The following is a 71,620-nucleotide window of genomic DNA, read 5'->3' on the forward strand; positions in this document are numbered from 1 at the left end:
AAACCTAGGACACATGGAGTTAAATGCTGGAATAAGCTAGAGCTTAACTGCATTTCTGTCTAGGTCCTAGACTCTACATCTAGCATATAATTAAAATCCCAAACTTACCAACAAAAGTAAAGTTTGCTAAAAGTTAACGGTGTAACGTGAGTGCAATACTATTGAAAAACCAGTTTGCATATACTTTTGGCAAAAAGATTTTAAGGAGGCATGAGAATGTGGATTTTTACCTAGATTAAAAGGTTAAAAAATTGTTTTGAAGGTTTAAGAAAATTTTGGAAGGTTAATTGTACAGGAAATTCTGTGTGTAAACATATTGGCTAAAGTTGAAGAGGTATCATTCAGTTTTTCTGTAAATTGAGCATTAAAATAAAAGCACAATGGGTTTCTCTTAAAGCACTAACCTGCTCTTTAACAAAAATTATAAAGGGTTAAAAAGGGTCTATAAAAATCTTACCTTATGGTCAAACATAAACTTGGGTAAATGCGTCTACAAGATTTTATTAACAATTGAGTTTAACATTAATAGCACACTAATATAAAGGTAAAATTTAGCCTATTTGGTATAAAATCATACAGGAAGCATTGTAAAATATAAAATGGTGTTTGGCTTTCTTTGGGCTATATTTGTACAAATGCGTTATTGGTATGTGTTCCAAAGTTATGGGAGACTCCTCTAATTCTGATATATCTCAGTGTACGTTATCAGTAATAATTATAGTTGTATTGTGTGCCACAGAGGAAACAGATATCCTTGTCAATTATGCTTTTATGGCTACCCTAAAACTTTGTGTCATCCGTAAACAATTGTTGTCTTGTTTAGGTCCTCTTTAGAAGGTGGTTTTATAATCAGTTATAAAGCACTAACAAATTTGGAGTGTACTTGTTTCTCTCTACCTGATTTTCTCCAGAATTTGGAAAGTGAGTATTCTTAAGTTACGGCAATATAGTTATTTGCATAAGTACAATAAGAATCGGTTTTCTTTTGCAACAGGACACAATTGGGTAAACTGGTTATTTCACCAAGGCTTTGACTGGAATGGTATGCTTTCCTTCAAGGCTTCAAGGAATCAAACTTGACTTATGGAGCCAATAAAGCCCTTGGAAACTGGCCTCGTATTTTGTGTACACAGTACCCGTACAGGGTTTCTGATCTGTGGTAAGTAACAAATGTCACTTTCTGACAGGCCGGGAGGCCCAACTTATTTGGAACCTCAAGAGGAGAGGAATTCCCCGAACTCATAGTTATTTGATGATACAAATCCATGGCTGCACTTGGCTTTAAAAAGGTCTTATCTCATATTCCTTCTATAGAACAAAGTTCCATCAAAGCCAATGTAAAAGGACTATGTAACAAATAATTATTCTTGCTACACTGTATGCAAATAATTAAGCCAAGTAAAATAAACCAAACCAGTCCTATCATGATTTGTCTTTTAATAAAAATGTGAAACTGAAGAGAGAACATTATGTTTCAAAAACTGTAGCATACCTGTTGTTAAATTTTAGTGTTGCCTAATGTTTTTCAATTCTTATTATTTTCTACTGTTTAAATTAAATTCTAATTTTTCTGGCTGTAAGTTTCCAAATTAACTGTGCTTTCTTAAAGCCCTATAAACTGAAAACCTGTCTCATCAGGCACTGCCTCTAGGACCCCGACCCTCACATGAGGAAATAAAGAAATAGGAAATCTTAAGTCAAAAATCACAAAAAAATAAGTAACCAAGTGAGACTTACTCATCTTACTCAGTCTCACCCCTACCTCACCAAATACTTTTTGTCCTTCCTGCCTCTCCTTTTAAGCCAAATATTAAAACTTTTAAATGGAAATTATTACTATGCCACCCTTGTGGGAATTGCTTTACTCAGTCTACTATTTGCAGTAGGACTATATACTATAGCATCCTTTAGGTAAAATATCAGAGAAGCTCAATTATCATAGCATTTTGCTTAATTATTATCCTCATAGCAGGAATAATGGTTACTAACAGAAAATAACACATAGGCCTTTCCAAACATGTGCCTTTGCCTGTCATTAGGTGAGGAATGTTTCCATCTCAACGAATTAGGTCTAGTAAGAGATGCTGCTAAAAAACTAAAAAAAAAGAAAAAAAGAAAAAAAAAGAAAGGCTGGAATACCAAAACAACTAAATAGATCCTTGGTTTGGGAACAAAATCATAGCATGGACCATCCCATTCCTGGGCCCTCTCTTAATAATATTCCTAGGACTAATGTTTTTACCCTGCCTAATTAACCCTTTTCGAAAATTTTTAACTGACAGGATCATGGACAGTGCATAAACAACTACCCAAAAACATCCACACACAGCATTGCTCCTACAGTCAATCTGAGACCAGAAAACTCTCTGTCCCCTTGTTGGCAGGTGGTAGCCAGAAAGTACAAGTCACCCCTGGTCCTTTTTATAACTGTAGGGTCGGGATTGACAGAGCACGAGCATTGCCATCTTGGACAAGCACTGTCATTTTAAAATTCACCTTGATCAGAAACTGCCTAAATCCAAAGGGCATCAGCCTAATGGCTAAGGTCAGCAACATCCCGTCAACATCTCTTACCATAAACATTCCAAAGCCCTCCCCAAACAGAGACATGCCATCCCCGAGATAACCTCCCCTCCAGCCAGAAAGACATCAGCCCCAAGATAACCTCCCTTCCACTCAAAGACATTCCGACCCTGCCATAAACTTCTCCCCCACATGGAAACATTCCAACCTTGTGATAAGCTCCTTCACCCTAAAACCAATATATATACTTAGTCTGTAAGAGAGAATGCTCCTGAGTGAAATCGACCAGAAGCCCCTCTCTAGTTTATTTCTCGAAAATACATCTGTCTTCGACTGTTGAGCCACATTTCATGTTACTTTCCTCTTTCTTTAACTCTTACAGGGATCCCATTTCTTTTTGGGGGATCACAGTAAGTATAACACGGAAGGATCAAATACTTTCCTCTGCCACAGGGTATGGAGGCAAAGGGCAGTGTAAGATGCAACAGGCTTTGTCTGCTTCTGGTAGGCCCACCTTTCACACAACTACCCCAGATAGTGAAGACAATACAATAAGTAAGAGCCAAGAAAAGTGCCTGTCTTGGCTGTCCATCAGATGACAATGGAATAGGTGCGGAAGGCTGCTGCTGGCCTTCACTTACTTCGCCACTCATAGTCTGCCTTCTTCCCCTTCTCTCAGATCTTTATTCCCCCAACTCAGCTCACTTAACTAAGCAAACCCCAGGCATGAATCCTTTTCTCAGCTGCCCTTGACAATCACATAATTTCTATCCTCTCTGTCCCTGGTGGGAGGGGAGGAGCACATTTGGCCAGTCTCCAGCATGAATTGCCTAGTGCTTGCTCCTCTGTCTCCCTATCACAGCTGCAAGTGCCCTGCAGATTGCAGTTTTCTGGTTTTCAAGGTCATCTCCACTAACCCACAGCACATTCCAATGGGTTTCAATTTCCAGCTGCTCCCTTGAGATCCAGGCCACTGTTCACAATGCTCTCTGCATCCAGCTGGTGTCCTGCCTCATTCCAGCAGTCAGGAATGCTCAGCTTTAGAAGCCAGTGAGGTGGGCGGTAAGGTGTTTTATATACCACATTGCCCTCTGTTTAAGAAGATTGAAAAAGTGTCAGTGTACGTGTGGTGTTCACGTTGGCATTCCCACACATGTATTTGAAGAATGTTAGATCTAAGCAAAAAGAATGACAGACTCCAGTTCCTGGAAACCAGGGATTCTTTGGAAGCAGTTTCATGCATTCTTTGTATTCACTGAAGACACTCCACTGAGATGCATTTCTGGACCTACTAGGGCTGAAGTAGGGAGTGGTTCTGCCTGGGGGTTCTGATATCATCTATGTGTGACTGGCCTACTCCAGGCCCTAAGGCTGTGTCTCATTAAGAGCAGAGCCTCTAAGAAGCTCATCTGTCAGTTGAGTGGGCATGTGCTGGGCCTAGTGCTCAATGCTAGGGAGACAGGCATGAGAGAGGTAGAGATGCTTACATATTTCAACATCATTTAAGGGTGAAAGTGAAGGCTGATATTGTTCCCTTCCTGCTTGTGGTGAATTGTTTTGCCAATTTTAAGTATTACTTTCGGGATTGGCACTAGGAGATTCAGGGGGTGGGAGGTGGACAGGGGAACTTCATGTCAAAGCTTCACATGTTATGCTAGGGCAGGATGGTACATTCAATAAAGGCAGAACATTAAGCAGATTCTCTGCCAAGGACTTTACAACTATAAGTCAGGGTCCCCACCACTGCTACAATTCAGGCAATGTTCACTTTTGCTGGCTTTGTTGGGCAAGGGAAGGGACAGTGTGTGACCTCGTAAAAGCTAGTTCACTTTGGCAAGAGGCTGAAAAAGGGTCTGGCAAGACATTTCTCTTGTCAAAGGTAGCATTAGCAAATGTCTGAAATGAGTATCATCTCAAGATTTCAGCTGAAGTAACGCTAGTGCTCTCTGGATTGAAGTTAATAGATTTGGTAGAAATCACAGACATGATTTCACAGCCTGAGATTCACTGGACTCACACAGTCACCGTTCAATTTTGCTGCAGCCTAGACCAAGCCCTATAGGTATTCTTGATCTTGGCCTCATCTGTGCAGTGGAAAGATGCAGGTATGAGGTGTGGGAAAATCAAACAAAATGACAAACACGAAGGCTCTTGTAAGATTCAGGGGCTTGTGTGAATGTTAGGAGGCAAGGTGGTTATTGGGTGGTTGTTCCCAGTGCTGCAGGGAAGGGGCTGCTGAGGGGCATCTTAAAGTCCTGTATCATAGCTTGTGGGATCATAGAAGGAGGAGAGAGTCAGTTGCTGTGCATGTGGCCTGTGTCCTCTGGGATTTCCAGCTCCTGGGGCAGGGTGATGAGGGAGTGAGAAGGTATGGCCTCCCTTTCCTGAGAACAGGAAGAAAGAAGGAACTAGTTCTGCTTCTTTTTTGAGGGTGTGCTGTGGGTGGAGTGTGCAGGGCAGAGCTTTGGCATGAACTGGCAGTGGTCTTGAGCAACACATGACTTTTCTGGGTTTCTGATTCCTCTTCAGTAGGCACTGTCTCTGTTGGCTCTGCCCACTTTTATGTCTAGTGATTGTTTAAGAATTTTATTTTTATTTATTTATTTTATTTATTTATTTTTTTTGAGACGGAGTCTGGCTCTGTCACCCACGCTAGAGTGCAGTGGCTGGATCTCAGCTCACTGCAAGCTCCGCCTCCCAGGTTTACGCCATTCTCCTGCCTCAGCCTCCCGAGTAGCTGGGACTACAGGTGCCCGCCACCTCCCCCGGCTAGTTTTTTGTATTTTTAGTAGAGATGGGGTTTCACCGTCTCGATCTCCTGACCTCGTGATCCGCCTGTCTCAGCCTCCCAAAGTGCTGGGATTACAGGCTTGAGCCACCGCGCCTGGCCTGTTTAAGAATTTTAAAACCTACTTGGGAAACATCCGTAGCTAAATGCCAAAACAGGAGACCATATTTAAGTCAGCATTAAGTTCTGCAATTTAGTGGTCATCAGATATCAGGGAGGGAGGGAATCGGTTCCTACTTGGCCACACTTCTTGATCCTTTACAACCCTAGGAGAGGTATGATGCCGCTTTCCCAGTGAGGTGCCAGGTGCCACTAGAGCCACGGAATGACTGGGAAACCACTTTCTCAAATAGCTTTGGCATCACACAAGCAAATAAGCACATGGAGGCCTGTGTTATTATGAAGTTTAGCTGCGGAAGTGTGCAGGTGCCAGAGGATGCAAATCATCTTACACTTTTACAGTCCAGTGTCACTGGCAACAGACCTTAGAAACGAGCCATAACCTTCATTTTGCAGGAAAGGAAACAGACCCAGGCAGGTGAAGAGATTTGCTTAACTTTGACGTAAAATTGAAATGAGAACCCAGGATTTGCACCCTTCACTCTCATTTGCAGAAATATTCTGCTTCTAAAATGAAAGAATACTTACTTCTTTTTGCCCTCCTCTTCCCCTTTCCTTAGTCTCAGTCACCCCAGCTTTTATTTCTATACCATGAAGTACCTGCCTGTCTCCATTTATGCAGAACTCTCATCCTTCAGGCTGATGTTGAGGTGGGAGATGCGCTGTTTGAGCCAGGCAGATGACTTAGGCAGCTCGCTGGTGGTTAGGCCTGCCTTCTGCCCTCTTTTCAAATGTCTCATTCCAGTTTTTTTTTTTTTTCTTAATACATATGTTGGTAGGACGACCTCCTGGCTCTGTGGCTTCACCTGCCTTCTCAGCTTAGGGTTAGCAAATACTAGCTCACCACTACAGGTGAGAACAGAGTCCAAGTTTGTCTTCCTCAGGAAACACTCATACTTGAACAGCCACTAGACCATTTCCTAAGAGCTCATTTATTCTGGTCCAGGGTCCCTTTCTTTTGAGAACTAACTTCCTTCCTTCCTTCCTTCCTTCCTTCCTTCCTTCCTTCCTTCCTTCCTTCCTTCCTTCCTTCCTTCCTCCCTCCATCCTTCTCTCCCTCCATCCTTCTCTCCCTCCCTCCATCCTTCTCTCCCTCCCTCCTTCCTTTTTTCTTTCCTTTCTTCCTTCCTTTTTTCTTCCTTCCTTCCTTCCTTCCTTCCTTCCTTCCTTCCTTCCTTCCTTCCTTCCTTCCTTCCTCCTTCTCTCCCTCCCTCCTTCCTTTCTTTCTTCCTTCCTTCCTTCCTCCCTCCCTCCCTCCTTCTCTCCCTCCCTCCTTCCTTTTTTCTTTCCTTTCTTCCTTCCTTTTTTCTTCCTTCCTTCCTTCCTTCCTTCCTTCCTCCTTCTCTCCCTCCCTCCTTCCTTTCTTTCTTCCTTCCTTCCTTCCTCCCTCCCTCCCTCCTTCTCTCCCTCCCTCCTTCCTTTTTTCTTTCCTTTCTTCCTTCCTTTTTTCTTCCTTCCTTCCTTCCTTCCTTCCTTCCTTCCTTCCTTCCTTCCTTCCTTCCTTCCTTCCTTCCTTCCTCCTTCTCTCCCTCCCTCCTTCCTTTCTTTCTTCCTTCCTTCCTTCCTCCCTCCCTCCCTCCTTCTCTCCCTCCCTCCTTCCTTTTTTCTTTCCTTTCTTCCTTCCTTTTTCTTCCTTCCTTCCTTCCTTCCTCCTTTTCTCCCTCCCTCCTTCCTTCCTTCCTTCCTCCCTTCATTCCTTCCTTTCTTCTTTCTTCCCTCTCTCCCTCCCTTCCTTCCTTTCTTCCTTCCCTCTTCCCTCCTTCCCTCCCTTCCTTTCTTCCTTCCTCCCTTCTTTCCTTCTTTCTTCCTTCCTTTCTTTTTTCTATCCCTCTTTCCCTCCCTCCCTCAAGTCAAGTTAATGGGCACCCACACTGTACTGGAAGTGGTCTTTAGCAGACAGATGCTTTACTGGTCCTTGGAAGGCCAGAGACCTCCTGGGAAAGGTGCAGCCTGACCATGAGGAGGAGTCAGCTGAGGAAAGGGTGCCAAGGGGATGGGACATGTTGCAGACAGAAGCAGCCATGGTGGAATCTTGGTGTGGCTGGTTGTGTGCAAGTGGTGTTGGGAGCTGCGGCAGAAGTTATAATTCCCCTGGGCTGTGCTGTGCTTCTGCTCTGAAATCTGTGTCTTCTGAACCCAGGACCCTTGTCACAAACCCTTTTTCTTTCTTTACCATGTGGATTCCAACATGTTTTAAGGTAGTGGAGTGGAGAGACCTGGGTTCTAGTTCAACTCCAGTCCTGATGGTTTCAGTGACTGTTGGAAAGTCAGTTCACTTCACAGGCCTCAGTTTTCTCGCTGGTAAATGGAAGAAGGAAAGGAGTCTACAGTTAAAACCTGGAGTAAATGTTTCTAGAACTTTCTTTAAGTTTTAATTTAAAAAAATTTAGGGATGAGATCATGGCTGGCCTTGAAATCCCGGGCTCAGTTGATCCTCACCCCTCAGCCTCCTGAGTAGCTGGGACTACAGGCGTGCCCCACCATCCCTAATGAAGCCTTTTTAGTTAAAATGCTTGAACTTCACAAAAACATTGACCTGCCCTTAAGGAGCCAGGGAGCCTTTTTCATTTGCCCACGATTGATCTCAGGCCATAGCTGTTTAGTCTGCTGCTGAAAGAAGCTCTCATAATGAGGACTGGCTGCGTATTTTACAGGTATAGAATCAGTGCAAAATAAAATGTGGGGTCCCATGGCAGCCCTTTAGGCCAAGCACAGGCCCTGGGTGACCACACCCCAGCCGTGTGCCCACAGAACTGCCCTGCTTAGAGCCAGGTCCATGAGAAGTCAGTGGGCAGAGTTCATGCTAGGATGACAATAGGCCCACAGCCGATCTCATGCCCACCTCTGTTGCCAGTACTTGTTTTGGAAGAAGGGTTAATTTCACTAGTGCTGGTTCTTCCATTTCTTGAGGAAAGATTGTGCTGTTCAATAGGGAACTTCAGGTTTCCAGAACAGATTACTGACTGTTTTGGAGTCTGCAACTGGCCCTAGTGCCCCCTGCCTTTGGGGACAGAGTGGCCAAGCCACTTTCTTCTGTTTATCTAGCCTTCCCCCTTCACTTCCTCATAACAATCTTCTTTCATGCTTCAAAGCACAGACTCCATTCCCTGCTCATTAGTCTTGGGTGGCATCTTGGGCCATGATAAAGAAAAAGAACTCCCTCCAAATATCCACCAGAGACCCCTGATGTCTTAAGAAGCACATCAACCAGAGATGTTGAGTGATCCTCACCTGTATCACCTAAGAGTGGGAGATTCTCTTCTGAATTCAATTTTCAAAAGCAGATTTCCTTTTTTTGCTGTATACAAATGCTCTGGGCATTGCATGATTTCAGGTTTTGGATCTAATTCCCAGTCCCTTTATAACCTTAGCAGCTGGGTTTCACTTTCATCAGCCTTTCCCTTTCCCTGCTCATGGGCCTCTCACAACCCCACTCACTCTTCGTATCACAAAAATAAGTTCATTCTCATCCCCATACCCCCCGTGTGTCTTCTCTTTTTCTCCAGTTTGGAACATGATAATCCAGCTTCTTCAGCTTCATTGACACATTGAAAAGTCATTTTTGAATTCGTTCTTACTTTGCCATTCAAAGCATTCTCTTCCCTGACTCCCCATCCTCTCTTTGCTCCATTCTAACAGTTGAGTTTGCTTGTGTTTTATCCATCCATCCATCCATCCACCATCCATCCATCCATCCCTCCCTCTTTCCCTCCCTGCCTCCCTCCCTCCCTCTATCCATCCATCCCACCATCAGCCCATGTGTCTATTTTGTGTCTGTCACTCGGGACAGAGAGATGACATGGTGAATTACTGTCCTCATGACATGGCAGCATAGGGTTGGGGAAGAGGATATATAAATGAAAAATCAGTAGCAGTGCAATTGGATTTGCACAAAGCACAGAGGCTGTAAGAGAGATGCTTTGGATGGTGAATAAGGAGCTGGGAAGGATGTGCTGACAGGAGATCTGGGGACCCTCTAAGCAGAAGGAATGCCGTGCACCGGCCTGGGTGGATGTAAAACCATGATGCATGCAGGAAGCACTGAGTTTGGAAAATTGCTGAGGCACAAAGTAGGAGAATCTGGGGATAGGGCAGGGATTGGTGAGAATTAGTCTGGAGTGTCAGGCAGGGCCCAGGGTTTTTCAGAGGCCCTCTATGTTATGCTAAGGCGCTCAGGCTCATCCTGACAGTCCTGGGCTCCACCCAGTGGCTGGTTTTAAGGAAAGGCGTGACATGGTGAGACTAGTTTGGAGAGCACTCTGGCAACACTGCTGAGGATAGGTTTCATGGGTGACTCTCCAAGACAACGAGGCCTGTGGGGGGTAAAAGTCGGAATGATGTTACCAGGGAGGAAGAGGACACATGCAAGAGGAGTTGTTGAGGTAAAATTGGTAGCCCTGAATGATAGGTAGTAGGAGTCTGGGCTGCCATCCAGGTTCCTGGCTTGAGAAAGTGCATGCATAAGACTTTTGTGCCCACACCCAGTCTTGTCTAAATTAGCGGCCATTCTGCCCCGGGCCTGCCTCGGTTGCTCCTGTATTCCGTTTTGTTACCAACACATAAATCAGGCCTTCATTTCTTACCTAGATTCTTGAAGTTTCCTGTTCATCTCTTTCAGTCCATCCTACAAAATACTGCCATCGTAATCTTTCAGGGACGGCTGAACAATTCCCATTGCATAGTGAACGATGTCCCAGCTTTTAGCATCACCATCAATATTCATAGCTAGAGGAGACTTTCTTTTCTATAGAGTCCAGTTTTTGAGAGAACATGAGGCATGTTATATGTGAAGTAATTGAATGTCAAGTCGTCTCTAAGGGGGGTCCCAGAACTCCTACTTGGAGGGTGATGAAGGAAGGAGGCGGGGTTTCTCCAGGGGTGATCATGGTCTGTGCCCATCATTTTTTTCCAGGTGCATATTCCAGTTCTCCCCTGGCCTTGTGCTCTCTAGTCTGGTCTCATTGTTGTCTAAAAGTGACTGTTTTCCACCTGGGTCTTTGCAGACTGCATTGCTTCTGCCTGGAATACTTTCACTCAATTCCTGTTTGTTGAAATCCTACCCATCTTTTGATATCCAGCCGAAATGCAAGGACCCCATGAATCCCCTATGGGAATGGATCCTCTGGAAGCACTATCCTCTGTTACGACACTCTGCACATTTACCGTGCACAGCACCCAACATGTCTCGTATTTTATCTCCCTCACTGGACTGCTAGACTGGGAGCAGAAGTGGAAAATCGGAGGCCTTAAGCCTGGGGCCAACCTTTGTATGTGTTTTGTTAATTTGCATATTTTTCCCCCACAGAATTTAATTTTTTAAAAAAAACATGACCTGTGTTAAACATACAGGAAAGCTGAGAATATTATATAATAATATAGATTTGGGACTTATCACCAAGATTGAATAGATTTGCTGCTGACACCTCGCCACTCACTTTTTAAGATACAAAATATTACACATACAGTTTGAACACCAGCCCACATATCCCTTTCCTGGAACTGGTCTTCACACTGCTTTTTCAAATTTAGAGTTAGTCAATAATATTTAGAAATGAAAAGATTTCACATAAGAGTTGCCCTTCGGCCACTTTTCTGCAAGATCTCTCTGGGCCATTGTGGGCTCCCCACCCCATCCCTGGCCTGGGAGCCTGCCTGTTGGGTCCATGGCTGAGTCTGGCACCTGAGCTCCTCATCTGCCCGCTTTACACATTTTCCAGAAGGCGGGTGGGCATCCTCATGTCCCTCGTCCTCCTCTTCACCACTGCCTGAGCTGTGCCCCCTGCCTGGGACTAGGAATCCAAGGCCTCCTTCAAGCCCCACTGGCTCCTGTGGCTTTTCCCAGTGGCTTCAGCTCAGCTCCATTCTCTGTACTCATACACACCTAGCCCTTAAGCCAGTGGTTGAGCACCTGCCTGTGTTTTCATTCATTCTTTTGCCAGGTACCCTGCAGAGCCACTCAGGTGGAGAAAAGACAACTAAAAGTCCCTGCTGGGTCAGGTTTTCTTCCTTGTTCTTCCCTCCGAGACTTTGCTGCCCTGTGTGGTGAGTCTCACGAGATGCAGCGGAGCTTGGTGCAGGATCTCTGTTGGCCTCACACCCTCAGGTATAAGAGGGGATGGCACATTTTGTTGGTCACAACACAATATGACCTTTTTGCTTGTTCAGTTGAGAATCCTGGCCCATCTGATTCCCTCGTCTCTTTCTTTGAGCAACCCTCGCTGCCCATTGAAAATACGTCCTTTTCTTTACCTTGCCTGTGAAAATTGCCCTGGTGGTTTTATAGGTGTGGGGTTTCGCTAGGCTGAAAAATCAGGGGGAAGGGCTCTTTCCTCAGATTCCACCACTCTCCTTTTTTTCCCACTCTATTTGGCATTAACATATGGATGGTGTGGATGCCTTTCAAGAGCTGGACAGATGCTGGCTCTTGCATTTTGTGCAGCGGCTGGGGAAGGATGGGTGTTCCATTTTCCATGTTACCCCACTGCCTGAGGCCACTCCCCCCAGTGCTAGTGCTGATCATCTGTCTCTTGTGGCTTTGATGGTGGTGGAAACCTGCTCATCTGGGGCAGAATATGGTTTCCCTTTCTCTACAGATGAACACTGAAACTAATTCCTTTGTGGTAATCAAATTCAACTGATTAATGATCTGTAAATTTCCTGTGTAAGAAACAAGTCATCTTGACGTTGGGTATTACTCTAATCATGCTGTGATACACGCAGGTCGAGAGGGAGACAGCTTCCCTCCCCACACTGTGGACCCACAGCAACCTCCTCACCTGCTTCAGTTCAACTCTGTCCCTGATGCCCCTGACAGTGTTTCTTTTGACTGTGTTTTTGTTGGTTGCTTAATAACTATGTTATTGAAATTCTCAAACTTGTCTTGATTGGCCTCCTCTCTTCAGGGAAATTGAGACAAATGAGAGGACCAGTGATTAAAGGGGAGATAGAGAGAAGAAAGTGGCTAAGGAGACAGAAGAATGAAGGAAGAACAGACGTAATTTAAAATGAAAAAGAGAAAAGAGAGAGAGAGAGACCATTAAATTTGGAGATGTGGGGTAGAGACTTCTGCTTCGGGGCTGAATAGAAGGTATATTTTGGGGAAGTTCACACTTGTTTTCTTTACTTGCCCAGGACAACATGGTGTGGCTTCATTGTATGATTTGAAAGGGTGAAATGCAGGGTTATGAATAATCAGAATGATCAACACACACATAGCCAGGTGTGTTCTACAGCCCTTCAAGGAAATTGGCACTGAAGGTGGAGGCTGGATGCACTTTTGCTTCTCTCTCCCGTGCTCAGGGACATTTGCTAAGGCATGCAAACCCTTCCAGATGCTCCTCAAGGATTCTTCTGGGTTCTAGAGAGTCCCCTGCAAGGGACTGGGCAAGAAGGAGGTAACACAAGGTAGCCGGGGCTCTCCCATAAATCGGCAGCCCATGCTTCAGTGATTCGCTGTACCACTGACAAGAATTCAGGCTGTGTAATTGGGTGGAAAGATAAGGACTTTCAAGGCCAACTCCCTCATAGCAGGCCTAGTCGCTAATCAGTGTGACTGTGCACAAGTTTCCTTGCTGATAAAATGGAAATAGTCACTCTACCTCACAGGTTTCTGACGAGTATTAAATGAGATAATATATGTCATATGTAGGTCATGTTGTACATGTGTGAAACATAGTAGAGCTTATTCGTTCAGTCTTCATCCACCCTTCCTGACCCTCACGCTACTCTGCCCACCCCCTAACTGTTGTTTCATCCAACTCTTCTCAATGAGAGATGGTGATACCTGGAAATGTAAGAGAAAGGAGAAAAGTATGTATTAACAGTAACCACACCTTTCTCTACTTTAAGCATTAAATCATTTATTACTCTTTTCATTGAACTCTGTGAAGAAAAGGAAATTTAAAAGAAAAGAAATCCCTTCTCATTTAAGAGGGGAATGGAGCTATGGTAGTCAAAAGAGACCCTCAAGTTAAAAGAGATCCCAAATTGTTCAGAAGCAGCCCATGAGATTTGGTCCTCTGGTATACGATTAGGACAGAAAGCTTTTGGTTGGGCCAGTGACTGCACAGGTTTTGATGACACAAGGAAGACAATAAGTTGGGCATTGTGTGAAAGGGAGGCAGCAGGACCCAGTCTTGTGCACTTGTCACCTTCTGTATGAAGCCAGGAGGGTGGAGCTTGATAACGTCTCCTAGTAATACCCACATGCACATATTTGTCATCCTTAAATCACTGAGTCTTGGACTTCAGGTTCTCCTTGTGCCAGTCTGCAAGGGAACCAACCCATCCCATGGTTTTCTGCTGGGCTTTTTCCCAGCTGTAAAGTGGCTTATATGCCAGATCTCATTGAGCCTTCTTGTAAGAGAAGGTGACCATGCTGTTGGACAATGTAACTGTGTGGCTGTTGAAGGGCGGTTGATAAGTTTAAACTGGCCTGAGAAGGAAGCTCACTATTTCCAACAGGAAGCCAATCCAGCATACCAGGGATAAAGGAAGGCTCCATCTGGAATCAAGGCAGAGGCTGACTTCTTTGCTTAAGGTATAATTAGGGATATCATAGCTTTAGTGAGGCCTGTCATCTAGGATGTAATAGAACTGTCCTCGGACGCTTAGGGCCTACTTGGGGCCCCACAGGACCCTCAAGGCCAGAATGTGGGCCCAGCCCACATAGACTGGGTTGGTTGTGGAGAACTTTCCAATAGTTGATAGGATTGCATTGTTTTTCAGGGCCTTATTTACATTGGCAGTAAGAAATGGGCTTCCTTCCCCATAGATATGCATTGATCTTAAGGCACAAGGGTACAAGGTGCCAGCATTTTTCAGAGTCCTCACATTAGCCGCCAGCACAGCTTTCTCAGCAAGTTTTTTGCTGTATGGATATGGAGTAGGCCATATGTTTTCCAGAGGCTTTTGTTCATGTCAATTCTGGACAATCTTTTTGTAGCAGTTGGGCCAGGCTACCTGTATGTTGCTAGTGTGGATGAAGACTAGCACACTAGCTTGGACACAGGCCTCCAACAGCTGTTGGGTACTTGTCCATGAAGAGCATGCTGTCAATATCAAGAAATATCCCTAAGGGGGGCTAACCACGTTAACAGATCCGTGTGTCTCACTCCCCACTCCCAAGTTCAGTGGTTGTAATAGACTCGAGGTGCATTCTTCAGTGGATCTGACTGAGACTGGGTCATGCTACAGCCACAAGAAAAACACAAAAATGAAAAGAAACTAACATTTGGGTTTTGGAGAGCAAGAGTTTCTAGACTTTGGGGATTCGTGGACATATGTGTGTGTGTGCTTGTGTGTGTCTGTACCATAATTTTGGAAAAGGAACTATATAAAGGGACCTATATAGAGTTATCACTTTATATTTTGCCAAGAAAAGATATTGAAAAATAATAATTTGTCATCAATACCTTTGAAAATAGATCATTTAAAATCTAAAAAATCAGGAGGCTATACTATGAGAATGCAGACAGTCCCAGTCCTTAGGCACAAAGAGGCAGTGGAAGAATTCACATCACACACACACACACATTCACAGTTGTATATAGGCAATATACCTCTTAAATATACATGAAATTCCTGATATTTATTACCTTTTGTTGAGGACTAATAAAACTTTGTCACAAGGACCGTCCCTGGAGTCACTGAGCAAACAGTGAGTTATGGGAACATGCTGGAAACCCACACTCTTTTCCTGATTGTGCGTTCCCTGGGAAAGATGCTTCCAATTCTGGCTGTGATTCTGTTTACCTGGTAATGCATAGTGGGGGTGATAAACTTTCCTTTAAACCCTGCACTGGCATTTCCTGTGGAGTCTGGTGGAGGACTGGGGAGAGAGTGTGCCCTCTGCTTGTAACATCTGCACTGGGAGGACCTGGCAGCCTCCACTGAGCTGTGTGGAAGCGAAACTCATGGAGGTATCTGGAGTGCCTTCCCTTGAAGAAGGAAGAAATTTCCTAGGCAAAAGATTATTATTATTATTATTATTATTTTAATTCTTGGCCCTTTCTCTGTGGAATTTGGGTTTCTGGAGAGACAGCCTTATGTTCTCAAAAATTAACCTGGTGGCAGAGAAAATTTATAGTTAGTTTACCTTCAAGCGGAAATTGACCAACATTGTGAAGTATTTTCTAAGCCTGGGAGTGATAATGATTTGAGGAAACAGATGCCTCTAACACTTACTTGTCATTTCACATCCCCTGTTGTTAGGAGCTGTGGAGAGTAAGAATTAAAATGAAAAACTGGTTACTCTTAGCACCCTCCTTGTACTGTAGGGGTACTTAGAGGTATGGCTAACCAGAAACTGGAAAGGTTTTTTTTTCTTTTTCTTTCTTTCTTTCTTTCTTTTTTTTTTTTTTTTTTTTTTTTAGATGATGTTGGAGACCCAAAAGCAACCAGTTTTGTTAGAAAATGCATCAGAGTAGCTTGAATTTGGAGGGCCAGGCCAGCAGTTGTATGCTATGGTGCTTAAGAGACTGGGCTCTGGGAATCAGCAGGTGAGACTGCATGGAAAGATTCCTTAAGGAAATGTGTCTGAATTTAAAGTAGGTTGGTAAGACACAATTTGGAAAGACCACTAAGCATTTAAGGAATGAGGACTGAATGAGGGTGCATTTTGAGCACCTTACTGAAAACAGCTCGGTAATAGTAGCCCCTGTGGTGACCTGAAGAGATCGTATTCTGGATACTGGGAGACTCTTATTGTTAAGAAAATATTGTGAGAAAGCATGTACAGGATAATTCTGTTCTGATAGACCTCTGTGAACCAGCTTTGCTAGTTCTCTCGAGAGAATTTCTTTGATGTGGTCAGGACAGCTCTGTATGTTCTTGATATGGAAGTGCTTGGAAGGGAAGAGCATGATCCCTTTAAATGATATGGAAGGGGAGAAGGGAAGTGCTGGGTAGAAGAGGGTGTGGTTCCTGGCTAGGGCTCCACCCCCACAGACCTAGGTGAGGTCTTGCATTTGCATTTCCCAAATGTTGCATTTCCCAAGACAGCCGTGGCCTGCTATGCCTCCATTCTGTGCCTATAAAACCCCCTAAGACCCTAGCAATCACACATACAAGCTACTGGATGTCAAGAACAGCAGATCAGTGGAAGAAGACAGAAGGGGCTAGATGTGGAATGGAGCACATCAGTGGAGGAACACACAGGCAGCTGGATGTCGAGAGGAATGCACCAACTGGCAGAACAATGCAAAGTTTGGCCTGTGTGGTCGGAGACGAGTTGAGACATTGAGTGGCCAACTTCTGGGGAAAACTAGCCCCTTCCAGATTTCCCCATCTGTTGAGAGCTATCTCCACTCAATAAAACCTTGCACTCATTTTCCAAGCCCAGGTGTGATCTGAGTCTTCTGGTACACCAAGGCAAGGACCTGGTATACAGAGAGTCCTCTGTCTTTGTGACAAGATAGAGGGTCTAACTGAGCTTGTTAACATAAGCTGCCTATAGACAGCAAAACTAAATGAGCACCCTGTAACACATGCCCAGTGGGACTTCAGGAGCTGTAAACATTCACCCCTAGTCACTGCCATGGGACTGGAGCCCCACAGCCTTCCCATCTGCATGCTCCCCTAGAGGTTTGAACAGTGGGGCACTGAAGAAGCAAGCACACTCCATCCCATGCCGTGCAAGGGGTACAAGAGAATTTTTTCCATTTCTACTGGGGGCTCATCCAGGCTCTCAGGAAGATGAGTGTGAGCAAATGCAAACCTCTATGGTCTACCTTTCTTCCAAAACACTGCCATCTCTTTCTCTTTCCTGCGGGTAAGATGCTCTGTTACTTTTTTCTCTTTTTCTCTCTCCCACAGTTTGAAATCTCTTATCTCTTTCTTTATAATGTTAAGAGTTTTGCTACAGGCTATGGCAATGTTACTAAATGTAATGAGCTTTAGGCTCAGATGCCTAAGGTGCAAATCAGACCAATTGTTCCTAAAGGTGCCATGTATGCCTCCATGATGACAGCTACAGGCATGCATGGCTTAGGGCACCTTCTGTTACCCTTTCCCCTCCCAGTTCAGGAACCTGGGCATGCCCACAGCAGGCAAAGGCTGAGCCTAACAGCGACAAGTTGGGGCGGGAGAAAACCAGAGGTAGCTGGGGCCCCCACAGGGCCAAGGAATGGGCACACTTCTCACTTGCTGTGCCAATGGGACCTTTCCTCCCCTGGCCAAGGAATTTAACCTGGTCTGAACCAGGGGAAAGTTATAAGGATTAAAGGGGCCCACTTGCACTAAGCAAAGCTTTCTTCCCCTAGCATCCTCCACTTTTTTGCCCCTTTAACTGTTTTTCTCTTTTTTCCTTTTGTAGGTGAGAGCCCCCCCCCCCCGCCCCCGACTCTGTTTCTGATAGAGAAGTTAATGGAGGGGTGACCCCTGCTGGCTGAAAACTGCAAATTCAGCATGGCTCATGGATACAAAGAGCCTCTGAAATGCCTTTTCAGTCCCAAACTCAATTCCAAGCTTCATGCTTAGACCCCAGAAAGAAAAAACAGGTCTGAGGGATCCAAAGCCAGTCAACAGGTACAGTGTAAATGGGCAGGACCAATTCCTGCTGAATGAACCCCACCCCACAGAAGGAGGCCATGCTTCATGGCATAAACAGATCCAGGGAACTCAAAGTTTGCCAACAGCAGGGAGGAATGGATGCATAGGCAAGGGCAGATAATTCCTACTCTCTAGGCTTTCCTTGCCTTATGAGGACATAGCACATTGGTATCTATGGCTGGCACCTGCCAAGGTCACCGAGCCTCAGGGATAAGAGGTGGAAAGTGAAGGGAGGACACTCGCTTTCTCTCTCCATCACACCCTGAGTATTTTCTGAAAGAAGAAAGGAAATGATAGATGCCTCTATTCCCTGTCTTTCAGAATGGGTAACCAGTTCCCTACAGCACCCCTGGCTTATATTCCTCTGGAGTGTATTGTAAACCATTGGGACTGCTTTGACCCTCAGAATCTGGAGAAAAAAAATGTCTCATATCCCTCTGCACAAAGGTTTGGCCAAATTATGATTTATATGAAGGACCGACTTGACCTCAGGAAGGGACCATTTATTTTATACCATCTGGCAGGTGAAACTTTTCTGTAGATGCGAGGACAGATGGTCTGAGGCTCCATATGAGCAGGCCTTCTATACCTTGCAAGGTGATCCAGACCTTTGCTGACAATGTAGGATTGATCCAGCCTTCCTGTTTGCTATTGCAGGAAAGGCTGCAAGGGGCAAGCCCACGGAGTTAAAGATAAGAATCCCAGAACCACTCCCACCAGAGAAGCCAGATCCCTTCAGCCCTGCTCCTCTGTGTTCACCCTGACCTCACTATCCAGCTTCAGCCACTCAGTCCCTCCTAGAAATCCTCACCCTAAATAAGCCCCAGTCTCACTCTTGCCCCTCCAACAGATGCCCAGTGAATTTGGACTCAGTAAGTTCCAGGTCTCCTTCTCCCACAGGACTTAAAGCAAATTAAGGGGATATTGGGAAGCTTTCAGATGACCCTGATAGATACATAGAGGCTTTCTAGGATTTTACCCAAATATTTGAACTCTCCTGGAGAGATCTTATGTTACTTTTGAATCAGACCCTGACAGATACTGAGAAACAGGCCACTGTGCAAGCAGCAGAGAGATTTGGGGATGAGCTTTGTATCACATATAGTGTCAGGGAAAGGGGTGAATATTATCCAACTGAAAGAGAAGTGACCAGTGACTAACCCTACATGGGATCATAATGATGAGATGGAAGACTGGAAAAGGAGACACTTTCAGGTGTGCATAATGGAAGGTTTATGTAGAACTAAGACTAAGCCTGTCAATTATACCAAGTTGTCCATGACTGACCAAGGATTTGATGAAAATCCCACTGGAAAGGCTAAGTGAGGTCTTAGTAATGCACACCTCTCTATCTCCTGCTTCAGTCAAGAGACATCTAATCCTAAACGATAAATTTATTACTCAGGCAGCTCCTGACATCCGGAGGAAGTTGCAGAAACAGGCCCTGGGACCAGATAGTACATCAGAGGAGCTCCTGAAAGTGGCCATCTCGGTCTTTCATAATAGAGACAGAAAGGTCCAGGAAAGAGAGAGGAGATACAGGAAAAAAAAAAAAAAAAAAAAAAAAACCTTTAATGGCCTTGGTGCAAGCCCATAAACCCCAGAATTCGCGGGGTGCACCTGTTAACTGCTGAAGATATACCAAGAACAGTTATGTCTCTTCTAAAGTTTAACCAGTCCAGGGTGAAACAGATCAGGGTACAATGTTGTTAGTACATTTTACATTTTGTCTCTGTAATCTTTGGCACTAAATTCTTTCCTTGTGTAATACACATGTTTAACCCATGCATACTTAACCTTATAAAACTTGTTTTTTCTCCCTAGGAACCATCAAATCCCAAACAGTAAGGCAACTGGAGCCTCAGAGGATGGCTCCCCTTTGCTAGGAACCCTTAGATAGACCCCTGGAAAGAATCTGACTGCTGTTTCCCCAAAACAACACCCGCTGTCAGCAGGAGGCAGCTAACACTGGTAATTGTCCATATTCTAATGGCAGTTAGATGTACCTCTTCAGAGGGGGGATATGATACAGAAGTGCCATAAAGGGAAAAGCATGGTCCCTTTAAATGATACGGACTGGGTAGGAGGGAAAGGGAGAGGGGAGTGGTCTGTGGCTAAGGCTCCACCCCCACAGACCTATGGGAGGACAGGCATTTTCTGCCCAAATATTGCGTTTCCCAAGGCCACCCTGGTCTGCCACACCCCCATCCTGTGCCTGTTAAAAAGCCCCAAGATTCTAGCAGGCACACGCAAGCTGCTGGATGTCAAGAGGAGCAGATCAGGGAAAGAAGACAGAAGCAGCTAGATGTCGAGGGAAGCACATCAGTGAAGGAACACAGGGCAGCTGGACGTCGAGAGGAATGCACTGACCAGAAGAAGGATGCAGAGTTTGGCCAAGCAGTTAGAGAAGAGTCAGGCCATTGAGCAGCAGACTCCAGGGGAAAACCATTCTTTTCTGGCTTCCCCCATCTGCTGAGAGCTATCTCCACTCAATAAAAACTTGCACTCATTCTCCAAGCTCACGTGTGATTACATTTTTCTGGTATACTAAGAGAAGAACCCAGGATATAGAAAGCCCTCTGTCTTTGTGACAAGGTAGAAGGTCTAAGGTCTAACTGAGCTGGTTAACACAAGCTGCCTACAGATGGCAAAACTAAAAGAGCAAAACTAAAGGAGTACCATGTAACACACGCCCACTGGGGCTTCGGGAGCTGTAAACATTCACCCCAGACACTGCTTTGGGGTTGGAGCCCCCCAGCCTGCTCGTCTCTATGCTCCCCTAGAGGTCTGAGTGGGGACACTGAAGGAGCGAGCCACACCCCCATCACACACACTGTGAGGGGGACAAGGGATTTTTCCCATTTCATTATCATCAGCCCACAAGCAAGGTTTAAAATGATGACTATGGTGGCACCTGGCAGGTTTGATTCTGGCCCACAGAGGCAAGGCAAGGGGTGGCTGGATATCAAGAGTCTGAAGTCAGAGTTTAGTTGACTTTTGATTGGAGCCGCAGTGGAAAGAGCGTCCACAGGCCTTGGAGTCACACAGGAGTGAGTTTAAAGTCTAACTCTCCTACCTACTTACTTACCTGGGAGGCCTCGGACTAGTTACTTGCCATCTCTCAGCCCTAGTCTTCTCATGTAAAAAACTGAAGGTAGCAACTTTGAACTCCGCCAGATGGTAGTGATCAGCAGAGATACTTGGCCCAGCGCACAGCAGGTGTTCAGTGGAGGGACTTCTCTTCCTTCATTGTTTATCTTTCTCATCCTTGTTTGCCCCACCTTGCTCCATCTCCTCCTCAGGCTACTGTACCTTTCACGTTGAAGTTCATGATAGACTCTCTGTGAGTGACACCGAAGATGTCAATGATAGAGGCAGTGTGGATGACGACCGAGATGTCCTGGCAGGCTCTCTTCAGGCATGACTCATCCAGAATATCTCCTTCTAGCATTGTCAGCTTGGTCTTGTTCCGGAGCTCTGCAAGAACACAGGTCAGGTCCTTGGAAGGGTTTCCGAATCTGGCTTCAAAGTTTCCTGATAAAGGTGATGTTACATAGGTGTTCGAGGATGGTTAGAGTCGAGTTGTTAGAGTGGAGGGTGTATGTTCCATGGAGGAACAAGTAAACAAAGGCACAGAAGTCAGCATGTTTAGCAATTTTTTGGGAAAGAGCAAACGTCTGTTTCTACCCCATCTAATTTCAGGAAAGTAATCTAAGCAATGAGCTGCCAGCTGTGCCTGGAATATAAGCATTGCTAGGATCACGGGAAACTCACCAAAATTTTTAAGGAGAGTAGGGTGATTGTGGAGAGTTGAGTTTAAGAGGGAAAAGTTTGCATTTAATTCTGTAGGTAATGCAGAATCATGATTTTTGGTCTCCAGCACCATGTCAAAGGAAACCCCTTATTTATATTTGGAATAAGTAGAGAAACAGGCCAGGGGTGGTGGCTCACCCCTGTAATTACAGCAATTTGGGAGACTGAGGCAGGTGGATTGCTTGCATCCAGGAGGTCAAGACCAGCCTGGACAACCTGGTGAAACCCCATCTCTACTAAAAATACAAAAATTAGCCAGACTTAGTGGTGAGTGCCTATATTCCCAGCTAATAAGAAGCCTGGGGTAGGAGGATGGATGGAGCCCAGGAGGTGAAGGTGGCAGTGAGCAGAGATCATGCCTCTGGACTCCAGCCTGGGTGGCACAGTAAAATCCTGTTTCAAAAAGAAAAAGAAAAACAGAAGCAGAATTGTGGTGTAGGAAGTTAACCTCGCCTCAAGGATATAAAACGGACTGGTATAGGGGATATAAGAAAGCCAGGTGATCAAGAGATTAATCAGAATGTGCCAAAGTTTAGATGAGGGCTGGAAGCAGGGTCCAGCAGGGGAAGCAGAGGAGGGGAGAGATACACCAGGTAGGAATTTCAGACCTTATCTTGACAGTCCTGGTGCCTGTTAGAGCTGGGCTGAGAGGAAAAGGAGAAGATAATGTTACCCCCACAGTTTCCTTCTTGGGCAACTGGGAAGAGAGTGGAGCCATTATTAGGGAATTGCAGAAGAGTTTAAATAATGAATTCTATTGAAAATTCTGATCGGATATTATCAAAAGCAAGTAACAATGCTGAAAATGAGTTAGTCACCAATGGACTAACATCTAGCTGTGTAGCCCAGGGCAGCAGTTGTGACATTAATGTCTTCAGGCTCCTCTGAAATCCACAGGTAGTGATGCTGCCAGTAAAGTTGTCACCTGGAATTAGCCCACAAAATGAACACCATGCTACATGGAGCTCAGATAAATACTCTACTCTCATTTGTGCTTTATAATCTGCATACGGCTCACAGCTTGCTTCTTTCCTTTTACTGCTATCTCATGAGGTAGCCATTCTGCGTCCCATATTATTGGTGAGGAAACTGAGGCTCAGGTTAAGGGACAGATTAAAAGTCACGTTTCTAGTGAAGGCTGAAAATTGCCCACCCCATCTCCAAGTCTTGTACCCTGTACACCAGGTACAGGACTAGTTGTTTGAATCAACTTTTCTGAGAAAGAGTAAGAATAAGTCAGTTTAACTGAAATTGGCAACAAAGGCCAAAGAACAGTGAGAGTAAAATTCAGAGGGAAAAATTCAAGGCTGGAGAAATTCCTTTCTGGGGTACAGGTGGGACCATTTACTCTCCTGATGCCTCTGCTTTGTTTTGTCTACTCCCAGCCCCTTTCCACTGTCAGGCAACTCCAAGGAGGCGCTGTAATGGGGGAGGCAGGGAAGAGGTTGCTGGGGAGGAGGTGGGTGACAGCCTGAGAGTTGAATTTTCTCTGGTTATATTTCCACCTCTGCGCTTCCTGCTGCATTCCTCTGCTTCCCATTTGCTGCCGACTTCACACAGACTGGCTCAAAGGAATTGCCATTTCAAAGCTGAAGAAGTCTAAAGCCAAGAGAAAATCACTCTTCCCCAAAGAGTTCACAGGGAACTAGAGAGACCAGGAAAGGGGACTTTGTGGATGAAGCCATAGCTCCCTCGTTCCCCAAGCTGCTAGACGAACTACTGCTTAAGAGCACAGATGCTGCACTAGACTACATGGGTTCAAATCCAACTTTGCCATATTCTAACTGCGGGACATTGGACAAGTGCATTAACCTCTCTCTGACTGTTTCCTCATCTGTAAGAAAGGAGGATAATAATATTAACAATCTCATAGGGCTGTTATGAGAAGCAAATGAGTGGGCACATGCAAACCATGTGGAACAGTGCCTGGCACTGAAAAAACATCAAAAGCATTCTCTGTTTTTATCTTCATACAGTCTTCTGCCCATCCATTATATCCCCTGCATTTTCACCACAGGGAATTTTTCCTCTAGGCTGAGCATTGCTTTATCGTTGTATTAACTGTTAGAGTACAAATATTGGTGAGACATAAGGATTACAATCATTTAAAATTGGTCAAGTGTTAATATTTGTTTATCAAAGACACCATTAGAACAGAGGGTGAAGGAAATCAGAAGAGGTCAGAGAAGAGTGAAAGAAGAGTAGAGTGCTGGGTGTGGTCCCTGAATGCTGTCAAGGGGGGACTTTTCTGTGGGCAGGGCATGACCTTCTGCACAGTCAGAGCCCACATGTAGACACACAGTCCTCCCAATCCTGTGGGATGAGGAGGAGGACAGGGAATTGGGCACAGAGGGAGGCAAAGGGAGAGACTGAAGACCCACTTTGCCAAGCATCAGCCCCAGGGCCAAGTGAAGGCTCTGGATGAAGCTTTGGTCTGAGCTCTGCTACACATTAATCAGATGACCTTGGCAAGTCGCTTTATGTTTCTGGACCTTGATGATGCATTCATTGTCCACTTAGATGTCACCCCTTTTCTACCTTCCTCATAGCGTTATTTGCACAAAGAGTTGCTACAACAAATTCTGCAGCTTTTTTTTTCGGAGGGGGGTGGTATTGAGCAACAGAGACAAATGGTTTTAAAAAAAACTATATATAGAAATGAAAATGAGGCATGTTTGGCGTCATACTGCCTCTTACTCTGTCTCTGCTCTGTGCTGTGCACCTGTGCACACTCTCTCCCTCTCACTGATGCTCTCTCTCTCACTCTTTCTCATTCATTCTCTGTCTTTCTCATTTTCTCTCTCTGATTTTTCTCTCCCCTTCATTTTCTCTCTCTTTCTCACTCTCTGATACATACACACAGGCACACATGCACACACACACATGCTTAAACACTCATCTTTACCTTCGCTTCCTTTTATTTTACCTCCACTAAAGAGGCTGAGGATGCTACAAAACAAAACAAAGCTCGGGGCAGTCTAGAGAGGCAGGGACCCACTGGTGAGGTCTCCAGGTACATGCTGTCCTTTATGAATGTTGTAAAGCAATTGCCAAGACAAAAAGGTTCAGAGCATAAAAGAGTCGTAGACAAGAAAGACAACGGATGTGGGATTTTCTAGATGAAAAGAAAAGGGGCCGGGCGCGGTGGCTCAAGCCTGTAATCCCAGCACTTTGGGAGGCCGAGACGGGCGGATCACGAGGTCAGGAGATCAAGACCATCCTGGCTAACACGGTGAAACCCCGTCTCTACTAAAAAAATACAAAAAACTAGCCGGGCGAGGTGGCGGGCGCCCATAGTCCCAGCTACTCGGGAGGCTGAGGCAGGAGAATGGCGTAAAACCCAGGAAGCGGAGCTTGCAGTGAGCTGAGATCCGGCCACTGCACTCCAGCCTGGGCGACAGAGCGAGACTCCGTCTCAAAAAAAAAAAAAAAAAAAAGAGAGAGAGAAAAGGGACCTGGAGGCTGAGGTGGCTGCCTCTCAAGTTCTGGGTCAGGGCCAGAATCCAGTCTCTGGACAGCCTGTCCAGTATCTTTCACACTATGCCATTTTATACTATTTAATTTTCTTTTTCTGATGACTTTGGATGTGGGATTGGCTTAGATTTGGCTACAACTTTCCACTACTTGCCAGAAAAGCTCCACCCTCCCACACCCATGCAGGGTTTAAAATGGAGCCACACACACATGACTCAAGTTTACTTACTAGAAAATTCCTCCCTCAGCTCTGGTCTGAAGGCCTTGTCCAAGACCCTGATCTCCTTCAGCTCCTTCTCCTCCACCAAGAGGCGGACGATCCTCTGACCCAGAAGCCCTCCTGCTCCTGTCACAAGGCAGCTCCAGCCCGTCATGGCCAATCCAAGATTGCAGGAAACCCTTACCGGGAAACAGAAGATGCTGGAGAGCAGATCTGATTCTAGGGTGACCACGGAGAGGACTAAAAACAGAGGTAAAATGGTTATAGACTTGCACAGATGCCTTGTTTTCCTCCACCCAATTTTTCGCAAAAATTCCATGTCCCCACCACTGCCAAGAGTAGCTGAAAGAAAATGAAAAAGCTCTAACCATTAGTTAAATGGTTAAAAGCTGGACAGAAGAGTTGGGGTGCCGGTCACTTCATCCCCTAAAGCAGCCCTGGGGCTTTATGCTCTGTGGCTCCTGGCTCGCCCCTTATCACTCTGAACTGCCACATACTCATTGCTCCCACCTCCTCAAGCATTCTTTTTCTCAGAAGAATAGTGACCTTTAGGTTACATCTCTAATTCTTCCCAGGAACAGGAAGAGAAATCCAATCCTAAGGTTACTCTTCAAAAGGAGTAAGTGGTAAAGTGTGTGATAAAGAGTCTGTGGAAAAGACTGTGGTAAAGAGTCTGAGGCTTAGCCTTAACAGGACACTGGTCAGTTGATACCAGCTGTCTGGGATCTGCAATCTGTGAAGTTAAACTAGACTGGGAGAAATCTCCAAGTGCGATGTGAACTTTGCCTTTGTGCAGTAAATATGTTTGGAGGCAAATCCATATGAGCCCATTATTTCCTGCCTGAGTGGCATTTGAAATGTTGCTGCTGTCTTGCAAAGTTTAGAAATTTGCAATGGTGACGTCTCCAATCACTTAGTTTTATGTGAGGTGACTTTCTTTCCTACTGAATACATCCAAAACCTCAATTGCCATTTTCCCTGAAGAGCTCTGGGTTGCTAGATGAAGAACATCATTGAAGGAAAGCTATCTATTGGTAACTGCTTAATAATATGGCCTGTACCACAAGAGTGGAGATTTGTAGTTGTTTGCCCCAATGACTCTTGTCATAGATGTTTCAACGTATCCCATATTTTTGACTGCAAAACCGTTTTCAGCAAATTCCTGAGCTGAACATGTTGTGAGTGCTGCTGAAGCCTATGCATTAGAACTGCCTGAATTTACCCACCATAAGCTCCCGAGACACTTTATTTACTTAAAAAAAATGTAATTTATACTCATTAAACTGCCCAGATCTCAAGTGTTCAGTTCGGTGAAACTTGACAGTTATGTATGCCCATGTAAGTACCACCCCAAAAAAACAGAGGCCATTTTCTTCTTAGAAAGAAGTTCTTTGTTAATTCCTCGCACTGTACCCAACCTACTCGGTAGGCAACTACTTTCTGATTTTTATTCTTATTTTATTCCCATCGTTTCCTAATTTTTTCTTTTAAGATTTCTGTGGTCCTGGATATGTATTTAAATAGAAAATCATTCTGAAATGACGTTTTGTTCATGGAGTACAGAAAACTTGACCACTGATTGTCTCTATTGTTTGCTCATTTTTTATTTCATGATTTTCTTTATTATTGGCTTACAGTTATTAACTTTGGGTTTATTTTATTCTTCTTTTTCAGGGTTCTTATGATGAAAGCATAGATAATTGACTTTACTCCTTTGCTCATTTCCACTACAGGCATTTAAAGTTGTCAGTCTCTCTCTAAGCACTATGTCAGCTGAGTCCCACATTTTCAGGCGCTGGGTCATCATCACTCAGTTAACGATGTTTTAAACTTTTTCTTGTGAGTTCGTCTACCACCAAAGTGTTATTTAGAGTATGTTGCTTGTTTTCTAAGATTGGGGGCTTTCTAGATATCATTTTTTTTTTATTTATTGAGACGGAGTCTTGCTCTGTCACCCAGGCTGGAGTGCAGTAGCGATATCTCGGCTCACTGCAAGCTCCACCTCTTGGGTTCACCCCATTCTCCTGCCTCAGCCTCCCGAGTAGCTGGGACCACACGTGCCCACCACCACACCCGGCTAATTTTTCTGTTTTTAGTAGAGACGGGGTTTCACCATGTTAGCCAGGATGGTCTCGATCTCCAGACCGTGTGATCCGCCTGTCTCGGTCTCCCAAAGTGCTGGGATTACAGGCATGAGCCACCATGCCCAGCCCTCTAGATATCTTATTGTTACAGATTTCTAATTAAATACTATTGTGGCCATAGCATATACTCCATATGATTTTGATCCTCGGATATATATTGAGACTTTTTTTATGGTGCAGCAAATAGTCTATGTTGGTGAAAATGCCATAAGCACGTGAACAGAATGCTTTTTGCAGTTGCTGGAAATAATACTCTACAAATGATTTGGTTTGAAACCCCACTCTGGGTCTTGCCCTCCTCCCATGTTGTAGACATTTACCTTCTACTTGGGAACTGACTACCAATGCTTCAAACCCACTTGCCTAGAAAAGTTTGGCCCTGTGCTGCAAGATGTAGCAGCTTGTTCTTTGAAGCTATCGGAACTAGCTACAGGCCCTGGGTCTTACTGAGACTTGTGGAGCACTATCTGAAATCACCCAGGTCCATCGCATGCCTTTGTCTGCTGTATCAGATGCTGGAATGCATCTTATGTATCCCCCATCGCCTTAAGGGTGGGGCTGGTCATTCCCTCAGCTGTTGAGCGTTCTGGAGGCTGATAGATTTCAGCCAGTGTCTCTTGGAGTCTCTGAGTGGAAGCAATAAATATAAGCCCTAAAGAAAGTGAGAAATTAAACAAAAGGCAAGACTGATGGGGCCCACACTACTAAACTTTTCTGTTTATAAACAGCTTTACTAAGGTATAATTGACATATCGTAACATTCACCTTTTTTAAGTGTAGAGTTCAATTATTTTTAGTAAAATTTTAGACACGTGTGACCATCACCATGATCCTGTTTTGCAACATTTCTATCATTCCTAAAACATCCCTCACGCTTATCAGTTGCCACCTTTTATTCCCACTCCCCAACTCAAGGCAACCCGTAATTGACTTTCTGACTCTACAGATTTGCCTTTTCTGGACACCATATAAATGGAATCATGCAATATGTGCTCTTTTGTATCTGTCTTCTTTCACCTAACTTAATACACTTTTGTGGTTTATCTATGTTGTAGCACATATCAATATTTCATTCCTTTTGGGTGTCGAATCCTATTAAATTGTATTGATAGCTCCCATTTGTTTGTTCATTCACCTGTTGATTGATATTTGCTATGTTTCCACTTTATGGACTATTATAGATAAAGCTGCTATGAATATTCACATTCATTTGTTGTGTGGACATAGGTTTTTATTTCTTTTGGGTGAACAACTAGGAGTGAAAGTGCTAGGTCATATGGTAAATGTATCTTCAAAGTTTTTAAGAAACTGCCAAACTGGTTTTCAACATGTCTGCACATCCCATCAACAAGGCATGAGTAGTTTCATTTTTCTACATCATTGTTTTTTCACTTCCTCCAGTTGTTTCTGTCCTTCTTTTATATTACAGCATTCTAGCTGGTAAGAAGTGGTGTCTCATTGTAGTTTCGATTTGCATTTCCCTGCTCACTGATGATGCCGTCTTTTCATGTACTTTATTGGCCATTCCTACATCTTTTTGGTGAAATGGCAATTTATATATTTTGCCCATTTATAAAATTAGGTTATTTATCTTTTCATTGTTCAGATGTAAGTGTATGTTTTATCTTGGATATAAGGCCTTTATCAAACATATGATTCAATATTTTTTTCTCAGTCTGTGGCTCATCGTTTCATTTTCTTATTGATGTCTTTAAGTGCAACATTTTTAGTTTTGATCATGTCTCATTTTTAAACTCTTTTTTTAACCAGGAAAAGTTGAGTTTTTGCCTAATTCAAGATCATGAATATGCTAATCTATGTGTTCTTCTAAGAGGTGTATAATTTAGCCTTTACATTTAAGCCTATAATTTATTATGAGAGAATTTTTGCGCATGTCTGTGTTAATGGCCTGGATTCATATGGCCAATTGATTTTAACAATACTAAATTCAAAGGGGAAAAGCATAGTCTTTTAACCAAGTGATAATGAGACAACTGAATTGTCCACATGCTCAGGGAAAGTCAGCATGCTATGTCAAGTGATGCTCATCTGAGTCACCACCTATTGGCATCTGAGCATGTGAAGAATTTCTCAGTATGATAATTATGGGTTAAATAACATGCTGTAGCTTTCTGCTTCTCCCATTTGACAGACAGCGTCATCTTTTTATGCAGAGCCAGCCACATCCCTGAGGCACCATGATGAAAACGAAGGCATAAGTCAATGGATTTGGCTTTATTCAGGTGCTAGGTCACCAGGGCTACTTATAACTCTGATAAAGTGAATATTGTTACCATCAATGACCCCTTCATAGAGCTCAACTACATGGTCTACATGTTCCAGTATGAGTCCACCTATGACAAATTCCACGGGACCATCAAGGCTGAGAACAGGAAGCTTGTCATCAATGGAAATCCTACCACCATCATCCAAAAGCTAGATCCCACCAAAATCAAATAGGGTGATTCTGGAACTGAGTACATCATAGAGTCCATCAGTGTCTTCACTGCTACAGAGAAGGCTGGGGATCACTTGCAGGGTTGAGCTAAAAGGGTCATCATCTCTGCCCCATCTGCTGATACCTCCATGTTTGTAATGGGTGAGAACCATGAGAAGTATGAAAACAGCCTCAAGAACATCAGCAATGCCTCCTGTACCACCAACTGTATAGCACCTCTAGCCAAGATCATTCATGACAATTTTGGTATATTGGAAGGATTTGTGACCACAGTCAACACTATCACTGCTACAGAGAAGACTGTGGATGCCCCTTCATGAAACTGTGGCATCATCACTACAGAGCTCTCCAGAACATCATCCTTACATCTACTGGCACTGTCAAGGCTGTGGGCAATGAGATCCATGGGCTGAACAGGAAGCTCACTGGCATGGCCTTCCGTGTACCCACCACCAACATGTTGGTCATGGACGTAACCTGCCATCTGGAAAAACCTGCCAAATATAACATCAAGAAGGTGGTGAAGCAGCATCAGAGGGTCTCCTCAAGGGCATCATGTGCTTCACTGAGTACTAGGTTGTCTCCTCCAGCTTAACCATTGACACCCACTCTTCCACCTTTGATCCTGGGACTAGCAGTGCCCTCAATGACCACTTTCTCAAGCTCATTTTCTGGTATGACAATGAATTTGGTTATAGTAACAGAGTGGTGAACCTCATGGCCCAGACGGCCTCCAAGGAGTAAGACCTCTGGACCACCAGCCCCAGTGAAAGCATGAGAGGAAAAGAGAGGCCCTCAGGTGCTGCTGAGTCTCTGCTACACTCAGTCACCCACCACACTGAGAATCTCCCCTTCTCACAGTTTCCATGCAGAACCCCTGAAGAGGGAGGGGCCTTGGGAACCCTACCTTGTCCTGTACCATCAATAAAGTACCCTGTCTGTGCTAGGCCAAAAAAAAAAAAAAATGCTATATTAGGAAAACTCACAGATATTACTGATCAGAAAAAGAATAGACAGCATGATTTCTCTATCCTTCTATTTTATGCTACTTTGAAAACTACAAGTGGTTTAGCAAATGTTAGAGTCAGTGAAGTTTCTATGTGTTGGTGAAGATGTGGGGAGATAGGCGTGTTATTTGTGGAAGTGTAAGTTTATGCAAATTTTTGGTGAGTATTTGACAAAATATTTTCAACTTTCACACACTTGACCCAGCAAGTTCACTCCAGATATTTATTTTAAGGAAAAATCAGTTGAGATCAGACCAAGAGGTCATATGGGTCATCTCCTTGCGTATAGAAAGCTCTACATATGAGCTCTAATATATTAATTAAGTCCTTCACTATATATAAGGTGCTTTACTTATATTTTCTCATTTAATTTTTAAAATAGACTTTATTTTCTATAACAGTTTTAGCTTCACAACAAAATTGAGGGAAAGTGCAGAGAGTTCTCATATACTCCCACTCCCACATATACACAGACTCCCCCACTATCAACATCCTGCACCAGAATGGTACATTTTGTACAATCAATTGATTTGCATTGACACATCTTTATCACTCAAAGTCCACAGTTTACTCTTGGTCTTGCACATTCTCTGAATTTTGACAAACGTATACTGACATGTAAACACCATTTTAGTATCATCTGTCCTAAAAATCCTCTGTGCTCTGCCTATTCATCCCTATGTATATCTTGATTCCTACAGCCATTGACTTTTTACTGTCTCCAAGGTTTTACCTTTTCCAGAATGTCATGTATTTGGAATCACACTGCATGTAGCCTGTTCATTTTGGTTTCTTGCATCTAGTAATATACATTTATGTTTCCCCCATGTCTTTTTATGGCTTGATAGCTCTTACTTTTTTAGTACTGAATAATATTCCACTATCCATTCAACTATTGAAGGATGATTTGACTGCTTCCAAGTTTCGATAATCATGAATAAAACTGCTATAAAGATCTAACCTAAAAGTACTTTTTTATGTGGACATAAGTTTCTTATTTATTTGTGTAAATGCAATAGAGCATGATTGCTGGACAATGTGTTAAGAATATGTATAGCTTTAGAAGAAACTGCCAAACTGCCTTACAAACTGTACCATTTTGCATCCCCACCAGCAATGGATGAGCATTCCTAATGCTCCACATTCTTGCTGGCTTTTGGTGTTGTCAGTGTTATGGATTATCACCATTCTAATGGGTGTGTAGTGGTAATTTTTAGTTTGCAATTCTGTAATGACATATGATGTTTAGTATCTTTTCATATGCTTTTCTGTAATCTATGTATCTTCTTTGGTGGGTGTCTGTTCAGGTCTTACGCCTGTCTTTCTATCAGATTGCATTCCAAATGTAAGACATTTTCAGAATTGAAGAGATTCCTTCTGAGATTTTTATATGCATCTCTTCAGTTTACTGTGGGCATTCCTTTTCCCATGTTCTGAGCAATGGAGAACAGCTTTTTGGTATTATCTTGATAATATTCTTGCTCATTTCCCTTGGAATTTTTGATCTAGCCCTCTGAGCCCAGTTACAACTTAAAAAATTACACACATGTGTGTCCAGGAGCACAGTTATGACTAGGTAGATGTATGCAAAGAGAGCTTCTACTACATTTTCTTGTAAAGCAAGCTAATGTCATTGTCTGCATGCCACATTATTTTAATACCATATGCTCATGTGATTTGTTTCACTCTCACCACAAACCAATCTCTAATGACTCCCCTAAGTCCTCAGCTGGTGATTTCATGGTTGAAGAGATGACCTTAAGTGGGCCACTACACCTGCACTGAAGTCCTTGTAATAAAGGAAACTTGGGGAGATGTTGCAACATGATCACTAAAAAGCAGGAAAGCATGAAAATAATTGATTTGTGAGATTCTGATTGGGTGTTTGGAGGAGTAGACATTATCATACTTATGTTTATTCTAATTTCAAGTTTTATCTTCAAGGCTTTTAAAATTTATTTACTTAACCACAAAGAACAATTTAATACCGAAATGTTCTTATCTTTTCCAGCTGTGAGGAGAATCATGAGACCACAGTTATGAACTCAACACAAATGGAACGAGGCTAAGAAGGATGATATTTGACAAAGAGTTCTATGATTTAGAAGGGAAATTCCAAAGAGTAAAGTTCTAGAAAGGGCACCAAGTCCCACTGTCTGTGAGGGTGATTCCTGATGGATGACAGGGGTATGAGGGCTGGGGAACAGGCCAGAGGAGAGCAAAATCTGCCTAGGTTTGGTCATATGTTGTAGGATGTGGCTGGTGGGAGAGCTCTCTAATGAGTCTGCCCAATGTCTGAGGTCATGTTCTTGGGGACCCCTGAGTAAGAGAAGATTTCTTAGACTTAAGTCTCTGCCATTTGTTTAGCTCTGTAGTACTTTATTGAGAAGGCCTCCATCTATCTACTAAAACTATCCAATATGACCAAAATAAACATATCTCCTTTCTCATTTACTGGTGAAGAACTGGGCTAGCCAATATTAATTTGCTTTCAGGGTCCCTGAATTTCTTATTTGAAAACTCTGTTACTTTTCTTGGAGTTCAGTGCATTGCACAAAATAGACATTAGCCAATGGGCCATAAAATCCTGTCACATCGTAGGGCAAGACAAAGAATATTTTAGGCTTTTCTTTGCTCCTCTGTTCTTTCTTGTTCTGCTCTTTCTGGCCTTGGCTCTGTGACTCAAAGTAAAAAATATTCCCGAAGTCCCTTGCAGCAGTGCATGAGTTAAGCTGTATCAAGATCATTCTTGTCTCATATTCTTTTTAATCTTGTGAACTTGTATGGTCTGAATCAGATTCACATGTTGAAACTCAATTGCCAATGATAATGTTTAGAGCTGCAGCCTTTAGAAAGTGATGAACATATGAGGACAGGGTTTTCACGAATGGAGTAAGTGTCCTTATAAAAGGGCTTCAGAAAACTAGCTGACCCCTTCCATTCTTCTGCCACATGAGGACACAGTGTCTACCTTTTGCAGAGGATGTGGCAACAAGATGCTGTCTTGGAAAGAGACACAGGGCTCTCGGCATACATGGAACCTACTGACACCTTGATCATGGACTTCCCAGACTCTGGAACATTAGAAATAAGTTTCTGTTATTTGTAAATTATCCAATCTGGTATATTTTGTTATACTAGCACAAAATGGCTTAAACCATAAGCTTCCATTTTGTTTCAAGTCACATGTTGCCATGCAAATAAGGCTGTTGAAGGTCATCTTCAAGGCCCATGGTCATCTAGGCATCCTGTCCCATAATGTAACTGTGGCTGCTGTGTCAGTCAGTCAGTCACCCCTAGATATGTGCTTTCTTAGTATGTCCCTAAACTTTCAGCACAAGCACTCCATCCTGGCTGCCAGAGTAAAGACCCCCTCTTTGGCCTCAAATTATCAGCCACCAGTGCAGCAGACAATTTGACACCTACATAAAAAATTAAGGCCTAACACTGGGAGCATGGTGAATTTCATTTTTCTTTTTATCAACCCATTAACAATGACATCTACTTTAGACTTCTGAGCTTCTTTTCAATGACCATCATTCTCCAAATTATCCACTACACTTCGAAGTATTCTAACGACACCTGCTTTATATTTTCCTTTCATCTGGTTTGACTGTGCTGCTCTGTTTAACAGATAGAGAGTATGAGTTCTGTTGGAAAACATTTTGTAGGTATAGCTCTTCTGTCCAGAGTTCGAAGTTCCATACTTATTTCCTAGAGATATATAGGATGTGCAAAAAATTGTAATCCACTGACAGTTTCAGTCATTACCGATCTGCCCTTTTAAGATCTTTTATTCTGAGAAGAACCAAAGGGAGTGCTTTGAGTCACACATTTTATGAACTAATTTTTCAAGGGAGTGCTGTTTTGAAAGTTTGGTTGTTCGCTTCTTTTTAATTCTGGGTTCTGAATTGCAGTTATAGGCAAGCAGAGCTGTACGGCCATACTTCATTTTTCCTTTCTAAATATGTGGGTGGTAGACACCCTATATATATATTTGGGTTAACCAAATAGGCCTTAAAATTTATTACCAGGTCTGCTGTGGGACTGCTTTCTCTTTTGGTGTTTCCCATGCTAATGTTCTTTTGACCCAGCTCTTGGCTATGTGGTTTAATGTGGGCAAAAGTGAACCTGTACTATGGCATGGATTCACGCAGAAAAGTGTCCAGTCAAGGAATGATAGAAGACTTTTCAGATCTGTTGGCTTAGGTAGTGAGCCATTCTGCTGGGTTCCATCCTAACTCGCTGTTTTCCTCCTTGGATGGCTATAATTTTCCAGATGTGCTGATGTATTTTGATCTGGCTTTGCCTTCCTGGATTAATTTATTTAATAAATATTTATGAGGCCCTCTATGACATTGGGCATGATTCTAAGCTCTTGGGAATGTAGCAGGGAGCAAGACTGTCTGAGGTCCCTATGAGGATACAGATAAACAATAAAATCTACAACTAGAAGTTAAATGCAGGTTTTGGTAACAGGAGGGGAGAAACAGGGTGATGTGATGCATGAAGCGGAGCGTATTCGGAAGAGGATGGTCAGTGAGTCTCACCTCTTTAGGGAGGTGACAGTTCAGCTGAGATCTACACGTCAACAGAGAGCCAACCATAAGAAAATGAGGAACACCATTTTATGTAAAGGGAATGAGAAATGTGAAGATTCAGAGGCAAGAAAGTTTTGCTTGTTTATGGACTAGAAGAAAGGTTGATCTCTCTGGGGCATCATGAGTAAAAGGGAAGTGGTGAGGAGCTGGAAAGTTCAGCAGATCATTCAGTGTCCGGGAGAGCTGGAGATCAGTTTAGAGTGTATAGCAAATGGAATGGGAAGCCACAGAAAGGTTTTAAATAGGTGAGACATAAGATTTGATTTTACTTTAAAAAAATCTCAGGCTGTTGTATGGAAGACAGAGTTTGGCAAGCAGCAAGACAGATCATGGGAAAAGTCAGTGCTGACACTATTCATTCAGACAGATATATTTTTTTCTCTAACCTTCTTTCTTTCTTGTTTTTGTTTTTTTGAGACAGGGTCTTGCTCTGTCACCTAGAATACTGATGTGCAGTGGCGCAATCCTCAACTTCCCAGGCCACCATGCCTGGCTAGACTTTTACACATTTTTAATTTTGTAGAGATGGGGTCTCCCTATGCTGCCCAGGGTAGTCTCAAAATCCTGGTTCAAGTGATCCTCCCACCTTGGCCTCCCAGAGTGCTGGGATTATAGATGTGAGTGTCCATGCCCAGCTATCTCTAACTTTTCTGTGAGTGGGCCTCTGCCCACATTCTGATTAGAGAAACTGCACCTAGTCACCTTGGAATTCTTGAGGTTTGATTAGTTTAAGCTGCAGATTTTCTTAACCTTGGAGAGCTGTTTTTTTTTTTTTTCTTTTAAATGTAAAGAGTGATTAGTTAGAGTGAAGCCTAAGTACCTGTAATTTTGTAGAAACTCTCCAGGTGATTTTAATGAGGAAACAGGGTTAAGAACTCTGTAGGACCAATTAGGGACCCCCATTCTTTCTTGCGGATTCGAGTAAGTATAACACATAAGGCTCAAATACTCTCCTCCACCAGAATTACAGAGGCAAAGGGCAGTGCAAGGTGCAACAGGCTTTGTCTGCTCCTGGTAGGCCCACCTTTCACACAACTGCTCCAAATAGTGAAGACAATATAATAAGAGCCAGGAAAAGTGCCTGTCTTGGCTGTCCATCAGATAACTTCCACTGCTTCCATCAATCTAGCAGTGGAAGGCTGCTGCTGGCCTTCACCATCCTTGCCACTTATAGTCTCTCTTCTTCCCCTATTCTCATGAATCTTTATTTTCCCAACTCAGCTCACTTATCAAATCAAAACCACAGGCATGACTCCTTTTCTCAGCTGCCCTTGGCATTAACATAATTTCCGTCCTCTCTGCCCGTGTAGGAGGGGAGGAGTCTCCAGCAGAATTGCCTAGTACTTGCTCCTCTCATTGTGACAGCCACAAGTGTCCTGCAGATTGCAGTTTTCTGCTGCCAGACTGTGGTTTTAAGTTCATCTCTGCTAACCCAAAGCACATTCCAATGGGTTTCAATTTCCAGCTGCTCCCCTGGGATCCAAACCACTGTTCACAGTGCTCTCTGCATCCAGGAGTGCCCTGCCTCATTCCAGCAGCTGGGAATGTCAACTTTGGAAGCCAATGTGGTGGGCAGCAATCTGTTCCATATACCACATTGCCCTGTGTTCAGGAAGGTTGAAAAAGGTATCAGTGTACATGCGGTGTTCAAGCTGACTTTCCCACTCATATATTTGAAAGATGTTCAACCTAAGTAAAAGTATTGGCAGACTCCATTTCCTGGAGACCAGGGATTCATTGAAAGTAGTTCCATGCATTCTTTTTATTCACTAAAGACACTCCACTGAGATGCTTTTCTGGACCTACTAGGGCTGAAGTAGGGAGTGATTCTGTGTGGGTGTTCTGATACCATCTGTGTACAGCTGGCCTTCCCCGGCCCCAAAGCTGTGACTCATAAAGAGCAGAGACCCTGAGAAGTTCACCCCTCAGCTGAATGGGCAAGTGCCGGGCCTAGTGCTCAGTGCTAGGGAGACAAATATGAGAGAGGTAGAGATGCTTGCACATTCCAACACCATTTAAGGGTGAAGGTGAAGGCTGATTTTGTTCCCTTCCTGCCCAACATGCTTGTGGTGAATTATTTTGCCAACTGTAAGTATGATTTTCAGGGGCACCAGGGACTGCAGGGGGTGAGAGGTGGACAGGGGAACTTCTTCATGTCAAGGCTTCACATGTTATGCTAGGGCAAGATGGTACATTCAGCAAAAGCTCGAAGTTAAGTAGATTCTCTGCCAAGGACTTTGCAACTGTAAGTCAGAGTCCCCACCACTGCTGCAAATCAGGCAATGTCCACTGTACCTGGCTTTGTTGGGTGGGAAAGGACAGTGTGTGACCTTGGAAAAGCTAGCTCACTTTGTCAAGGGGCTGGAAAAGGATCTGACTAGACATTTCTCTTGTCAAGTGTAGCACTAGTGAATGTCTGAAACGAAGGTCACCTCAAGGTTTCCGCTGAAGTAGTTCTGCTGATTTCTGTGTTGAAGTTAATAGATTTGGGAGAAATGACAGACACAACTTCACAGCCTGAGATTCACTGGATTGACAGAGCCAATGTTCAATGTTGCTGAAACCTGCACCACCATGCCTGATGAAGCCCTCTTTAGCTCTATAATCTGAATTCTACAAAGACATTAAACTGCCTTGGGGGAGCCAGAGAGCCTTTTCCATTTACCCATGATTGATCAATGAACAATAGTCGTTTTGCCTGTTGCTAAAAGAAGTTCTCATAATCAGGACTGGCTGCATATTTTACAGGGATAGGATCAGTGCAAAATAAAATGCGGGGTCTCATGTCAGTCCCTTAAGCCAAGCACAGGCCCTGTATGGCCTCATGAGCCATGTCCCTCACAGCTGCCCTGCTCAGAGCTGCACCAGAGATTTGACAGACTCCAGATGGTGCGAGATGGAGTTAGGGCTGGGCTTATGAGAAGGGTATTCCTACCTCAGTGGCCAGGGTTCATGTTAGGATGACCATAGGCCTGCAGCCCATCTCACACCCACCCCTCTGTCAACAGTACCTGATTCGGAAGAAGGGTTGACTTTGATAGTGCTGGTTCTTCCATTTCTTGAGAAAAGATTGCACTATGCAATAGGGAGCTTCAGGTTTCCAGAACAGATTACTGACTATTTTGGAGTCTGTAACTGACCCCAGTGACCCCTGCCTTTGGGGAGAGAATGGCCAAGGCACCTTCTGTTCATCCAGCCTCCCCCTCCACTTCCTCATAATGAACCTCTTTCATGCCTCAGAACACCGTCTCAATTCCCTGCTCGTTACCCTTGGGTGAGATCTTGGGCTGTGATAAAGGGAAAGAACTCCCACCCAAATTTCCCCCAGAGTCCCCTGATGTCTTAAGAAGCACATGTACCCGGAGAGGTTGAGTGGTCCTCACTTGAGTCTCCTAAGAGTGGGAAACTCTCTTTTGAATTCAGTTTTTAAAAGCAATTTCTCTCTCTCTCTCTTTCTTTTCTTTTCTTTTCTTTTCTTTTCTTCTCTTCTTTCTCTCTCTCTCTCTTTCTTTCTTCTTTTTTGTAGTATAAAAATGCTCCAGGCATTGCACGATTTCAGGTTTTGGATCTAATTCCCAATCCCTTTATAACCATGACAGCTGGACATCGCCTTCATCAGCATTTCCTTTTCCCTGCTCATGGGCCTCTCACTCCTACATTCACTCTTCACATAACACAAATAGGTTCATTCTTAACCCCATACCTGCCGTGTGGCTTCCCTTTTTTTCCATTCTCATCATGATAATCCAGGTTCTTCAGGTTCATCAACACCTTGAAAAGTCATCTTTGAATTCTTTCTTGCTTTGTCATTCAAAGCATTCTGCTCCCTGACTCCCCATCTCTTCCTCTTTCCATTCTAACAGTTCTGTTTGCTTGTGTTTTATTCATCCATCCATCCATCCATCCATCCATCCATCCATCCATCCATCCATTCATCCATCCATGCATCCGTCCATTCCTCCATCAGCCCATGTGTCTATTTTGTGTCAGACACTGGGGACAGAGAGATGATATGGTGAATTATTGTCCTCAGGACATGGCAGTGTAGGGATGGGGAACAGGATATATACATAAAAAATTAATGGCAGTGCAACTAGATATACACAAAGCATGGAGGATGTAAAAGAAGAACCTGGGAAGGATGCACTGGCAGGAGAGCTGGGCACCCTCTAAGCAGAAGGAATGCCATGCACTGGCATGGGTAGATGTAAAAGCACACTGCACACAGGAAGCCCTGAGTTTTGGAAAATTGTTGAGGCAAAAATTAGGAGAATCTGGGGATAGGACAGGGATTGGTGGTAAGAATTAATCTGGAGTGTCAGGCAGGGCCCAGGTCTTCAGAGGTCCTATATGTTATGCTGAGGCTCTCAGGCTCACCCTGACAGTCCTGGGGCTCCACCCAGTGGTTAGTTTTAAGGAAGGGAGTGGCATGGTGAGACTAGTTTGGAGACACAACTCTGGACTCCTGCAAATAGATTCATGGGTGACTCTCCAAAGTGGGGAGGCCTGTGGCGGGTAGAAGTCGGAATGATGTTACCAGGGAGGAAGAGGACACATGCAAGAAGCATTGTGGAGGTAAAGTTGGTAGCCCTGAATGATAGGTGGAAGGAGTCTGGGGCTGCCATTCAGGTTTTTGGCTTGAGAAAGTGGGTGCATGAGAGTTCTGTGCCCACACCCAGTCCTGTCTAAACTAGGTCATTATGCCTTGGACCTGCCTCAGCTGCCCCTGTATTCAGTTTTGTTACCAACGCATAAATCAGACCTTCATTTCTTACCTAGATTCTTGAAGTATCCTCTTCATCTCTTTCAGTCCCTCCTACAAAATACTGCCATCATAATCTTCCAGGGACAGCTGAACAATTCCCATTGCATAGTGAACGATGTCCCAGCTTTTAGCATCACCATCAATATTCATAGCTAGAGGAGACTTTCTTTTCCCATAGAGTCCAGTTTTTGAGAGAACATGAGGCACGTTATATGTGAAGTAATTGAATGTCAAGTCGTCTCTAAGGGGAGTCCCAGAACTCCTACTCTGAGGGTGATGAAGGAAGGAGGCAGCTTGTCTCCAGGGGTGACCATGGGTGATCATGGTCTGTGCCCATCATTTCTTTCCAGGTGCATCTTCCAGTTCTCCCCTGGCCTTGTGCTCTCTAGTCTGGTGTCATTGTTGTCTAAAAGTGACCATTTTCCACCTGGGTCTTTGCAGACTGCATTGCTTCTGCCTGGAATACGTTCACTCAATTCCTGTCTGTTGATATCTTTTGATATCCTACCCATCTTTTGATATCCAGCCCAAATGCAAGGACCCCATGAATCCCCAGGGGAATGGATCATCTGGAAGCACTATCCTCTATTACGACACTCTGCACATTTACTGTGCACAGCACCCAACATATCTTGTATTTTATCTCCCCCACTGGACTGCTAGACTGGGAGCAGAAGTGGAAAATCGGAGGCCTTAAGCCTGGGTCCAGCCTTTGAATGTGTTGTGTTAATTTGCATATTATTCCCCCACAGAATTTAATTTATTAAAAAATAACCTGTGTTAAACATACAGAAAATTTGAAAGTATGATATAATAACGTATATTTGGGACATCACCAAGAATGAACAGATTTGCTGCTGACACCTCGCCACCCTCTTTTTGAGATACAATATATTACATGTACAGTTTGAACACTAGCCCACACATCCCTCTTAAAGCTGGTCTTCACACTGCTTTTTCAAATTTAGAGTTAGTAACTAATATTTAGAAATCAAAAGATTTCACATAAGAATTGGCCTCCCACCACTTTCCTGCCAGTTCTCAGCAGACCACTGTGGGTTCCACACCCCACCCAGGCCCTCAGAGCCTGCCTGTCTGGTCGGTGGCTGAATCTTGCACCTGAGCTCCTCATCTGCCCTCTGTACATGCTTCCCAGCAGTTGAGGGGGCTCTTCATGCCCCTCGTCCTCCTCCAAACCACTACCCTGGCTGTGCCCCCTTCCTGGACCCAAGAATCCAAGGCCTCATTCAAGCCCCACAGGCTCCTGCGGCTTTTCCCAGTGACTTCAGCTCAGATCCATTCTCTGTACTCATATACACCTAGCTCTTAAGCCGGTGGCTGAGCACTTGCCTGTGCTTTCATTTATTCCTTTGCTAGGTACCTTGCAGAGCCATCCAGGTGAAGAAAACGGACCCAAAAGTGCCCGCTGGGTCTGGTTTCCTTGTTCTTCCCTCTGAGATTTTGCTGCTCCCGTGTGATGCATCACATGAGGTGCGGTGGGGCTTGGTGCAGGATCTCTGCCTACCTGGCACCTGTAGCTGTAAGAAGGGATGGCATATATTGTTGGCTACAACACAACAAGGCCTCTATGCTTGTTCAGTTGAGAATGCTAGCCATCCGATTCCCTTGTCTCTCTTCGATCACTCCTTGCTCCCGATGGAGATATGTCCTTTCCTTTTCCTTCCCTGTGAAAATTGCCCCGGTGGTTCATAGGTGTGGGGTTTCACTAGGCTGAAAAACAAGGAGGAAGGGCTCTTGTCCCAGATTCCACCACCCTCCTTTCCCTCCCGTACAATTTTGCATTAATATATGGATGGTGTGCATGCCTTTCAAGAGCTGTTGGCATTTTGTGCAGAGGACGGGGAAGGAGGAGTGCTGCATTTTTCACCTTACCCCATTGCCTGGGGCCACTCCGCCCTGATGCTAGTGCTGATCATCGGTTCCTTGGGGTTTTGAAAGTGGTGGAAACCTGTTCATCTGGGCCAGAATGTTTTTCTCTTTTCCCGTCAGAACGAACACTGATACTATATCCTTTGTGATAATCAAATTCAACTGATTAATGATGTGTAAATTTCCTGTGTAGGAAAGAAGCCATCTTGATCTTGGGTGTGACTGTCATCATTGCTGTCACACCCAAGTGCAGAGGGAGACAGCTTCCCCTCCACACACTCTGACCCCACAGCAACCTCCTCACCTGCTTCAGTTCTACTGTCCCTGATGTCCCTGAGACTGCATTTTGTTTGTTTGTTTGTTTGTTTTTTACTGTTGCTTCTTTGGTTGGTTATTGACTATGTCATCATTGAGGTCCCCAAACTTGTCCTGATTTGTCTCCACTTCTTAGGCACGTTGAGAAGAATAAGAGGCCAGTGACTAACAGGGAGATGGAGGGAAGGAAAGTGGCTAAGGATATGGAAGAATAAAGGAAGAAAGGATGTGATTCAAAGGAGAGAAGGATAAAGAAAGAGGAAGAGGCAGTTAAATCTGGGGATGTGGGATAGTACAATTCTACTTTTTGAGCTGAAGAGGAGGTATATTTTGAAGAAGTTCACACTTGTTCCCTTTACTTGCCCAGGAACCCATGGTGTGGCTTCATTGTGTGATTTGAAAGGGTGAAATGCAAGGTTATTAATGACCAGAATGGCCAACACACTTATAGCCAGGTGTGTCCTAGAGACCTTCAAGGAAATTGGCACTAAAGCTGGTGGAGGCTGGATGCATTTTTGCTTGCTCTCACCTGCTCAAGGCCATTTGTAAGGCATGCAAGCCCTTCCAGATGCCCCTCAGGGAATTTCCTGAGTTCTAGAGAATCCCCTGCGTGGGATTGTGCAAGAAGGAGGTAACCCAAGTAAGCTAGGGCTCTCCCAAGGATTGGCACCCCATGCTCCAATGCTCTGCCATACCACTGACAAGGCCAGTTCAGGCTGTTTGATTTGGTGGAAACATAGGGACTTTCTTGGCCAATTTCCCGATAGCAGACCTAGCCACTAATCAGTTGACTATGAACAAATTTCTTCACCAATAAAATGGAAATAGTCACTGCGCCTCGGGTTTCTGATGAGTATTAAATCAGGTAATATATGTCATATGTAGCTCATGTTGTACATGTCTGAAATAAGGTAGAGCTTATTCAGCCTTCAACCACCCTTCCTGACCCTCCCACTACTCTCCCCACCCCCCAATCCCGGTTTCATGCTACTCTTCTAAGTTGGAGATGGTGATACCTGGAAATGAAAGGGAAAGGAGGAAAGTATGTATTAACAGAAACCATATCTCCCTCCAGGTTAAGCATTAAAACATTTATTGCTTGTTTCATTGAACTGTGTGAAGAAACAGGAGATTTAAAAGAAAAGAAATCCTTTCTCATTTAGGAGGAGAAATGGAGTTCTGGTAGTTAAAAGAGACCCTCAAGATAAAAGAGAACACAATTGTTCAGAATCAGCCACTGAGATTTGGAAAAAGCAAATCACATTGTCTGTCCTCTGCTATACGATTAGGACAGAAAGCTTCTGGTTGGGCCAGGGAATGGGCAGGTTTTAATGACATGAGGAAGACAATAAGTTGGGCATTGTGTGAAAGGGAGGCAGCAGGACCTGGACTTTTGCCCTTGTCACCTTCTGTATGAAGCCAGGAGGGTGGAGCTTGATGACATCTCCTAACAATACCCACAGGCACATCTCTGTCATCCTTAAATCACTGAGTCTTGGACTTCAGGGTCTCCTTGTGCCGGTCCACAAGGGAACCAACCCACTCCACGGTTTTCTGCTTGGCTTCCTCCCAGATGTAGAGCGGCTCATATGCCAGATCTCGCTGAGCCTTCTTGTAAGAGAAGGTGAACACGCTATTTGACAATTTCACTGTGTGACGATTGAAGGGCGGTCAATAGGTGCAAATTGGTCTGAGCAGGAAGCTCACTATTTCCAGCAGGAAACCAATCCAGTACCTTGATTCCATCTGGAATCAAGGCGGAGGCCGAACTCTTTGCTCAGGATGTAATTAAGGTTATCATATCTTTGGTGAGATGTGTCATCTGAGATGTAGTAGAACTGCCCTGGGACACTTAGGGCCTTCTTGGGGTCCCGCAGGGCCCTCAAGGCCAGAATGTGAGCCCAGGCCACGTTGCCAATATAGACTGGGTTGACTGCGGAGAATTTGCCAACACTTGACAGGATCCCATTGTTGTTCAGGGCCTCATTTATATTGGCAGTAAGAAATGGGCTTCCTTCTCCATAGATATACATGGGTCTTAAGGCACAAGTGTAAAAGGTATCACCATTTTTCAGAGTCCTTCCATTAGCTGCCAGCACAGCCTTCTCAGCGAGCTTTTTGCTGTGTGGATATGGAGCAGACCATGTGTTTTCCAGACAGTCTCGTTCATGGGCATTCTCGATGATTTCCTTGTAGGAGTTGGGCCCAGCTACCTCTAGGGCACTGGGGTAGATGAAGACTGGCACACTATCTTGGACACAGGCCTCCAACAGGAGCTGAGTACCTGCCCGCAAAGAGCATGCTGTCAGTGTCAGGAAATATCCCTAAGGGGGGCCAACCACATACACAGATCCATGTGCCCCACTCCTCACTCCCAAGTGCAGTGGTTGTAACAGACTCGGGATACATTCTTCTGTGGCTCTGACTAACACGGGGCCACGCTACAACCACAGGAAAAACACAAAGATGAAAAGAAACTGACATGTGGGTTCTGGAGAGCAAGAATTTTTAGACTTTTGGGTTTCATGTATGTGTGTGTGTGTGTGTTTGTGTGTGTGTGTACCTAAATTTTGGAAAATGACCTCGGGTTGTCACTTTTTGTTTTGCCACGTAGACATTGAATAATTATGATTTTTCATCAATACCATTAAAGACAGATCATTTAAAATCTAAAAATACTCTGAGTGTATGGATAGTTCCAGTTCTTAGGCACAAAAGGGTAGTGGAAGAATTTACATGATACACACACAAATACATAGTATGCAGGCAATATACACTCTTCAATATACATGAAATTGTTAATATTTTTCTCATTTTGTTGAGTACTAATAAAACTTTGTCACAAGGACCATCTCTGGACATGGAGCAAACAGTGGGTTGTGGGAACATGCTGGAGACCCACACTTTTTTCCTGATTGTGTGTTCCCTGGGAAAGAGACTCCCAATTTAAAGTCTCTGCGCAATTTGAATTTCTGGAGAGACAGTCTCAGGTTTTCAAAAATTAATCCAATGAGGGAGAAAATTTGGAGTTAGTTTGCCTTGAAGGGGGAATTGATCAACATTGTGAAGTATTTTCTAAGCTTGGGAGTGATAATGGTTTTAGGAAACAGATGTCTCTAACACTTCCCCTGTCATTTCATATTCCCTGTTGTACGGAGCTGAGGAGAGCAGGAATTAAAATAAAAAAACTGGTTACTCTTAGCATCCTTCTTTCACTGTAGAGGTACTTAGAGGTATGGGTAAGTAGCAACTGGAAAGGGTTTTTTTTTTTTTTTTTTTTTTTTTTTTTTTGAGATGACACTGGCGACTCAAAAGCAATTAGTTGCTTTAGAAAAGGAGTTTGAGGCTGGGTGCGGTGGCTCATGCCTGTAATCCCAGCACTTTGGGAGGCAGAGGTGGGTGGATCACCTGAGATCAGGAATTCAAGACCAGCCTGGCCAACATGGTGAAACCCCATCTCTACTAAAAATACAAAAAAAAAAAAAAAAAATTAGCTTGGTGGGGTGGTGGGCACCTGTAATCTCAGCTACATTGGGAAGCTGAGGCAGGAGAATCACTTGAACCTGGGAGGCGGAGGTTGCAGTGAGCCGAGATCACGCCACTGCACTCCAGCCTGGGTGACAAGAGTGAAACTCTGTCAAAAAAAAAAAAAAGAAAAGAAAGAAAAGGAGTTTGAGTAGACTGAATGTGGAGGGCCAGGCCGGGGGTTGGGGTGCTGTAGTGCTGAAGAGGCTCTGGAGATCAGAGAGTGAGAGTGCATTAGAAGATTCCTTAAGGAAATGTGTCTGAATTTAAAGTAGGTTGGAAAGTGACAATTCAGAAAGACCACCAAGCATTTAAGGGATGAGGATTGAATGAGGGTGCACTTTGGGCACCTGGCTGGAAACAGCTATGTAATAGCAGACCCTGTGGTGAGCTGAACAGATTGCATTCTGATACACTGGAAAACTCTCATTGTTAAAAAAAATATTGTGGGAAGGCATGTGCTGGATAATTCTGTCCTGACAGACCTCTGTGAACCAGCTTCACTAGTTCTCTCGAGAGTGAGGACTTCTTCTTTGAGGTGGGCAGGAGGGCTCTGAATGTTCCTATCAGCCTGCACACAAGGTTCAAAATGATGACTATGGTGACACCCGGAAGGCCTGATTCTGGTCTGGGGAGCCAAGGGGTAACTGGATTTCAAGAGTTTGAAGTCGGAGATTAACTGACTTTTGACTGGGACCACATTAGAAAGAGCTTCCACAGCCTTTGGAGTCACACACAGGAGTGAGTTTAAAGTCGAACTCTCCTACTTACTTACTCACCTGTGGGACTTTGGACAAGTTGCTTGTCTTTGCTCAGTCCTAGTTTTCTCATCTATGAAACTGAAAATAGCAGCCTTGAGTTCCCCCAGTTGGTAGTGATCAGCAAAGGCACTTGGCCCAGAGCACAGCAGGTGTTCAGTGGAGAGACTTCTCTTTCCTTCCTGCCCTTCTTTCTGATCTTCATTTCCCCACCTTAGTCCATCTCCTCCCCAGGCCACCGTACCGTTCACATTGACATTCATGATGGACTCTCTGTGAATGACACCGAAGACATCAATGATACAGGCGGTGTGGATGACGACCGAGACGTCCTGGCAGGCTCTCTTCAGAAATGGCTCATCCAGAATGTCTCCTTCCAGCACTGTCAGCTTGGTCTTGTTCTGGAGCTCTGTGTGAACACAGGTCAGGTCATAGGAATGATTTCTGGATCTGGTTGGGAAGTTTTCTGATAAAGGTGATGTTACGTAGGTGTTCAAGGACGGTTAGAGCAGGGTGTTAGAGTGGAGGGTGTACATTCCACGGAAAGAACAAGCAAACAAAGGCACAGAAATCAGCATGTGTCGCAGTTTACTAGGAAAGCAAACATCTGTTTCTACCATATCTCATTTCAGAAAAGTAATCTGAGCAGTGAGCTGTCAGGTGTGCCTGGAATATAAGCATTGCTAGAGTTATGGGAGACTCACCAAATTTCTTAAGGAGCCTAGGGTGATTGTGGAGAGTTGGGTATAAAAGGTAAAAAGTTAATTTAATTTTGTAGGTAATGAGGAATCACGTATGGAATCATGATTTTGGGTCTCCAGCATCATGTCAAAGAAAAATGCTTATTGATATTTGGAATAAAAAGAGAAACAGGCCAGGTGTGGTGGCTCATGCCTATTTCTTTTTGCATTGCAAATATAAATAAGCAATTTTTGGAACTTTGGGAGGCCAAGGTGGGTGGATAGCTTGAGCCTGGAGGGTCGAGACCAGCCTGGACCACCTGGGGAAACCCCATCTCTACTAAAAGTACAAAAATTAGCCCTGTGTGGTGGCATCTGTCTATAGTCTTTGCTACTCAGGAGGCTGAGGCAGAAAGATGGATGAAGGATGGATGCAGCCCAAGAGGTGAAGGTAGCAGTGAGCTGAGATTGCACCTCTGCACTCCAGCCTGGGGGGTGGAGCAAGACCCTTTCTCAAAAAAAAAAAAAAAAAAAAAAAAAAAAGAAAAGAAAAAGAAAAAAGAAAGAAAGAAAGAAAGAGAGAGAGAGAGAGAGAGAAACAGAGGCAGAGTTGTGGTATAGGAAGTTAACCTTGACTTGAGGATATAAAATGGACAGATACAGGTGACATGAGAAAGCCAGGTGATCAAGAGATTAATCAGAATGTCTGTGCCAATGTTTAGATGAGGACTGGAACCAGAGTCCAGCAGTAGAAGCAGAGGAGGGGAGAGATACACCAGGTATGAATGTCAGACCTTACCTTGAAGGTCCTGGTACTTATTGGATCTGGGCTGAGAGGAAAAGAAGATAAAATCACCCCTGTGGTTTCCTGCTTGGGCAACTGGGAGGAGAGTGGAGCCATTACTAGGAAATTGAGGATGGGCGTAAATTATGAATTTCATGGAAAAACTCTTACCAGATATCATCAAAAGCAGATAGCAACGCTGAAAATGAGTTAGCCACCGATGAACTAACATCCCAGATGTCTAGTGTCTAGCCAAGGGCAGTGGATATAACATCCATATCTTCAGGTTTCTCTGAAATCCACAGGAAGTGACGCTGCCAGTAAAGTTGTCACCCAGAATTAGCCCCAAAATGAACACCATGCTACATGGAGCTCAGATAAATACTCTACACTCATTTGTGTTTTATAATCTGCATACAGCCCACAGCTTGCTTCTTTCCTTTTACAGCTATCTTGTAAGGTAGGTATTTTGAGTCCCACTTTATTGGTGAGGAAACTGAGGCTCAGATAAGTTAAAGGACAGATCTAAGGTCAGTCCCACCTCACCTCAAGCCTTGTACTCTGTACCCCAGGTGCAGGACTAGCTGTTTAGAATCAACTCTTCTGAGAAAGAGTAGGAATAAGCCAGTTTAACTGAAATTGGCAACAAAGGCCAAATAATTGTAAGAGTGAAATTCAAGTGAAAAACTCAAGGCTGGAGGAATTCCTTCCTGGGGTACAGGCGGGACTATTTACTCTCCTAATGCCTGTGCCATGTTTTGTCTACTCCCAGCCCCTTCCCATAGTCAGGCACCTCCAAGAAGGGCCTGTAGTGGGAGGAGTCAGGGAAGAGGCTGCTGGGGAAAAGGTGGTAACAGCCTAAGAGTGGAATTTTCTCTGTTTGTATTTCCCCCTCTTCTCCCTTCTCTGCTGCCTTCCTCTGCTTCTCCTTTGCTGCCGACTTCAGACAGACTGGCTCAAAGAAATTGTTATTTCAAAGTGGAAGAAGTCCAAAGTGAGGAGAAAAGCACTGTTTGCAAACGAGTTTGCAGGGATCAAGAGGCACCAGGAAAGGGGACTTTGTTGATGGAGCTATAGCTTCTTCCTTCTAGAAGCTGCTAGACTAACTACTGCTTAAGCACACAGATGCTACACTAGACTGTGTGTGTTCAAATCCAGCTTTACCATATTCTAGCTGTGGAACCTCGAACAAGTTAATTAACCTCTCTCTGACTGTCTCCTCGTCTATAAGAAAGGAGGATGATAAAAAACCGATCTCGTAGGGTTGTTATGAGGAGCAAATGAGTCGACACATGCAAAATGTTTAGCACAGTGCCTGACACAGAAAGAACGCTGAATAGATTCTCTGTTTTTATCTTCATGCAGGCCCCTACCCATTCATTATACCTTCTGAATTTTCACCATAGGTGAACGGTTCCCTTAGGCTGTGCATTATTTTTTTTCCGGTATCAGGTGTTACAGCGCAAATATTGGTGAGATATAAAGATTACAAACATTTAATATTGGTCATATGTTAATATTTGTTTATCAAAGACACCATTAAAACAGAAGGTGGAGGAAATGGGACTTTTGAAGAGGCCACTCTTCTCTGGGAGAGTGAAAGAAGAGTAGATTGTTGGGTGTGGTCTCTGAGTGCTGTCAAGTGGGAGCTTTTCTGTGGGCAGGGGAGGACCCTCTGGGCAGCCAGAGCACCCATGTAGACACACAGTCCCCCCAATCCCCTGGGTTGGGGAGGTGGACAGGGAATTGGTTTGGGGCACACAGAGAGGCAAAGAGAGAGACTGAAGACCCACTTTGCCAAGCATCACTTGATGGAGCCTCTGGAAGGAAGCTCTGGCCTGAGCGCTGCTATACATTGGCAGATGGCATTGGTGAGTAACTTTATGTTTCTAGACCTTGATGGGTTCATTGTCCAGTTAGATGTGACCCATTTTCTACCTTCCTCATGGGGTTTTTTTGCACAAGGAGTTGCTACAGCAAATTCTGCCATCAATTTCTTTGGGGTATTGAGCAACAGACATAAATGTTTTTTGTTTTTTTTTTTTAAAAAAAGCCATTTATAAGAAATCTAAATGAGGCATGTCCAACCTCATACTGCCTCTTACTCTGACTCTGCTTTGTACTGTGCACTTGAGCACACTCTCTTCCTCTCACTGATGCCCTCTCTCTCTCTCCTATTCTCTCTCTTTCTCATTCATTCACTGACTTTCTCATTCTCTCTCCTCCTCATTTTTTTCTCTCTCTTTCTGACACACACACACACACCACACAAACACTTACACACTCATCTTTACCTTCGCTCCCTTTTATTTTCCCTTCACTAAAAATCCTAAGGAGGCTTCCAAACAAAACAAAGTCCAGCGCAGTCTAGAGAGGCAGGACCCACTGGTGAGGTCTTTAGGGTGATGGTGTCCTTTGTGAATGTTGCAAAACAATCGCCAAGACAAAAAGCTTCAGACATAAAAGAGTTATAGACAAGAAAGAGAACAGATGTGGGATTTTCTTAATAGAAGAAAAGAGGCCTGGAGGCTGAGGTGGCTGCCTCTCAAGTTCTGGGTCAGGGCCAGAATCCAGTCTCTGGACACCCCATTCAGTATATTTCACACTATGACATTTTATACTCTTTAATGTTTCCTTTTTAATGACTTTGGATGTGGGATTGGCCTAGATTTTGCTACAACTTTCCGTAACTTGCTAGACAAGGTCCACCTCCCCACACCCATGCAGGGTTTAAGCTGGAGCCACACAACTATGACTCAAGTTTACTTACTAGAAAATTCCTCCCTCAGTCTTGGTCTGAAGGCCTTGTCCAAGGCCCTGATCTCCTTCAGCTCTGTCTCCTCCACCAACAAGCAGATGATCCTCTGACCCAGAAACCCTCCTGCTCCTGTCACAAGGCAGCTCCAGCCCATCATGGCCAATCCAAGGTAGCAGGAAACACTCGCCAGGAAACAGAAGATGCTGGAGAGAAGATCTTACTGTATGGTGACCCTAGAGAGGGCTAAAAAGGGAGATCAGATATTTATACACTCACACAGATGCCTTTTTACTTCCACCCAATTTTTTTTTTTTTGCAAAAATTCCATATCCCACCATTGCCAGAAGTAGCTGCAAGAAAATGAAAAAGCTCTAACCATCAGTTAGATTATTAATAGCTGAACAGAGTAGTCAGGGTGCTGGTCGCTTCATCCTTTGAGGCAAGCCTAGAGCTTTGTGCAGTGTGGCTTCTGGCTCAGTCATTATCACCATGAACTCCTGCCACAAACTCATTGCTCTCTGCTCCTTCAGGATCCCTTTACTCAGAAGAACAGTGACCTTTAAGTTTTATCTCCCAGGAACAGAAAGAGAAGTTTAATCTCCCAGGAACAGAAAGAGAAAAAGAGAAATTCAAGGCTGCAATGTGATAAAGAGTCTTGGGTTTAGACTTAACAGGACACTGGTCAGTTGATACCAGCTCTCTGGGATCTGCAACCTGTGAAGTTAAAGTAGACTGGGAGAACTCTTCAAGTGCAATGTGAACTCTGACCTTGCGCAGTAAATACATTTGAGAGGAAATCCACATTTGCCCATTATCTCCTCTGTCAGACTATCATTTGAGATGTTGCTCCTGTCTTGCAAGGTTTAGAAGTTTGCAATGTTGACAGCTCCAATCACTAAGTTTTATATGAGGTGACTTTCTCTCCTACCCAATATATCCAAAACCTCAATTGCAATTTTCCCCTGGAGAGCTTTGGATTCCTAGACAAAGAACATCACTGAAGGTAAGCTATCTAGTGATAACCGCTTAATTATATGGCCTGTACCACAAGAGTGGGGATTTCTGGTTGTATGACCCAATGACTCTTACCATAGATGTTTGAACTTATCCCGTATTTTTGGCTGCAAAACCATTCTCAGCAAATTCCTGAAATGAATATGCTGTGAATGCTTCTGTAGTCTATGCCTGACAACTGCCCAGTATCACTACCATAAGCTCCCCAAAACACTTTCCTCTGTTTTAAAAAATCAAGGTGTAATTTATATGCATTAAAATGCCCAGATCTTAAGTGTTCAGTGCCAATGAACTTTGACAGTTATATAAGCCCATGTAAGTACCACTCAACGAAGATATAGACCATTTCCTTCCCTCCATAAAGGTGTTTTCCAACTGTTCCCTATTATTTCCCTGCCCTCCGCCCAATCAATCTCAGAGGCAACTACTTTCTGATTTTTATTCCCACAGAATTCCCATTTTCTATTTCAATTTCCTATATTTTCATAATTTATTCTTCTAAGATCTCCATGGTTCTGGATATATGTTTAAATATAAAATCATTTTAAAATTTAGTTTTGTGCATGGTGTACAGAAAAATTAACTACTGATTTTCTCTATTGTTTGTTCATTTTTATATTTCATGATTTTCATTATTTTCGTAATTGGCTTACAGTTATTAAGTTTGGGTTTATTTTGCTCTTCTTTTTCAGGGTTGTTATGATGAAAGCATAGATAATTGACTTTACTCCTTTGGTCATTTTCACTACAGGCATTTAAAGTTGCCAATCTCTCTCTAAGCACTGTGTCAGCTGCGTCTGACATTTTGAGGCACTGGGTCATCATCACTCAGTTAATGAACTTTTTCTTGTGAGTTCGCCTATGACCAAAGTGTTATTCAACATATGTTGCTTGCTTTCTACGATTGGGAGTCTTCTAGATATCTCATTGTTATGGATTTCTAATTAAATCCTATTGTGGCCAGAGCATATACTGTGCATGATTTTGGTCCTTGGATATATATTGAGACTTGTTTTATGGTCCAGCATACGGTCTATGTTGGTGAAAATGCCACCATAAGCCCTGGAAAATAATGCTTTCTGAAGTTGTTGGAAGTAATACTCTACAAATGATTTGGTTTGAAACTCCACCCTGGGTCTTGCCCTCCTCCCACATTGTAGACGTTCATCTAATACTTGGAACCTGACTACCACTGCTTCAAACCCACTTGCCTAGAAAGGTTGATCCTGTTCTGCAAGATGTAGCAGCTTGTTCTCTGAAGCTAGCAGAACTAGCTACAGGCCCTGGGTCTTGCTGAGACTTGTGGAGCACTATCTGAGGCCAACCAGGTGCATCACATGCCTTTGCCTGCTGTAGCAGATGCTGGAGTACACCTTAGGTAGCCCTCATCTCCTTCAGGACAGTATCGCTCATTCCCTCAGCTGTTGAGAGTTCTGGAGGCTGATAGATGTCAACCAGTGTCTCTCTTGGAGTCTCTGAGTGGAACCAATAAATATAAGCTTTCTTTAAACCAATAAATATCTCACTTTCTTTAGGAACATGAGAAATAAAACAAAGGGCAAGACTGATGTGAGCCAAACTATCAACTTTCCTTTATTTTTAAAAACTTTACTGAGGCATAATTGATATATCATAACATTCACCTGTTTTAAGGCACAGTTCAATTATTTTTAGTAACATTTTAGAGTTGTGTGACCATCATCACAGTCCTGTTTTGGAACATTTCTATCATTCCTAAGGAATCCCTCATGCTCATCAGTTGCCACCCCTTATTCCAAACCCCCCAGCTCTAGGAAGCCCATAACTGGTTTTCTGACTCCACAGATTTGATTTTCTGGACACCATATAAATGGAATCATATAATATGTGGTCCTTTGTATCCATCTTCCTTCACTTAGCTTAATATACTTTTATGGTTCATCTATGTTGTAGCACGTATCAATATTTCGTTCCTTTTAGATGCCAAATCCCATTTAATTGTATGGATGGCTCCCATTAGTTTATTCACTTATCAGTTGATAGATATTCAATGTGCTTCTACTTTTTGGACTATTATGAATAAAACTGATATAAATATTCACATTCACATGTCATGTTGATGTACATTTTTATTTCTTTATGGTAGACAGGTAGGAGTGACACCGCTAAATCATATGGTAAATGTATCTTTAATGTTTTAAGAAACTGCCAAATTGTTTTCTGGTGTGGCTGCCTGTCCCATCAACAATGCATGAGTATTTCAATTTTTCACATCATTGTTTTTTCACTTCCTCTAATTGTTACTGTCTTTCTTTTTTATTGTAGCATTCTAGTGGGTAAGAAGCGGTGTCACATTGCAGTTCTGATTTGCATTGCCCTGCTCACTGATGATGCCGACCATCTTTTCATGTACTTTATTGGCCATTCTTATATCTTTTCGATGAAGTGCTATTCAAATATCTTCCCCATTTTAAAACTGGGTTATTCATCTGTTTGCTGTTTAATTGTAAGTGTATTTTATATTCTGGATACAAGTCTTTATCAAATACGTGATTTGAAATTGTTTTCTTAGTCTGTAGCTTATCTTTTCATTTTCTTATTGATGTCTTTCAAAATGCAAACATTTTTAGCTTTGGTCATGTCTCATTTTTAAACTTTTTCCCTTTTACCAGGAAAAGTTGGGGTTTTGCCTAATTCAAGATCATGAATATGTTAATCTGTGTTTTCTTCTAAGATGTGCATAATTTAGCCCTTACATTTAGACCTATAATCCATTTTGAGGGAATTTTTGCTTATGTGTGAGTTAATGGCGTATATTCTTATGGTCACGTGATTTTGACAAAAGTAAATTCAATGAAGGAAAAGGATAGTCTTTTAAACAAGTGATACTGAGACAACTGAATTGTCTACATGCTCAGGGAATTTCAGCATGCTGTGTAAAGTGATGCCCATCTGAGCCATACCCTATTGGCATCAGAGTTTTTGAAGACTTTCTTGATATGATAACCATGTGTTAAATAATATGCTGTAGCTAGTTCTCTCTTCCTGTTCCACAGGCAGCCACATTGTCCTGTTTTGCTCCAACCACATCCCTGAGACAACCTGGTGAAGCTGAGGGCCTGAATAAACGGATTTGGCTGTATTGGGTGTCTGGTCACCAGGGCTACTTTTAACTCTGGTAAAGTGGATATTGTCGCCATCAATGACCCCTTAATTTAGCTCAACTACATGGCCTACATGTTCCAGTATGATTCCACCCATGGCAAATTCCATGGCACCATCAAGGCTGAGAATGGGAAGCTTGTCATCAATGGAAAGCTAGATCCTACCAAAATCAAATATGGCAATACTGTCACTGAGTACCTTGTGGAGTCCATCAGTGTCTTCACTACCATGGAGAAGTTGGGGCTCACTTCCAGAGGGGAGTCAAAAGGGCCATCATCTCTGCCCCAGTGCTAATGTCCCCAGGTTTCTGATGGATGTGAACCATGAGAAATATGACAACAGGTTCAAGATCATCATCAATGACTCCTGTCCGACCAACTGCTGAGCACCCCTGTCCAAGGTCATCCATGACAATTTTGGTATCGTGGAAGGACTCGTGACCACAGTATACACCATCACTGCCACTCAGAAGACTTTGGATGGCACCTCTGGGAAGCTGTGGCACGACGGTCACGGGTCTCTCCAGAACATCATCCCTGCCTCTACTGGTGCTGCCAAGGCTGTGGGTGAGGTCATCCTTGCCTAAATGCAAGGACCCTATGAATCCCCTATGGGAATAAATCCTCTGGAAGCACTTTCCTTTCTTATGGCACTCTGCACATTTACTGTGCACAGCACCTAACATGTCTCATATTTTATCTCCCCAGCTGGACCACTAAACTGGGAGCAGAAATGGAAAATCGGAAGGAAGTATTAGGCCTGGGTCCAGCCTGCAGACTTGTTTTGTTAGTTTGCATGCTTTTCCCCCCACAAAGTTTAATTTATTAAAAAAATTATAGCCTATGATACACAGAAAATATGAGAATATGGCATAATAATGTGTATTTGGGACATATCACTAAGAATGAACAGATTTGCTGCTGACACCTGTCCACCCACTTTTTAAGGTGTAAAATACTACACACACAGTTTGAACACCACCCCATGCATCCCCCTCCTGCAACAGGTCTTCACACTGTTTTATCCAATTTACAGTTAGTCATTAACATTTAGAAATCAAGAGATTTCACGTAAGAGTTGGCCTCTGGCCACTTTCCTGCCAGTTCTCACTAGGCCTGTCGCGGGCTCCACGCCCCACCCCAGTCCTTGGACCCTGCCTACTGGGTCTGTGACTGACTCTTGCACCTGAGCTCCGTCATCTGCCCTCTGTACACGCTTCCTAGAAGATGGGGGCAGGGAGCTCCTCATGCCCCTCATCCTCCTCTACACCACTGCCCAGGCTGTGCTCCCTGCCTGGACCCAGGAATCCAAGTCTTCATTCAAGCCCCATGGGTTCCTGTGGCTTTTCCCAGTGACTTCAGCTTAGCTCCCTTCTCTGTACTCATATACACCTCGCCCTTAGGCCGGTGGCTGAGTACTTGCCTGAGGGTTCATTCATTCCCTTGCCAGGTACCCTGCAGAGCCACCTAGGTGGAGAAAAGGACCCAAAAGTCCCCACCAGGTCAGGTTTCCTTGTTCTTCCCTCTGAGCCTTTGACATCCCCGTGTGGTGCATCGCATGAGGTGCAGCGGAGCTTGGTGCAGGAGCTCTGCCCACCTGGCACCCTCAGGTATAAGAAGGGACGGCACATTTTGTTGGCTACAACACTCCAAGGCCTTTTTGCTTGTTCAGTTGAGACTGCTGGCCCATCCGATTCCCTCGTCTCTTTCTTTGAACACCCCTTGCTGCCTGTTGGAGATATGTCCTTTCCCTTCCCTTCCCTTCCCTGTGAAAATTGCTCTGGTGGTTTTATAGGTGTGGGGTTTCACTAGGCTGAAATACAAGGGGGAAGGGCTCTTGCCCCAGATTCCACCACCCTCCTATCCTTCTCATGCTGTTTGTCATTAATATACGGATGATGTGAATACCTTACAAGAGCTGGACAGATGCTGCTCTTGCATTTTGTGCAGTGGCCAGGGAAAAATGAGTGTTCCTTCCATTTTTCACCTTACCCCACTGCCTGGGGTCACTCCGTCCTGATGCTGGTGCTGATCTTCTGTTCTTTGGGGTTTTCAAGGTGGTGGAAACTTGTTCATCTGGGCCAGAATGTTTTTCCTTTTTCCCTTCGGAACGAACACTGAAACTATCTCCTTTGCAGTCATCAAATTCAGCTGATTAACGATCTGTAAATTTTCTGTGAAAGAAAGAAGCGGTTTTGATGTTGGATGTGACTCTCTTCATTGCTGTCACACCCAGGTACACAGGGAGACAGCTTTCCATCCCCACACTCTGGACCCACAGCAACTTCCTCGCCTGCTTCAGTTCACTTCTGTCCCTGATGCCCCTGACTGTGTGTGTGTGTGTGTGTGTGTGTGTGTGTGTGTGTGTGTGTGTTTAAACTATTGCTTCTTTGGTTGGTTAATGACTACATCATCATTGAAGTCCCCACATTTGTCTTGATTGGTCTCCTCTTCTCATGGAAATTGAGAAGAATGAGAGGGCCAGTGATTAAAGGGGAGATAGAGGTAAGGAAAGAGGCTAAAGAAATGGAAGAATAAAGGAAGAAAGGATGTGATTTAAAGAAGACAAGGAGAAATGAGAGAGAGGCAGTTAAATCTGGGGATGTGGGATAATAGACTTCCACTTCTTGGGCTGAATAGAAGGTACATTTTCGGGGAAGTTCACGCTTGTTCCCTTTACTTGCCCAGGAACCCATGGTGTGGCTTCATTGTGTAATTTTAAAGGGTAAAATGTAGGGTTACAAATGACCCAAATGGCCAACACACGTATAGCCAGGTGTGTTGTAGAGACCTTCAAGGAAATTAGCACTGAAATTGGTGGAGGCTGGATGCATTTTTGCTTCTCTCCCCTGCTCAGGCCCATCTGGTAAGGCATGCAAGCCCTTCCAGATGCCCCTCAGGGAATCTTCTGGATTCTAGAGAGTCCCCTGCATGGGACTGGGCAAAAAGAGGTAAACCAAGTGAGCTGGGGCTCTCCCAAGAATCAGCACTCCCTGCTCCAGTGCTCTGCTGTACCACTGACAAGACCAGTTCAGGCTGTGTGATTCAGTGGAAAGATAAGGACTTTCAAGGCCGACTCCCTGGTAGAAGGCTTAGTCACTAATCAGTGTGACTGTGAACAAGTTTCCTCACTGATAAAATGAGAATAGTCACCCTCACCTCATAGATTTGTGAAAGAAAATTAAATTTTGGGACCCCACACTCATTTAGCCAAAGGGAATAGTCAAGCTGGGAACTGGGTCATGCAAACATGCCTCTCCCTTTTGGTGCCTAAATAAGATGGGTACAAGATGAAAAGCCACATCCCCGCTCCCCTTCCCTGCCCCATATTTTGCCCACAAGAAAATTTCTAGTTAGCTGTTAAAACTTCATCATCGCAATGCAAATTGGTAACTTATCTTTAAGGGGGCAGTCACCCGGGCTGCCAGACACAAATGCATATCTGGTTGTTCCCCTACCCAGTGTTTTCCGTCTTACCTTATGCACAATGCAGATTCCCTGCATTTTCCCTCTGCCTCTTTTATGTCATCTTATATAAAAAATGCAGATTCACTGAGCCAGACAAGGGCATGAATGGCTATTTTTCCCTACCCTCCCCTTACATAAAAACTGTGTGCTTCTCAATATCCCACTCTTTCCCCCTTTGAATTTGGAGCACTCAAAATCGTCTACAGAGAACGGCATAGACCTGTCTCCTGGGTCTGTCCTTAACTTTGACAAATGAACCTGCTAAAATGATTGAGACTTGTCTCATCATTTTCCTCAATTGACATCTGGTAACCATGGAGGGATCCTGAGTGAAAGTGACCTGACCTGTGGCAATTTGCCTCTTGGTGCTTGGTACCTGCTTGGGCACTTTATATCCCAAACTGACAGGATGATTTGCCGAAGTCAGGGAACTCTTTCCTGCTGGGATCCCTTCCAACATTTTTCAGTTAGGGGGTCTGAGGTTTATTTGCTGTTAAAACAACTCCCCTTTTTTGTGGTAGTTTTTCTACTCGCTTCCATCAAGGAAGGTGAGCTCATCTGCTTCTGCATCAGTGGAGCGTGGTCTCCAGCTTGGACCCCATCACCAGGTATGAAACTGGTTTGGGATTGTGTCTTATCAATTCTTTTAAATGACTAAAATTAACATTAACAACCAGCTGGTGTTAATTTCCTGCTCACATTTAGAGCGCTCAGTGTGATCATTGTTAGTTTTGCTTAACTGTTTTGTTGTTTGTTTCTGTTTGTGTGTGTGTGTTTGTATTTCAGTCCTTTCTCCTGTCGGATTTGACCAACTCTGAACCCTCTGGCTCATGAGTGTGGAATCTTCCACTATGAAGAAATAGAGCACCTTGCTCCCCTCAGCCTTTCGAGGCATTCTCAGGTGACTGAGAATCATGTGAGGGTGTCTTGAGAAAAATGCTCCCTAAGATGTGCAGTGGCTCTAAGTAGGTTTCCCCCTCAGAAGAACATGCTTAGGGTCTAATCTCAGCCGGCAGGTGCGTAGAAGGAAGTGATCCCTCCTGCACCTTGAGCCCCTGACACATTGTGCCAGGTAGCCATGACACAGGTGGACCAAACTGGGTCAGGGGTTAATGGCTCTGAAAAGTTAGGTCTGCATGGAGCACATTTTGTGCCCGACACATGTCCCAGCTTGGTCAAATTTAAAGATGAACTCTAAATTATGGTGAACGAGGCCTCTAAGATCCCAGCAGCTGCGAAACATAAAGTTCCCCCTTTAGGAACTCTAGCTAGGTATATGCAAAATACTTATGGCAAATCATCACGCAAATATTTAACCTAGTAGACCACTGTAACTAAAGCAGATTCTAAGTTACAATGGCCTAAATGGGAATCTTTTGAGATGCCCAAATCAGTGTACCTGTGAACCACTATGGAAACGCAGACACAAATAGCAAACAACCAGAATGGGAGAACTATTTTTAGGGGTATCTAGAAAGTAACAAAAGCGGGGAAGACCACCTCATCTCCCCACAGGAGGTGAACAAACAACTTGGGAATGCTAATAAAGAACTCTCTAATATTTTATCTCTCTTAAAGAAATCCTCGGGATCCACTAATTCCCCTTTGGCACCTTCCCCACCTCCACCTACACTCCCACTCTACCCTGACCTCTCTGAGCTTCCCAGGCCAGATCTGTCCTCACCTTCCCCAGCATGTTTAACGCTTGCTCAACAGAAGACAGAGTCAGGAATCTGACTCCGTGGACCCCACCCGCTGACGATTCCCTGACATCCCCAATGGCAGAGTCTCATCTGGAAGATGTGGGAAAGTGGGACCCCGCAGGGACTTCTCTCATGATTTACTCATTTTGGGAACAACCAGTAACAGGTAGGGGAACCCCAGCAATTGTCTGCCAACCCTAGTCAAAGGCTGAATTACGAGGCATAAAGAATTTCCTGACCCCATAAAGATCCAACTGGGTTTGCCCGAGAAGTTGAGTTTATTATCAGAACCTATGACGAAGGTCATTCAGACCATTATCAGCTAGTCCGCATGTTGGTCTCAGAAGCTAAAGCTAAGGAATGGCTGGAAAAAGCACAATGGTCAGACCCTATAGCAGATTTGACCCCTGAAAGCCCAATAAAGCCACAATAATCAGGCTCCACAAATCCAGAAGATGAGTGTAAAGACGCATGGGAACAAGTGACCACTCTGTTAAATATTAGTCCTTCAGTGTTCCAAAGGGTTGTGGATTGGAATAAAATCCAACAGTGCTGCCAGAACCCAAATGAATCAGTTTTAGATTATTTCATATGTTCTGATAAAACTTTAAGACAATATTGCAGGATGTCAGCTGATTGTTTGAAAACACCAAAACTGATATATTACTAAATGAAAATTTCTTAAACAGACTGGATGATGATTTAGCCACCCTTGTAAAACACCACTTGACAAATTAGGCCACAGCCAGAACTAATGAACTAGTTAACTTATCTGAACAGTTATCTCACATTATGATAAAGAAGGAAAAAGAAGATTGCCTGAGTTATGCATTTACAGCTAAAGCAATTAACTTCTCAAACCTCTCAGTCCCAGAAAGACTTTAAGCTCGCTCAGTCTGAGAACTCTTTCCTCCAAGTTTGTTGCTACTGTAAAAGACTGGGATGCCTTAAGAGGGATTGCTTTAGGCTGAAGAGAAAGAAAAAGGCCAGAGAATGCAACTTAGGAAGACTAGGGATGCTCTGAGGAAATACAGGGGTTTCACCTCTTTAAATACTCTACCCTGACAAACAAACTGGGAGAGATTAACCATGAGCTTAAAACTGTTTTGACACAGGCATGACTATTCCTTTGATAAATCCCACCTTATTTAGAAACTCCATTCCTTAAAGTAATAAAAGATTAGCATGGTGGGTGTGTCTAATAAAACAATCCCATGTTTTAAGTTCAGACCTACACCTTACCGTTTCGTCGGCTTCAGCTCCCCCGCCACAGGCTCTAAGCATGACACGCTCAATACGTCCCATATGTTTCTTATATGCCCTCGGGCCCCTGTCAATCATCTGGGTCATGATCTCCTCAACATCCATAATGCTCATATCCCTTTTTTTTGTTGTTGTTATCAAAAGGTGAACTCTTTTTAGAATTGGAGCCGGGTGAGCAAAAATACCAAATTAAAAAACGTCCTGACAATGTACCACAATTTAGCATTAGTAATGTTAAAATGTCAGCTTGTGACTGGGAAAATAAAATGGAGGCAGGGGAAGAAATATTAAGGGAGAAGAGTAAACATTGGAATAAAGAGCAGGAAGCAATAAAACTCCTTTTAGCTTCCCCAGTCTTCCTGCTAACACCAGAAGTGGAGTACTTGCTCAAGATGCCCCTCCCACTTATGGCCTCAGTCAAATACAGGTATGGGAAAAATACCCTCAACCACTTCAATAAAGGTAGAGATAAACCCAAAGAAACCCCTACCCAACTTTAAACAATATCCTCCATGACAGGAAGCCATAGACGGAATTGCCCCTATCATACAAGATTATCTGAAAAAAAAAAAAGGCTCATTATTCCCTGCATAGGCCCCTGCAACAGCCATTGGATGTTTTCCTGTAAAACATCCAAGCGGGAGAGGATAAAGATTTGTGCATGACTTGAGGGCAATTAACAATATTGTAATACCCAGGCACTCAGTAGTCCCCAAACCACATACCCTTCTATCAGCAGTAGCCACTACCAGCCAGTATTTCTCAGCTGTGGATTTCTGCGGTGCCTTTTTTTTTTTTTTTTTTTTTTTTTTTTAGTATTCCTGCAGATCCAGACAGCCAGCATTTGTTTGCCTTTACTTGGAAAACATGGCAATATATGTGGACTACAATGCCCCAAGTGTATACAGAAAGTCCCACTTACTTTTCCCAAATATTAAAAGCTGATTAAGAGGATTTAATTTTTCCCCAGGGCTCAACCTTCACCCAGTACATGGAGGACCTTCTCCTTTGTTCAGGCATACTATCTTCCTCCCAGGAAGATAGTCTGTATTTACTCAAACAGCCACCAAAGGACACAAAGTGTCCAAAGACAAATTTCAGCTATGCTTACCACACATTAAGTATTTGGGGCATATTATCTCAGTCAAAGGACTGAGTATTAACCCTGACAGAGTGAGAGGAATTTTAGCTTTTCCAATGCCCATCACTATGAAGCAACTTAGAGGATTTTTGGGCCTGCCAACCTGTTGTAGAAACTGGATACCAAGTTTCTCCCTTATGGTTCAACCTCTGTATGCATACCTGAAAAATGAACAACCTGATCCCATCATGTGGACTTCAGAGGGACAATCAGCTGTACAACAAATAAAGGAAATTCTAACTAATGCCCCAGCATTAGGATACCCCAAATATTGCCTTTCTCCCTTTTCGTACACGAAACTGGAAGTACTGCATGCAGGATACTGATCCCAGAAACATGGTGATCATCAGAGACCTATAGGCTATTATAGCCAACAGCTGGACCCTGTGGCTTAAGGGCTGCCTCCTGTGTGAGAGCAATGGCAGCCATGGCCCTTCTGTACAACTCTGTTGAAGAAATAATTATGGGTTCCCCCATTACCATTTTTGTGCCACATTCTCTTAAGACCCTTCTCAACTCTCATCATACTCAACATCTGTCAACTGGTTAGCCTCTTATGAAATTTTGCTTTTATCATTTCCCAATATTACTATTTCCCGCTGTAATAATCCGAATGCAGCCACTCCCTTGACAGGCCCTTCCAATAAACCCCTCATGACTATGTTCTGATGATTGACCAACTTCTCACCCCCAGAACAGACCTATAAGAGACCCCACTGGATACTACTGAGATAGAATCATATACAGATGGGTGTTATTTAAGAGGAGAGGAAGGAAATTTTAGAGGAGGTTATGCTGTGGTTTCCGTAGCAGAGGTAATTGAAGCCAGTCTTCTTCCCCAAGCCAGATCAGCTCAAGTGGCCGAATTGATTTCCCTGATCCAAGCTTGTCAATTGGCAAAAGACAAGGCTGCAAACATTTACACTGACAGCCACTATGCTTTTGGGGTTGCTCATGACTTTGGGATGCTATGGAAAGAGAGAGGATATTGAACCTCCTCAGGAAAACTCATAAAATAATGGACACCAATTATGAGAGCTGTTAGAAGCTATTTTAAAACCCAAACGTTTGGCAATTATAAAAATCCCAGGTCACTCAAAATTAGACACCACAGAAAGTCAGGTAACCAACTGGCTGACACTACAGCTAAATGAGCAGCATCCAAGCCACCAGCCCCAATACAAGAAATGGCCATAAAACCCCAAAACACTTAGAAACATGTTGAAAGAAACCCAGAGCATAGCTCCTACAAAAGAGAAATCTACTTGGAAACAGGCAGGGGAACACTTGTCTCCCAAAACTGAAATATGATGTGGACCTCATAATAAATCCACTATTCTAATTGGATGTCAGGTGCCCCTTATGGAATATGTTCATAATCTAAGCCATTGGAATCCAGATAAAATAATACCCTGATGTAAACAATATTACTGGAAACCATCCTTCACAGTGGCACAAAAAGTTTACTCTTTATGTTATTTGTCCCAAATATAACCCACGAAAGCCCCTCCATGGGGCCCAGGGTGATTTTTCCTTTCTGATTGGACCTCTTGACGTATGGCACCTTGATTTTATCCAGCCGCCATCACCTCAAGGTTACAGGTATGTTTTAGTAATAGTCTGCATGTTTTCCCATTGGGTTGAATCTTTTCCCTGCAGGCAAGCAACAGCCATGGCAGTTGGAAAAATCCTACTAGAAAAAAGTATCCCACTGTGGGGAGTCCCTGGTGAACTTCACAATGACAGGGGAACTCACTTTACTGGCCGGGTTATTCAAAGTATTTGTAAAATTTGGCCCATATTTCAACATTTCCATTGTGTCTACCATCCCCAATCCTCAGGCCTGGTGGAAAGGACCAATGGAATAATTAAAACCCAATCGGCTAAGTTCACAGAGGCATTTTTCCTTCCCTGGTCCAAAGCACTCCCCCTAGTACTGCTTATACTCTGATCAACCCCTTTTGGAAAACATCAATTGTCCCCTTATGAAATTATAGTGGGAAGGCCCATGTGTACAGGAACAAACATAATGAATCCAACTTTTCTCAAGGGAGATATATTGCAATATTGTGAGGGATTTTTTTTTATCCACCTTAAAAGAACCCAAGATTTGGTAAGGAATTCCTTTCACAATGCACTCCCTGAGGATAAGGTGCCTGGTCACAATCTGCAACTCAGAAATTTTGTCTATTGGAAAAGACATCTAATAAAGAATTTCCTTCAACCCTGATGGAAGGGCCCATACCAGGTACGATTGACTAATCCATGTGCCACAAAATTAGAGCGTATAGACTCTTGGATTCACATCACTCACTTTAAAAGGCACAATCTCCTGAGCGGACTGTAACTTCCTCCAAAGACCTTCACCTCCAGTTCACTAAACATTGACCTTCAACCCAAAATTAGAAGCAGATGACAGCTATTGTGGACTGCTTAAACCCAAGATACAGGACCAGGCCTGTATACAAAGAAATGTCTATGTTCGTTGTACAATAACCATTACAATGATTGTTCTAGATATACTGGCAACTACTGTCTTATGCAGAATAGGGCACTTGCTTTTGTCTAATTTAACTAACATCTGTTAGTAACTAAAATGAATTTCACAACCTTGCTATTATTAATTATATATCCCTACATCTTCTTGCCACTGATGCCCATGAAACAAACCTATTTCTACAATAGGCTCAGGATTATGCAGACAGATTACAAAAGGACACCTGCTGGATATGTGGGCTCGTGCCTCTCTCCAGTGGCTCTGGCCTGCCATGATGAGTATCCCCCTTCCAAGGTCAGGACTAGATACAATACCAAAAATGTATTGCATCACAGAAACAGTCTGGTATTCTTAGTGCTGCCATAACAAAATACAATATATATATAGTTGGCCCATTAAAAACACTCTTAAGAGCAAGGGACATAGGAAAAATTTTTCAATGGAAAAGACCAGCTCATTCGTTCTCACTTTAGCATCTCCCCAACTAAAAGAGAAGGTGGTAACCATGCCTCAAACAATGACCCATTTTCAGAATGGAATAATACAAATTTAGGATGGATTTATATGGCTCACCCATTCTTTGGCCAACTTAGCAAAACAGTATGAGAGATATGGGGTGGATACCTGGAGAACATTGAGACCACATTATCATATTATAAGACACTGACTGGCATGCCAACAATTGGGTGCAGCAACCAGATATTTATTGGCTAGCTCCAAATGGGACATATTGGCTATGTGGCACTAACTTATGGCCATCGTTACCTCCAAGGTGGTTGGGATGATGTTCCCGAGGTTATGCTTGGGCACAAGGACAAGTAATTCAGACCCTGCCAAAACCAGCAAACCTTTTTCGTTTACACTCTCACTGGATATGTTCAGTATTCCAATGGCATCATCATTTAGCTTCAATCTTTATACCACAGATAGGTACTGAAGATGTTATATGGCATATAGAGGTCCTTTATGAATTACACCCAAAAGGCCCTGACTGATAGCCAGCCTCATGTGTATCCCCTTGCTAAACAATGAAGTTATGCTTACGAGGAAAGCTGTGCTGCAAAATCATATGACTTTAGATACTCATGACAGCACAAGAGGGGACCTGTGTCATCATAAAAGCTAAATGTTGTGTGTATATTCCAGGTGAATCAAAGAACATAATGCAACATATGACTGATATGAAAACCCAGATAACCAACCTGTCAGATCCAAAACCCTCACTAATCGATTGGTTGAGTGGTTGGCTTGGATCCTGGGGAACATGGTGGTAGAAACTATTGTTTATAATAGTAATAATAGTAATAATTTGTGCTCTATCCTGTTTTTGCTTACAATGTTGTTGTGGTATGTGCTTACATATAAGTCAACATGCAACTAAAAGGCCTAGAGAATTGCTCTAATTGAGGAGGCAGTTATATATCCTGACCCAGCTTCCAGGTTTGCTTTCCTTTTGTTGCTAAAAATCTGGCCTATGTCCCTATATATTTTATTTTTTCTCTTTCTCTCTCTTTCTGGTTTCCTCTCATGTTCCCTTCTACCCCACACCTCTATTTTTTAAAAAATTTTTTTATCTTCATGGGACAAGACTTCCCAGGAATAAACCTTCCTAGCAAGGTGAGACATAACCTCCTAGGAACGAGCCTTCCTAGTGACATGCGACCTGAACTTCTAGGAATAAACCATCCTAGCCACAAGAAACCAGCAAAAAAAAAAAAAAAAGAAAAGAAAAAAGAAAAATAGAAAGAAAAAGCAACCAGAGGCCAGGAACGCATGTCTTTCAAAATACAATACTTCGAAAGAGTTTAGAGAAAAAAAGAGAGAAAATGTGAAAAAAAATTAAATTATGGGACCCCAAACTCATTTAGCCAAAGGGAAAAATCAAGCTGGGAACTGGGTAATGCAAACCTGCCTCCCCCTTTTGGTGCCTAAATAAGATGGCTACAAGATAAAAAGCTACACGTCTCCCCCATATTTTGCCCGCAAGGAATTTCCTAGTGAGCTGTTAAAACTTCACCACAGCAATGCAAATTGATAGCTTATCACTACAGGTGCAGTCACCCCTGACACGAATACCTATCTGATTGTTCCTCTACCCCATTTTGTCTGCGTTATTTTATGTACAATGCAGATTCCCTGCATTTTCTCTCTGCCCCTACTGTTTATGTCATCTTATGTAAACAATGCAGATTCGCTGAGCCAGACAAAGGCATGAATGCCTATTTTTTTCCTGCTATCCCCTTACATAAAAACTGTGTGCTTCTCAGTATCCCTCTCTTTTCCCCCTTTGAATTGGAGCCCTCAAAATCATCTTTGGAGAAAGGAATAGGCCTGTCTCCTGGGCACATCTTCAAATAAATCTCTTAAAATGATTGAGACTTGTCATTTTCCTCAATTGACAGGCTTCTGATGAGTATTAAATGAGATAATATATGTCATATGTAGGTCATTTCATACATGCCTAAAACACAGTAGAGCTTATTCAGTATTCATCTGCCCTTTCTGTACCTCCCACTACTCTGCCCACCCCACAACCCTGGTTTCATGCTACTCTTGTAAGTTGGAGACGGTGATAGTTGCAAATGAAAGGAAAAGGATGAAAGTATGTATTAACAGAAACCATGCCTCTCTCCAGGTTAAGCATTAAAACATTTATTGCTCTTTACATTGAACTGTGTGAAGTAATAGGAGATGAAAGAGAAAAGAAATGCTTTCTCATTTAAGAGGGGAAATGGAGCTCTATTAGTCAAAAGAGAACCTCAAGTTAAAAGTGACCACAATCGTTCAGAATCAGCCACTGAGATTGGGTAACAGCAAATTATATTGTCTGTCCTTTGCTATACGATTAGGACAGAAAGCTTCTGGTTGGGCCAGTGACTGTGCAGATTTTGATGACACAACGAAGACAATAAGTTGGGCATTGTGTGAAAGGGAGGCAGCAGGACCTGGGCTTGTGCCCTTGTCACCTTCTGTATGAAGCCAGGAGGGTGGAGCTTGATGACATCTCCTAACAATACCCACAGGCACATCTCTGTCATCCTTAAATCACTGAGTCTTGGACTTCAGGGTCTCCTTGTGCCGGTCCACAAGGGAACCAACCCACTCCATGGTTTTCTGCTTGGCTTCCTCCCAGCTGTAGAGTGGCTTATATGCCAGATCTCGCTGAGCCTTCTTGTAAGAGAAGGTGAACACGCTATTTGACAATGTCACTGTGTGGCGGTTGAAGGGCGGTTGATAGGAGTAAACTGGGCTGAGTAGGAAGCTCACTGCTTCCAGCAGGAAGCCAATCCAGTACATCAGGGATAAAGGAAGGCTCCATCTGGAATCAAGGCAGAGGCCAAACTCTTTGCTCAGGAGGTAATTAAGGTTATCATAGCTTTGGTGAGGCGTGTCATCTGAGATGTAATAGAACTGTCCTTGGACACTTGGGGCCTTCTTGGGGTCCCGCAGGGCCCTCAAGGCCAGAATGTGAGCCCAGGCCACGTTGCCAACATAGACTGGGTTGACTGTGGAGAACTTGCCAACACTTGACAGGATCCCATTGTTGTTCAGGGCCTCATTTATACTGGCAGAAAGGAATGGGCCTCCTTCCCCATAGATATACATGGGTCTTAAGGCACAAGTGTACAAAGTATCACCATTTTTCAGAGTCCACCCATTAGCTGCCAGCACAGCCTTCTCAGCAAGCTTTTTGCTGTATGGGTATGGAGCGGGCCATGTGTTTTCCAGAGGCTCTTCTTCATGGCCGTTCTGGATGATTTCCTTGTAGGAGTTGGGCCCGGCTACCTCTAGGGTACTGGTGTAGATGAAGACTGGCACACTAGCTTGGACACAGGCCTCCAACAGGAGCTGGGTACCTGCCCACGAAGAGCATGATGTCAGTGTCAGGAAATATCCCAAAGAAGCTGCAACCACGTACACAGATCCATGTGCCCCACTCCCCACTCCCAAGTGCAGTGGTTATAACAGACTCAGGGTGTATTCTTCTGTGGCTCTGACTGAGATTGGGTCATGATACAGCCATAGGAAAAACACAAAAATAAAAAGAAACTGACATTTGGTTTCTAGAAAGCAAGAATTTCTAAACTTTCGGGTTTGATGGACCTATGTTTGTGTGGTGTGTGTGTGTGTGTGTGTATATATATACACTTTAATTTTGGAAAAGGACCTAGGGTAATCACTTTATATTTTGCCAAGTAAGGATACTGAAAAAGTATGAGTTGTCATCAATACAATTAAAGACAGACCATTTAAAATCTAAAAAATCTGAGAATATGAACAGTCCCAGTCAGTCCTTAGGCAAGAAAGGACAGTGAAAGAATTTGCATTACACACACAAATTCACAGTTGAATATAGGCAAGATACATTCTTAGATATACATAGAATTGCTGGTATTTTTCTCATTTTGCAATGGATTAATAAAACTTTGTTACAAAGACCATCTCTGGAGTCATTGAGCAAACAGTGGGTTGTGGGGAGATGCTGGAAACCCACACTCTTTTTCCTGATTGTGTGTTCCTTGGGAAAGCAGCTTCTAATTCTGGCGCCGACTCTGTTTACCCAGTTATATAAAGTGGGGGTGATAAACTTTCCTTTAAACCCTGCCCTGGCGTTTCCTGTGGAGCCTGGTGGAGAACTGCAGAGAGGAGTGTGGCCTCTGCTGATAACACCTGCACTGGGAGGACCTGTCAGCATGCCCTGAGCTGTGTGGAAGCAAAGTTCATGGAGGTATCTGGAGTGCCTTCCCTTGAAGAAGGAAGGGATTTCCTAGGCTAATGATCATTTTTTATTTACTTATTTTTGTATTCTTAGCCATTTTTAAAGTCTCTCTGCAATTTGAGTTTCTGGAGAGACAGCCTCATGAAATGGCCATCATTGTGAAGCATTTTCTAAGTCTGGGAGTGATAATGGTTTTAAGAAACAGATGCCTCTAACACTTCCCCTGTCATTTGTTATCCCCTGTTTTTGGGAGCTGTGGAAAGTCAACATTAAAACAAAAAACTGTTTACTCTTAGCACACTCCTCGAACTGTAGTGGTACTTAGGGGTATGGCTATGTAGAAACTGGTAAGGGTTTTTTTTTTTAGGTAGTGCTAGAGACTCAAAAGCAATTAGTTGCTTTATAAGAGTTTGAGTAGACTGAATGTGGAGGGCCAGGCCAGCGGTGGGGTGCTGTGGTTTGAAGAGACTGGGCTGTGGGAGTCAGAGGGTGAGACTACATGGCAGTCTCCTTAAAAAAAAGTGGATCAAATGAGGGTGCACTTTGGGAACCTGGCTAGAAATGGCTCTGTAATAGTAGGCCCTGTGGTGAGCTGAAGAGATTGTATTCTGGACACTGGAAACTCTTATTGTTAAGAAAATATTGTGGGAAGGCATGTGCTGGATAATTGTGTCCTGACAGGCCTCTGTGAACCAGCTTCACTAGTTCTCTCGAGAGGACTTCTTCTTTGAGTTGGGCAGGAGGGCTCTGAATGTTCTCATCAGCCTACACACAAGGTTCAAAATGATGACTATGGTGGCACCTGGAAGGTCTGATACTGGCCCGGAGAGCCAAGGAGTAGCTGGATATCTTGAGTTTGAAGTTGGAGTTTAGTTGACTTTTGATTGGGGCCACAGTAGAAAGAGCTTCCACAGCCTTTGGAGTCACACAAGAGTGAGTTTAAAGTCTAACGCTCCTACTTACTTACTTAACTGTGGGGCCTTGGAAAAGTTACTTGCTGTCTCTCAGCCCTAGTTTTCTCATCTAAAAAACTGAGGATACCAGCCTGGAACTCCCCAGTCAGTAGTGACCAGCAAAGGCACTTGGCCCAGAGCTCAGCAGGTGTTCAATGGAATGACTTCTCTTCCCTTTCTTGTCCTTCTTTCTGAAACTCATTTAACCAACTTGCTTTATCTCCTCCCCAGGCTACCGTACCTTTCACATTGACATTCATGATGGACTGTCTGTGAGTGACACCAAAGACATCAATGATACAGGCGGTGTGGATGACGACCGAGACGTCCTGGCAGGCTCTCTTCAGGAATGGCTCATCCAGAATGTCTCCTTCCAGTACAGTCAGCTTGGTCTTGTTCTGGAGCTCTGTGTGAACACAGGTCAGGTCATTGGAAAGCTTTCAGGATCTGGTTGGGAAGTTTTCTGATAAAGGTGATGTTACATAGGTGTTCCAGGACGGTGAGAGCGGGGTGTTAGAGTGGAGGGTGTACATTCCATAAAAGGAA

At 43.7% G+C, this 71,620-nt stretch overlaps 2 protein-coding genes and 3 pseudogenes across 2 annotated transcripts in view; 2 read left to right on the forward strand and 3 right to left on the reverse strand.

Moving 5' to 3' along the window:
- Positions 1-13,660: 13,660 nt before the first annotated feature.
- LOC104654604 lies at positions 13,661-25,641 on the reverse strand (annotated as a pseudogene).
- Positions 25,642-29,856: 4,215 nt separating this feature from the next.
- Positions 29,857-30,833, forward strand: LOC104654603 (annotated as a pseudogene).
- Positions 30,834-43,737: 12,904 nt separating this feature from the next.
- On the reverse strand, positions 43,738-61,770 carry LOC104654602 (3 beta-hydroxysteroid dehydrogenase/Delta 5-->4-isomerase type 1-like). The gene is made up of 5 exons (XM_030936463.1): positions 61,743-61,770; positions 57,238-57,503; positions 51,185-51,415; positions 47,195-47,359; positions 43,738-44,951 (listed from the first exon to the last, which is right to left on the reverse strand). The coding sequence occupies exons 3-5, from the start codon at positions 51,327-51,329 to the stop codon at positions 44,374-44,376; spliced, it is 888 nt and encodes a 295-aa protein (XP_030792323.1). The 5' UTR covers positions 51,330-51,415; positions 57,238-57,503; positions 61,743-61,770; the 3' UTR covers positions 43,738-44,373.
- Positions 55,289-55,916, forward strand: LOC104654613 (annotated as a pseudogene).
- A 6,257-nt stretch (positions 61,771-68,027) lies between the features above and the next one.
- LOC104654599 (3 beta-hydroxysteroid dehydrogenase/Delta 5-->4-isomerase type 1) overlaps positions 68,028-71,620 on the reverse strand; it is an 8,157-nt gene continuing 4,564 nt past the window's right edge. Inside the window, exons 3-4 of the mRNA XM_010353811.2 lie at positions 71,316-71,480; positions 68,028-69,258 (exon numbers count right to left, since the gene is read on the reverse strand). Coding sequence (XP_010352113.2) covers positions 68,447-69,258; positions 71,316-71,480 — 977 coding nt within the window. The 3' untranslated portion in view covers positions 68,028-68,446. The remainder of the gene's footprint in view (positions 69,259-71,315; positions 71,481-71,620) is intronic.

The sequence above is a fragment of the Rhinopithecus roxellana genome, chromosome 8 (genome assembly GCF_007565055.1).
Source record: "Rhinopithecus roxellana isolate Shanxi Qingling chromosome 8, ASM756505v1, whole genome shotgun sequence".
Taxonomy (NCBI): domain Eukaryota; kingdom Metazoa; phylum Chordata; class Mammalia; order Primates; family Cercopithecidae; genus Rhinopithecus; species Rhinopithecus roxellana.

What these genes read in the sequence shown, in the direction of transcription:
- LOC104654602 (XM_030936463.1), bottom strand. Translation starts at nt 51,329, where the DNA reads ATGATGGGCTGGAGCTGCCTTGTGACAGGAGCAGGAGGGTTTCTGGGT. An exon ending in ACTGAGGGAGGAATTTTCTA is followed by an intron (nt 47,360 to 51,184) that starts GTAAGTAAACTT and finishes GTGTTCACACAG; the next exon opens with AGCTCCAGAACAAGACCAAG. An exon ending in CATGAATGTCAATGTGAACG is followed by an intron (nt 44,952 to 47,194) that starts GTACGGTGGCCT and finishes CTTTGCGGGCAG; the next exon opens with GTACTCAGCTCCTGTTGGAG.